Below are 72,089 nucleotides of genomic sequence, written 5' to 3' on the forward strand. Positions count from 1 at the left end.
AGACCAATACGAGGACACTCTGCTGAAAATATGGAAACAAAACACCGAAAAGATGGACAAAGTTTGCAAAATCTGCCGAAGTGAAGAAATAATATAGTGCCAATGAAATGTTTCTGCTCAGTTTATCAAAAGACTTTGATTCTTTACGGCCTAGTAATCAACGAAAAGTCAAACGATTGTTTTTGTTCACATTAGATGAAATAATTACGGAAGAAGAACAGGCAGGTACAAGAGAGTAATGGAATTAATGAAATGTTATTTTTTTAGATTGAAATACATTTTGGTTCACTTTATGATATTTTATTTTTTATTAAGAACATGTATGGCGGAAAATTATTTGTTTCTTCTTTGCCATTGTACTTGACCACTGATAGATTTTCATAGCCTAACTTATATTAAAGAGATAATTCATAAGGAAGAGAGAGACCAAATAAAATAACGAACTGTTTATTAAACAAGTGAGAGAGTGAGACGTGATCAAATGATAACATTACATTGCTATTTATAGCAGTTACTAAAACACAGTATTAAGATGTTATTAACCGGTTAAAAAAAACTAACATCGCATTTCTTAGGTAATAGAGTTAATATTATCCGAGTAGATAAGAGTCGATTTCTCCAACACCCCTTCTCGACGATTATCGGATAATCCGGCTTTGGACATCAAGTGCTTTAGTTTTTCTTTTGTTAAAGGCTTGGTTAACATGTCGGCGGTCATTTCCTCGGTTGGACAATAGTTGATATCGATGATGTTGTTTTCTCTCATATCCTTGAGGAAGTGGTATCGAACGTCAATGTGTTTCGTCCTAGCGCTGATCCGTTCGGAAAGACTCATCTTGATGCATCCTTGATTGTCCTCAAATAGGTACGTTGGCGTGGTAGCCGGGAATCCAACATCTTCGAGAAGCTGTCGTAGCCAAATGACTTCTGGGGCGGCATGAGCTGCTGCGACGTATTCGGCTTCTGTCGATGAGAGCGCGACAATTGATTGTTTCCGACTTGACCAAGCGATCGTTCCCTGTCCGAATTGGAATAGGTATCCGCTCGTTGATTTCCGGTCGTGATGATCACCGGCCCAATCTGCATCAACGTAGCCGACAAGTTCTGGTGTTTCCTTCAAAGCTGGGAAATGAAGTCGGACATCTTTTGTTCCCTTGAGATAACGCATTACTCGTCTGACGGCCGTCCAATCTCTTTCTCTTGGCTTTGAGACTCTTCGGCATAGGTAGCTGATGCTAACTGCAATGTCTGGTCGTGAAACGGTAGCGATGTGTAGAAGTATTCCAATTGCTTCTCGATACCGGTTGTTGTTAGGTAGGATATCTTCGTCTCTAGACAATTTTGGATAAGAGGGATCCATAGGAGTTTTGGATATCTTCGCATCTTGCATGCCGAAGTCTTCGAGCATGAACGCTATTTTGGTTCCTTGATGGATTGTAAAGCTTCCGTCAATTCCTCGCTCAATCTGGATACCGAGGTAATACGAGGCGTTTCCTAGGTCCTTTAGCTCGAAGTGCTTATTTAGATTCTCGTACAGATTGTTGATGGTGGCTTCATTCTCGTTCAACACCAACAGATCATCTACGTATAGTAGGATATACGTCCAGGTACCGTCTTGTTCCAATTTCGAGTAAAGTCCTGGATCGGCATTGCTGCGATTGAATCCTTCATCAAGTAGAATTTGATTGGCTTTGACGTTCCAGGCCCTTGCAGATTGCTTCAATCCGTATAAGCTGCGCTTGAGTCTGCAGACCTTCTCTTCATTTCCAGGTTGGATGAAACCCGGAGGCTGTTCCATATACAGGTCCTGGACTATGTCTCCATGCAGGAGTGCGGTTTTGACGTCATAGTGTTTGACCGGTAAGTTCTTGGCTGCGGCGATACTGAGTAGAAGTCGTACGGTCTCGTACTTCACGACAGGTGCAAACGTCTCGTCAAAATCTTCGCCAAACTTCTGAGAATAGCCTTTGGCGACTAATCGAGCTTCATATTTGCTGAGTGTTCCATTTTGATCATGTTTGGCTTTGAAAACCCAACGACAACCAATGGCCTTCCGATTTGGTGGTAGGTCTGTTAACTCCCAGGTGCCTTTTTCATGCAAAGATGATATTTCTTCTTTAGCAGCATCTGTCCAGTTCTTCTTTTCTCTCGGATTTAAGTCGGCGAGTTCCTCCCATGAGCTTGGTTCGCGAGGATATTGAACCGTTGCCTTGTACGTCAATCTCTTTGGTGGAATGCCCTTATTATCCCTTTCCGATCGTCTTGGAAGAATAGGAACTGATGGTATTTCTTCAGATTCTTGTTCTCCATCTGATGATGATTCTGATTGTTCCTTTTTCGGATGTGACGTGATCAAGGAGTCAGCTGAATTAGTCTCTTTTTCCCCTTCTGGCTCTGATATGATACTTTCTTCAAAGGTGTTGTCTCTTGTTCCTTCGTCGAAAGTGACAGAACGGCTGAAGTGAACTGTGGCAGTCTCAGGATTGAGAATACGATAGCCTTTCGTTGCTAAGCCATATCCGACCAGGACTCCTTTAAAAGCTTTGTCTCCGAATTTTACTCGTTTCTCCTTGGGAATGTACGAATAGGCTTTACTTCCGAATACACGGATGTGTCCAGTACGTGGCTTTGAACCACTCCAAAGCTCATAAGGTGTTACGTCAATGGCTCTTGTTGGCAGACGATTTTGAAGATAGGCGGCGGTCGTGACAGCTTCACCCCAGTAACGGTTCTCGAGTTGTGCGTCTAACAGCATGCATTTGGCCATTTCCGTCAAAGATCGATTCTTGCGTTCCGCAACTCCGTTCTGTTGTGGATTATACGGTACGGTTAACTGGTGTTCGATGCCAAGTTCCTTGAGATAATCTTCAATTTCATGGCTGATATATTCTCCACCATTGTCTGATCGAAGAGCTTTCGGGTATCTTCCGAATTTGGTCCTTACGGATGCAATGAAATACTTGAATGCAGTTAGAACGGAGTTCTTGGTCTTCATCAGATAGAGCTGTGTAAATCTTGAGTAATCATCGATGAATGTTAGTATGTATCGATTACCGCCAGGTGTCACTGTCGGCATTGGCCCGCATACGTCCGTATGGATTAGTTCCATAGGCTCCTTGGTCTTCGATGTAGATGTTGGGAATGGTTTAGCTGTCATCTTTCCCTTTAGACAACATTCGCAAATAAGCTTCCGCTGACATTCGGATAGCTTGATACCATCGGCAAGATTCTTCGATGAAAGAGACTTCACGGAATCTATGTCCCGATGCCCTAGCCGTCTATGCCAGAGGTGAATGCAATCGGCTGTATGCGAGTTGCTGGCAACTTTTGCTATTTGCTTGGTTTGAAATCGATAAAGGAATCCATCCATCTTGGCGAAAGCTGCAACGTTTTGACCTTCCATGATTCTGCATTCGTCGCCTTCGAAGATAACAGTGTGTCCTGTCTGCGTCAAACGGTGTACAGAAAGTAAGCTGCCTCCTAGTTTTGGAACATAAAGGATGTTCTTCACGGCTATACTATGTACTTCTCCGTTTGGAGCGAGGCAGTCAATCATGCCATCTCCAATCCCTTCTGCCATTATGATTGAATCGTCGGCGAGATGAATCTTCTCCGATTTCGGCGTTATGAATTTGAAATTCTTTCGATCGCTGGACATGTGACTGGTGGCCCCTGAGTCCACATACCATGAGTTCGCTTGTGAGCCATTCGAAGCCTTGAAGGCTGTATACTCCCCGCTCGTTCTCTTTTCTACCGCTGCTTTACTTCGCTCACTTCGTGATGCAGCATGTTCTCGATCCAGCTTATCTTTGTAGCCTCGGCAGTCCTTCATATAGTGCCCTGGCTTGTTACAATGATAACAGACTCCTCTGCTTGGACGACGCCGTTGATTATTGAACCTTCGACCTTTGCTTTGACTTGAAGTCTGCAATGCTGTGTCATTCCTAGAGGAAGCTGCTCTAGTCTCTTGACGTCGATTGAATTCGTCCAGTAATTTCGCTTTCACTAAGTCTAGTGTCAGATCTGCTTCCGGTCTCACTTCGAGGGCTGAGACCAAGACATTGTAAGATTCCGGTAGACTGCAGAGTAGCATGGCAGCGACGTGTGTATCAGGCAACTTTTCTCCGATTCCTCGTAATTTCTCGACGATCTCCAACATGGACACTATGTGGTCTTGCATACTTTGGTCATCGTCCTTGAAGCGCATTTGATGCATCTTCCGTAGCAGGAATAATTTGCTTGTGATGTTCGCTTGCTCATGTAACTTCTGAAGTGTCTCCCACATGGAATGAGCAGTCTTCTCGTGAACGATATGAATTAATTGATCGTCTTCCACAGACAGTGCTATTGCAGCTTGGGCTTGCTTGTCTCTCTTATCCCAGTCAGCAGGAGGTTCCGACGTAGGTTTCGCTTTCTCGACGACTTCCCATAGATTGTCTCTGGTCAGTACCATCTTCATTTTGAATTTCCATAGTTGATAGTTAGTATTGTTCAACTTCGTGACAAGAGATTTAAAGTCGCTTGAAGCCATCTTGTATACGTGTTGACCTATGACTAAGTCTTATTATACTACTATAACAACTGGTACCCGACTGTCCTTAACATAAGTGTTTACACGTGGCTGAGCCCATAACCTGATAGATTTTCATAGCCTAACTTATATTAAAGAGATAATCCATAAGGAAGAGAGAGACCAAATAAAATAACGAACTGTTTATTAAACAAGTGAGAGAGTGAGACGTGATCAAATGATAACATTACATTGCTATTTATAGCAGTTACTAAAAAACAGTATTAAGATATTATTAACCGGTTAAAAAAAACTAACATCGCATTTCTTAGGTAACAGAGTTAATATGATCCGAGTAGATAAGAGTCGATTTCTCCAACAACCACTTCCTATAAAATACTCTTTGTACTTTTCACGAATTTGAGCATTATCTTTTTTATGGGTTCTTGTTCCTTGTCGTTGTAATCTTCCCATGCAGGTAATCGGGTTATTTCTCCATTCTCCAGTTTGTAAATTGCCATCTTCGTCAATATAATCCGAAAACTTTTGTGGGCAATAGTGTCGAAAAATGGTATCCTCTTCTTTGGTCAATAAATAATTGTGTAGGCAGACAACAGCCTTTACGATAGCTTCAGCATTTTGAGGTTCCAGAGGAATGGCGTTTCTTAATACACGAAAGCGTGCACTTGCAATTCCAAAAGCATTTTCTATGCATCTCCTTGCGCGAGATAATCTATAATTAAATATATCTTTGTCTTCTGGAAGAAACCTCCCAGAAAATGGTCTCATCAAATGCTTTTGCAATGGGAACGCTTCGTCGCCAATAAAACAGAAAGGTAGCTCATCCCCATTTAGCTCAATTCTTCGGGCATCAGGAAAGAAATCGTCATCTTCAATTATCCTTCTCAAATCAGATGCTGCGAGAACTCCTCCATCGCTTATCCTTCCAAAATTGCTAATGTCAACAAAATTAAATTTGTAGAAAGCATCACATGATGCCATCAAAACAATGCTGTGATGTCCTTTGTAATTGAAATATTGAGACCCTGAATTTGGTGGCGCAATAAGATTTATATGCTTGCCATCTATGGCACCCACACAGTTTGGAAAGTTCCATTTTTAAAAAAGTGAAGTGCAGTGTTCATCATAGTTTGTTTTGATATTGGTGACAAAACTATTGGTTGAAGAGTCTCCCAGATAACCTTGCATGTCTCGGGTATAATTTTCGCCACTGTAGATTTGCCCATTCTAAAGGCAAGGGAAAGCGATCGATAGCTATCGCCAGTTGACAAGTATCTACAATGGTTATATTAATTAATTTCATTGACAGTCCATATAATTATAAACAAAATGCCTTAAAATGATTTAGTCACGTACCGTAAGGTTAAATACAATCTCTCTTCTGCTGATATTGTTTTCCTTAGGTGAGTTTCTTGTTTAGTCAATCTATCTCCAAGTAGGCCAAGAAGATAATCGAATTGGTTCGGAGTCATCCTGCAATATTCTATGTACAGTGGATCACCATGAAGTTCATTGTACAGCCTCAACTTCGGAATTAAATTGTGAAAATCACCGTCCATCTCACGGTCAGCAAATACTTCCCTAACCCATATCCTTCTTTTGTTTTTATTTTTTAATTTATTTCTACGCTTTATTAGAAGCAGGGAATAAATAATAAGGTTATTTAATTCTAAAAACTGTCTCCGATGTGCTTCACAGATCAGCGCCATCTTAAATGATGACGTAATTCAATGTCTCTCCTGATTGGCTGCGTAGGCGCGAACGACGCGAAAATGTTCGTAATTTCAAAGATTTTTTGGGGAGCTGCGTACCACGTGTTTCATGCGTGCGAAGCGACGTTTTTTGTGTGTGGACAAGGCGCGCAACTGGCGTGCGAAGCGCGCGAGCGCGCGAAGCCGAAAAAAAGATGTAGTGTGGACGGACCTTAAATCATTGAAACATGATAAAACTAACAAACTTAAGTGTAAACGGTACTATCTTAAAAACAAGACGTTGTTTAAGAGAAATAGGGCAAAAAACTATGTGGAGCGTAAATCTCTACTTGAGATAGCGAAAAAACCTAAGAGAACTATGCCGCCAGGTGGAGACGCTAATTTGCGCTCAAAAAATAGGAAACCAAATAAACGAGATAAATTTGTCTTTGCGAAAAGACTCCCGAAGCCTTGAAACCAGCTGCACTATTGTCCGTTCTTGAGGTGTTTTCAAGAAACTCTTGAAGAACTGAATAGTTCGATAACAACATTTTCAGCGATGAAACCCGAACGTACCATCTAGTTGGACAAAATGATCGCAAGTTCTCTGAGCTGGAATTTTCTTCGTTCGCTTGAATAGCCTTAAAAGCTGAGATTCTTTTAGCTGATGCTTTGACAAAAGTGATTAGATCTTTGGCAATTCCAATGAAATTTCGGACAGGTGTGATTTTTTCAAGAGTATCCTGTACCACAAGATTGAGATTATGCGCGCAACAATGGACGTATACTGCTCTCTTCTCTACTTCCAGTACCCGAGAGCGAAGACCAGTCAAATGACCGCTTACATTACTTGCTCCGTCATAACATTGACCACGACAATTCGAGATGTCTAATTCGCAACGTATCCATACATCATTTAGTATGGAAAACAAAGTTTCAGCAGATGTCAACGGTGTTTCGTAAAAGCCTACAAAGTGTTCGTGAATATCAAAGTTGTCATCAACAATACGAAAACAGAAAGCCACCTGCTCTTTCACTGAAATATCAGTGGTTTCGTCAATAGAAATGCTGTAATACTTGGTCTGTTTAACAGCACCGATTACTTGCCGAACAGTAGATTTCCCGAGCAAAGATATTAACTCATTGACGACTTCGGGTGAAATCCACTTAGTTTTCCGATCTAGCCAACGTTTGAGTTCTGGGATATCTTCGGCGCGTAAAAGGAGTAACTGATTAAGATTGGAAGATTGGTCCGTGTGTCCTCATATGGAAATTCCTTGCTTAGCCAAATACAGAATGGAAGAAAAAACTACTTTTAAGGCTTGACGCGATTGTCTCATTTCTTTGAGCTTCCAGGCGGATAATACAGCCGAGAGTCTTGAGACACAAGCATTTCTTTTTGAAAAAGAAGCATTCGAAGCAGCTCTATGAAAAGAACAGTGTTCGTGCTTTGAAAACCTTTCAATAGCTTTCTTCCAGTTGCTGAATCCATCATTAACAAATGCATTAATAGTTGCCCTTTCCGTGGATAAAACACTTCCCACGACAGTTTTCTCTGCAACAGCAGATTGACAAATTTTACAAAAAACCATTTCTTTGTCTTTTTCATAATTGAGCCACGGAAACTTATCGTTCCACTGTGATTGAAACTTTCGACAGTTGATCATCTTCTTCAAATTGAGGCTGCAAACGCTTGTGGATTTTATTCCACTGTAAGGCGACGAAGTGCTGGCCACACATGCTTGAGAGTTAAAATCCTCGTCAGCAGCTTCAGGATCTGTGACAGCATCCGGCTCTGCCTCTGAGTTTGATGATTTTGTTTCTTCACTCGGTAAACACGTTTGAGATTTCAAACTTTTGGAATCCTGTTTCGAGGATTGTTTCCATTTTTGTAAATATTTATCCATTGCAAAGTTTTAGCTCTAAACCTTTTATTCGTATTTTTGTATTAATTTCCGAATACTAAAACTATACTCGAGTTTTTCGTATTTTTCCTAAATCCAACAGTTCTAATGGCCAATAACGTCATCAGTTGCAAGCGAACAATGATGTAGAAAAATTACATGCCTGCTTAATATTAATTATCAAGAAACTGTGGTAGCCAAGAATGATAACGAAAGTCAAAAAGAGAGACACTTTAACGGCCAGGTAGTTTCTATCTCCAAAGCGCACTTGCCTGAGTTGCCTCGGCGCAAAGTGGACGAGTAGTACGTCACGTGATAGGAAATTCCAGAGGGTTAAAAAAGAAACCGAGACTCACAAAACGTAGCAGCCTAGGAGGTAGAGCTGTAAACATTGGTCTGAATTTTTCTCTATGTTGCACCTAATGCGCATGCGTGGAACTGTAGGACCAAGCCATTACCGTGTTAGAAAGGGGTGGACGGATAATTTAGTTTCTACGAGCCTCCTTTTAGTAGGCACTGATTGGGGTTTCTAAGCGATGCGAAGTGGTTTATTCCATATCACGTCTGAAAACACTGAGCACTTCCATTTGGAAAATAATCGCGCATATTCCATAATTAGTAGAAAATGTTTATTAGGATATTTGCAGATAATGATGGCTATGTCGATGTGAAATACCGATCTAATCGTAAATAGAATGACTAAAGTTACTCAAGTATTACAACAAGAAAAGAGCACTATTGGGTAGGATTGCACTTTACGTGACCAATCCAACTAACAATGGTTTCTAGTTAATTGGACCATGAGGAGTCCGAAAAAAATAGTTAAAAAAATTATTTGGCCGCCGCAAGTTGGTCAAAAATTTTTTTGAAAATTTTAAAATCCATGCACTTACCGCCATTGAAATCGCTATCCCCTTAACGCATTCTGCACTCAATCTTTCAAAATAAGCCGATGGTGACTGTGAAAAATTGACGTACTCGCGCCGGAGTTATAGCTATGGAATTTTAAGCTTACGGAAACCGTTTATTTCTGAATAAAGGACGGAAATATAAATGCGAGAAAAACTGAAATGTTTTGGGAAAATCGTTGAATTTTTCGGGAATTCGATAATTGATAACAGTAAATTTTGGAAAAAGCCGTCAAATTATTCGGGGATTTTTTTTAAATCACTCAACATTATTTTGTAAAATGTGTCAAATCCTTGGGATATTTGTCAAATGTGAATGGGAGTACAACTATATTTTGAAAAAGGCGCCAATTTATTTCAACAATATTTTGGAAAAGGCGACAAACTATTGGTCAATTAACAATCCTTGGTAAATTTGATTTTTTGTAAAAAAATTTGAAATAAAAGGCGTAGAGCTATTGCAACTATGTTTTAGAAAAGGTGTTAAATTATAGGGAAATTAGCAAATGTCAACGTCAATATTTCTGAAAAGGAGTCTAGTTTTTTTGCAACTATATTTTGGGAAAGGCGACAAATTATCAAGAAAGTACCAAATGTCAACATCAATATTTTGGAAAAGGCGTTAATTTATTTCAATTATATTTTGGAAAATGCGTCAATTTAATTCAATTATATTTTGGAAAAGGCGTCAATTTATTTCAAATATATTTTGAAAAAGGCGTTAATTTATTTCAACTATATTTTGGAAAAAGCGTTAATTTATTTCAACTATATTTTGGAAAAGGCGTTAATTTATTTCAACTATATTTTGGAAAAGGCGTCAATTTATTTCAATTACATTTTGGAAAAGGCGTTAATTTATTTCAACTATATTTTGGAAAAGGCGTCAATTTATTTAAACTATATTTTGGAAAAGGCGTCAATTTATTTCGACTATATTTTGGAAAAGGCGCAAATTTATTTCAACTATATTTTGGAAAAGGCGCCAATTTATTTCAACTATATTTTGGAAAAGGCGTCAATTTATTTCAACTATATTTTGGAAAAGGCGTCAATTTATTTCAACTATATTTTGGAAAAGGCGACAAACTATTGGTCAATTAACAAACTTCAACATCAATATTTTGGAAGTCATTGCAACTATATTTTGGAAAGAGTGCCTATTTTTCGGCAATTTGATAAATGTAAACACCTTTTCAAAAATATCTTCCTTTACATTTACCAAATTTAGGAATAATTTGATGCCTTTTCCAAAATATCGTCCTTTACATTTACCAAATTTAGGAATAATTTGATGCCTTTTCCAAAATATCGTCCTTCACATTTACCAAGCTCAGGAATAATTTGACGCCTTTTCCAAAATTTTGTCCTTCGCATTTATCAAATCCAGGGATAATTTGACGGCTTTTCCAAAATATCGTCTTTCACATTTATCAAATTCCAGAATAATGACACATTTTCCAAAATATCGTCCTTCATATTTGTCAAATTCCCGAATAATATGACACCTTTTCCAAAATATCGTCCTTCACATTTATCAAATTCAGGTATAATTTGACACCTTTTCCAAAATATTGTCCTTCACATTTATCAAATTCCCGAATAATATGACACCTTTTCCAAAGTATCGTCCTTCACATTTGTCAAATTCCCGAAAAATATGACACCTTTTCCAAAATATCGTCCTTCACATTTGTCAAATTCCCGAATAATTTGACACCTTTCCAAAATATAGTCATTCACATTTATCAAATTCCCGAATAATTTGACACCATTTCCAAAATATCGTCCTTCACATTTATCAAATTGCCGAAAAATAGGCACTCTTTCCAAAATATAGTTGCAATGACTTCCAAAATATTGATGTTGAAGTTTGTTAATTGACCAATAGTTTGTCGCCTTTTCCAAAACATAGTTGAAATAAATTGGCGCCTTTTCCAAAATATAGTTGAAATAAATTGACGCCTTTTCAAAAATATAGTTGAAATAAATTGACGCCTTTTCCAAAATATAGTTGAAAAAAATTGACGCCTTTTCCAAAATATAGTTGAAATAAATTGGCGCCTTTTCCAAAATATAGTCGAAATAAATTGACGCCTTTTCCAAAATATGGTTAAAATAAATTGACGCCTTTTCCAAAATATAGTTGAAATAAATTGACGCCTATTCCAAAATATAGTTGAAATAAATTAACGCCTTTTCCAAAATATATTTGAAATAAATTGACGCTTTTTCCAAAATATATTTGAAATAAATTGACGCTTTTTCCAAAATATAATTGAAATAAATTGACGCCTTTTCCAAAATATAGCTGAAATAAATTAACGCCTTTTCCAAAATATAGTTGAAATAAATTAACGCCTTTTCCAAAATATAGCTGAAATAAATTGAAGCCTTTTCCAATATATTGATGTTGACATTTGCTAACTGCCCAATAATTTGTCGCCTTTTCCGAAATATTGTTGAAATAAATTGACGCCTTTTCCAAAATATTGATGTTGACATTTGGTACTTTCTCGATAATTTGTCGCCTTTCCCAAAATATAGTTGCAAAAAAACTAGACTCCTTTTCAGAAATATTGACGTTGACATTTGCTAATTTCCCTATAATTTAACACCTTTTCTAAAACATAGTTGCAATAGCTCTACGCCTTTTATTTCAAATTTTTTTACAAAAAATCAAATTTACCAAGGATTGTTAATTGACCAATAGTTTGTCGCCTTTTCCAAAATATTGTAGAAATAAATTGGCGCCTTTTCCAAAATATGGTTGTACTCCCGTTCACATTTGACAAATATCCCAAGGATTTGACACATTTTACAAAATAATGTTGAGTGATTTAAAAAAAAGTCCCCGAATAATTTGACGGCTTTTTCCAAAATTTACCGTTATCAATTATCGAATTCCCGAAAAATTCAACGATTTTCCCAAAACATTTCAGTTTTTCTCGCATTTATATTTCCGTCCTTTATTCAGAAATAAACGGTTTCCGTAAGCTTAAAAAATTCCATAGCTAACTCCGGCGCGAGTACGTCAATTTTTCACAGTCACTTTCGGCTTATTTTGAAAGATTGAGTGCAGAATGCGTTAAGGGGATAGCTATTTCAATGGCGGTAAGTGCATGGATTTTAAAATTTTCAAAAAATTTTTTGACCAACTTGCGGCGGCCAAATAATTTTTTAACTATTTTTTTCGGACTCCTCATGGTCCAATTAACTAGAAACCATTGTTAGTTGGATGGGTCACGTAAAGTGCAATCCTACTGGAAAGTTCCCCCATGGGTCTCGGGAAATAAGCTTTCACGGCCAATGGGAAAAACATAGGCTTACGAAAACGATTCCATTGAAAACTTCGGATCTTTCTCTTCGAATTAAACACTTTAAACGCCAGGTTAGGCCCAAATATTATTGAGAAAACTCGAATAGAAAATATGTCATCATTTGCCTAAAATGGAACACCCCGAAACACGGAAATTTACTCTATATTTTTACATCCATAACTAATGTTTTTCTCACTAAAGGACAACAAAAAAGACCTTAAAAGATGTGTTGATTCATTACCTGTTTTATAATTTTGGTCCCGTAAGCGTAGATTAAGATGCGGAAAAGATAGGGGAATTATTAGCCCAGTATCCAGGTTTAGTCATAAACGTGCTGTAAATTTTAGCTGATTTAGCATCACTTATTTCCCGCACCCCCTTTATTACAGTCATATTTATCTGGACTATTTTATCCTACTATGCTTAATATGGAATATCACTCCGCTTGGCTTTCACAATATGTACAATAGATCCAAAATGTTATAAAGCTTAAAAATTCTCAAAATATGCTTTCTTTTTTTTTTCAGTGCCAAACTTAAAATCAACGAATTTATTTCAAAATGTCGCTTGAAATTATTAAACCGGACAATATTTTAGAAATACTGCACAGTCTGTACTATTAACCCTTTAACAGGAAAATTCCGACATTTGATCGATTTCGGAAAAAATAATACCTTTTCCCCACAGAGCCTATCACCAAACCTAAATTTCCCACGATATGAGAGATTACCCACACATTGGCAACACTGCTTTAAAAAGTTACAACAAGCACCCTTTCGAGACATGTCCAGAACAAATTAGTGCTTAACCCGCTAATATTACGACCACGGAGAATTGATGTAAACTGTAGTTGAAATATCATCATGTGCGACCAGCGGCACTGAATAGTCTCTAACCATTGTTAGAAACTAGAGAGAGAAATAGGTGAGGAGCATTAATCATGTCCTGAGCTATGAGAATGAACAGTATGACTGTTGACTGAAGTACAGACTGTTAAAGAAGTCTGTTCGCGTTGCGGTTTTTGCACATATTTTACTATATTTCGAAAACTTTGCAAGCTAGCGCTCTGGAATAAAGTGCATTATAATAATTTTTCATTTCTCTTTCATATTTTATCCGTTTCATAGTTGTTCATTGCAAACTTTTACCGGAAACCGGAAGTGTCCAAATTAACAACTTTTTAAATATTGGATTCTCGTGGTTATAAATGCGATTTTCGGATTCCTTGGGGTCGATTCATATTTGAAAAGTTTTCACCGGATGAGTAGGTCACGAGTAATTAGCCTTTATTCAAAATCTGGCAACTTCGATTTAAATGGCGATAATTAATAATCGAGAATCGAATCTTTGTCGAAATAATGCTTGTTAGATGTTATGGCGCTTTATGCATATATATATATATATGTTAGGTCTTGTGGCGCAATGCTTTGAAACAAATCCGTCGTTCATTAAGAGAAAACCCGCGTATTTTGAAGAGGATAAGCCGTTTGAAAACGTTGTCAATTGGGCCATGACATAATAATATCTAGAACTTCTTAATTTTGTTTGGGTCTTCAGCCCGACTCATTGCAGCCCAGTGAAAATTTCATTCATGATGGCATATGCGCTGCACGAGAGACCTTCAAATAGACAAATTGGACTATTCCATATATATAAAACTACTTCAGAGGAGATAGCTTTCATGCTAGGAACATTCGCTACACGATTGAGCGTCGCTAAACGGAACCTAGTGTTGTCTATAGCCTTGTTGAAAATAAGTATATGAGGTTTAAATTGATGTGCATTTTTGTATGAATGTTTTTTAAAGCATTAGGCCCAATTCACGCGCGCGCGAAATATTCATGTTTTTTGTTTGTATTAATTTGTGTTTTATATAATTTTTGTAAACTTTGGATTATCATTGTCCCTCGCAAAACAGTATAGATAGCTTAAGTCGGATATTTTGTATAAGAAAAATAAATATAACTGCTTTAAATAGAATCTTTGACCGAAGGATCGGTTCGCTTAAAAAAAAGTAGAAAGACTAGTTAGTTTGGATAGGACTGTTCAAAGATTCAGGGTATTATATGAAATGCACGTGTACTGATTCAAAGTTAAGATTAAGAAAAATAAAAGAGAAAATGAGGGGATAGAATAATAAGGGTAAAGGCCGATGCTCTAGCCATAAATATAATTGGTTAAAACAAAACTGAACTTTGAATATGGGGGTGTAAAATAGAAATCGAACTTTGAGACCTAGCAAGAAGTTAGGAATCCTCACTTGGACATAAGAGAAAAGTCTGTTGGTTATGGGCTAGCGAAGAAGCGAGAAGTCCTTAGATAGGCATAAGAAAATAAAATGTTGTTAGCAAGCAAAGAAGTTAGAAGTCCGTAGTCGGACATAACTTAAATGGAAATTGCTGAGATCTAGCAAAGAAGCTAGAAGTCCTAGTTGGACATAAGAAATAATAGAAATAGAGCTCAGACCTAGGCAAGGAGCTATAGTCTTCGGACATAATAATTAAAGGATGGAAAATAAGAATAGATTTGGAAAACGGTTTAAATACCACGGAAAGTATAATTCAAGAGAAAAGCTGAAGTAAAGGAACAGTTTGAAATAAAAGATGTTGAGTTGATTGAAATAAATAAAGCGTTGATTTGTCTAAAGCAAAAAACTGAGTGACTTTGCCATTGATTGAAGTGATTCTTATAAGTTCCGCGACGAACGGGGACTTATGGTTTCGATTTTTCCGTCGGTCGGAACACTTCCATAAATTTGAGCTCTCCCAAAAATAAAGGTAACGGATTAAGGGGAAAAACGTAAAAAGCAATGAAAGCAACAAGCCTCCCGCGTTTAACGCAAATGCTAGGCTTAATAATAAAGCCGCCCGCAACCAAGGCAATGGCAAGGCGCATTTCACAACTGACGTTCTAAGCTACCGTATTTAAAAGCATAAAAATTAAATAAACAAAAATGCAAGCCGGTAACAAAGTTAAAAACTGAAAATAACTGCTTACAGCTAAAATGAGCCAGAATGGTAAAAAGTGAAGTTGGTCTCTCTGCGCTGATAGCCTGCTACTCCTTTTGTTTATCTTCTATGGCAAAATTACTAACTTCGGGAATCGAGGTGTAGCAAATTGAAAAAAAAAACCCCATGCTGTTGTTAACTTGATCACATATATTTATTATCTAGAACGTGATTGGGATATTCGAGTAACTTTGGGTTTTAAGATTATTAAGAAGGAAAGAAACCATGTCTGTTTGAAGAATTTTTGGAAAATATTATACTTAGTATCTTTATTGATAATTTGTTAAAAAGTGAAACACATTAATAATAAAGTATGCAAATAACACGACTTCCTCAGAGTTTCAAAGTGAAGAATGTTCGTTAGATTTATTGAACTTTAAAAACAAGACAGTCTCTTTCAATTGTTCCTTAATATTTTATTGGCCCTCCCCTAACCCTTAAACACAATCTTTATCTTTTTCTAAACGACAGACATAAAAGCTGAATAAAATTAGGAGGCAAAGCATTGTAAGCTGCCATGACCATATTCAATAGGTCGGCCCGGTTCGAGGGTATTCGTTTCTCCATGTTATTAACCCACATGGTTTCGATCGGGTTTAAGTCGGGCGGGAGAGCGGGCCAGTCCAGAACGTCAATCCCATTGTTTTCCAGATATTTTGCAACGATTCGGGACGTATGAGCTGGGCAGTTATCCTGCTGAAACCATACACTAAAACAATATTTTAAGTTAGAAAAGAATAATGATTAGTTTATTAATATTAATACCGGTCGCGGTCGTCTTCATTATGTAAAAAAGGCGAACGTGTTACACTACGATTTATATACTTCTAATCAATTTTATAAGCATGCACATTACTACTTTATGTTTATCAATTTCTGTTAAAATTTATGGCCATTCGAAGTAAAAGCAAACATAAAACCATTAAGCCTTCTCCTTGGCGTTCGAACCCCAAAATTGTTCACGGCCCTCTCACACTCTGACCTTGGAAGCAAAAAGAAAAAGCAAACACAAACTGCCAACAAAAGACACACGTTGAAACGGAAAAATTCATACATCGACGAAGGTGTAGCACTTTGGCCAATAGGGGGAGACCGCTCAAGGGAGAGATGGATGCTGTGGCCATGGGCCGTAAGCCCACGGGTAAAATGAATAATACAAAAAAACCAGAGTTGGACAGACACTGAAGGAGAAAGGACCTCTTTTGCTCCACACTCTGAAACTTAAAATTTTAGCGAATGTTTTCAATTTTCAAAGTCAAATAAAATATAGTTCTGATTTGTTAAACCTGACCATTCATTAGAAAATCACGACACCTCTGACTGCACTGTTTCAGTCCGGTACAGTCAGAACAACCAAGCTCTCCCAAGCGAACCAAACAGAAAGAGAAACAAAGGGTTGGACAACGCTCGCCACAAGTCAAGGCACACTAACCCCAACAACTTTTCTATATGGTGCCGAAACCCGGGACCTATTAACAAGTAAGTCCCGAACTTTCGTGAAAATCTGCAACCATGAATGCCACCGGAAATCAGAACACTGCGCCAAATACATCACAAAATGGTGCACCAAACGCGTCTCAGAACGTCGCGCCAAATGCGCAACAGACTGCCACAGGAAGTGGAAACCAAAACAATTCGCAAAATGCAGCGCAAAACGTGCAAAATGACGCAATAAACTCTGCCGCCAGTAACCCGACGCAACCACTAAAACAAAAGCGCTAAAATTAGCAAAAGGTGCGAGAGCCAGTGCGCGAAAAGCGGTGACGCGCAAAATAAACCAAATAAAAACCCTCATTGGCGCCAGCCAACCCCTGATCGACGACATTGAAGACGAGCTGTCGATTCTGATTGATCGTGAAAAAGACCTAAATATTATCGACGCTCAAATCGAAGGTCTTATAGAGGACGAAACGGAAATGGAAGCTGAAATGGACAGTGCCATAAAGTACCGCGAAGACATTGCCATAATAAAACTGGCAACAAAAAGGATTCTTCAACATCTCGGACAAACTTCAGCAACAACTGGATACGCAGGCTCCTTGACATCGACGATTACCAATGCCTCGGCAACAGTGAATCCAGTGAACACCCCAGCCGGCTCCGGTGGAGCACTAGCGGCCACGGGTCAAAACTTCATACCATGCATACGTCGGCCAACACTGTGTCGACCAATCCGTCGCTCCCACCTGGTCAAGCCGGAAACACCCCAAGAAATAGACCGGAAGTGCGACTACCCGAACTTTCCATCCCTACGTTCAGTGGGGACTTTTCCAATTGGAACAGTTTTTGGGGACGGTTTGAAGTAACGATTGATAGAAATTCGAGGCTCGAAAAGGTAGAAAAATTCTTTTATCTCACGTCATTCTTAGAGGGGGAAGCCCTTCAGACCATAAAGGGGTTGGAAGAGATTGATGACTCGTACGACGAAGCAGTAGTGCTATTAAAAAGGAGGTATGATCATTCGGAAGTAACCGTGAATACCCACATCAAGCAGCTTTCAGAATTGCAGCCAATCCTTAGCTCACAAAATTTAAAAGAGTTGAGAAAAATGCTAGATACGTGTGAGATTAGCCTTAGAAGTTTAAAAGCTTTAAGGGTCAACACCGCCGAAAGGGTTTCGTTTCTTAGCCCGACGCTGTTGCGTTGTTTGTCTGATGATTTGAGAACCGAATTCTGTCTTAAGTATAAGCCTTCCAACAACCAAACTTGGGATGCTGAAGAAATAATGGAATTCATGAGGGGGCAAATTGAATGTCGCGAGTTAGCACGAATTCTTAGCACTGCACCGGCAAAGTCGGGGCAGGCCAAAGCTCACGAAACTATGAGCAAAGATACCCCTTATCTCGATAGATATAAAAATAGGGGTAAAACTGAATGTAAGCAAACGTACAAAGCCTCCGCCTACGGCTACAAAGTACCCCTCAGAGAATATATATTGCATTTTGTGCAAGAATGAAACCCACAAAAATATTTACTGCCCAAATTACACCTTAGAACAAAAGAAATCAATTGTAAGGGATAGTGGCAGGTGTGTTATATGCTTACGTTTGGGTCACGATGCTAGATATTGCAGGACGAGCTATAGAATTTGCAAGGGTTGCAAGAAAAAGCACAATTTTGCTTTGTGTGACAATAACCCTGTGCACAAAAAAACAGGATGCGCCCTATGAAAATAAGGAAAGCGAACCCATAGTTTCAGCTGTAGCTCCAATTAAAAACATCGAGAAAGTGGTAATCATGCAAACTGCTTTAGCTATTGTAAGAGATCCAGAAAATCCCCAAACGTCGGGTCAAGCCCAATGCTTTTTTGATGGCGGAAGCCAAACTAGCTTTGTAAGGGAAAAGTTCTCTAGACAATTAAACCTGCCAATAGTGGGTAAACTCAAAAACCAGGAAGTTTACTCATTTGGCAGCAAAACCCCTACTACGAGCACGGTAAACTTAGTAAAAATAACTCTAGAAAACAGAAAATATCCCAATCAAAAGGCCGACATTATTGCGCTAGAGGTTCCATTTGTTTGTTATACATTCACAAGGCTTGATGATGAGGGAATAGAAAATATCATGCACGCCCGCAATTTACAACTAGGCGACGAAACCAAAAGCTCAAATTCCGAGGACACCGAGGTAGACATTTTAATTGGGTCCGACCATTATTGGGAATTGGTGACAGATAACAACGTAAGATTCACCCGTTCTTTAGTTGCCACAGAAACAATACTAGGGTGGTGTATTCAGGGACGAAAAAATAGCTCCCTCGACAAAACTAGCCGCGATCCCATATCGGCTATGGTAATATCCCTTACCCAAAAAAAGGTTAATGACACCCTGAAATCATTCTTTGATTTAGAAAGCATGGGGATTGACAATAGAGAGATTAAAGAAAATCTCAACGAGAAAACTGTCGAAACCTTTTATGAGGATATCACACACAATGGGGAAAGATATGTCATAAAACTTCCATGGCGAACAAATAAGGAGGCGCTCCCTGATAACTATGCAGTAGCGTCAAAAAGGTGGCACTCCCTTCAAAAGAAATTCGAAAAGGACCATAGTTTTTTCCTAGTATACCAGGGAGCCTATTCTCTAAAAATCTAAATCATTTGGACGATGATCCAAATCTAAACGTTTGGATCGGCTCCATTTGGATAGGGCGCTTAAAACCGTATTCTCTAACCCAAATCCAAATCGACATTTGGATCTCCCGCCAAACCTTTATCCAAACCAAATGTACGTCACTTCCTCTTTCATTACGTAATTTTACTTACTGTTTATTGGTCAATTCTTTTGCAGCGTTTAATATAAAAGTAAAATGTTTTTAAGCCTTGGGTTTTTGCATGTTAGATTGTATTAATTTTTTAAAATTAAGAAACCTCTTAATTTGATAGTTTAAGCTCATTAGGCCTAATTAATATTAAGTGGGAAATTAATTTGAATGAAAAATAGGTGGATATCTTTTATTAATTGGGAAATAGTGCACACATTTTTACATTTGAATTTTAGAAGCTAAGTTATTATTTATTTTGTGTATATAAAATTCAGCGTTAATTTCACTAAGGCAATAAATTAATTACCAACGTGGAATTAACTAGTACATATGTTTAATATTAGAATTTAATTGTTTCAAAACTAATAAAGTTTTGAACCGGTTTTAGTAATTTAGTTATTAAAATTTGTGATTGTCGATTGGTCAATATTGTAAATTAACCAATGGTGGAATCAATTTTTTTTAAACTCAATGAAACTGAAATATCAATCAATCATCTACTGAAAGAGGTATCAACCTACTTTTTTTTCAAAAGAAGGTAAATAAGGATTAGATGGCTTGCTGCTTCAAACAAGATTTTTAATCATGAAGAGAATATTTTGTTAATTTTGGTCAAATTTAGATATTCGGTAATCGAGTTGATATGAATAAAGCCCTTTTTGCTCATGTCTATTTTAAACTTTAATCACAGATTTCGCTTACCATTTTACAAGCATAATAAACACTACTGAAGGACGCAAATCTATCTGTGATCGGTAATGGTGACCAATATAGCAATTTGCCCAATTAATCGGTTTGAACTTCATTTGCACATTTCTATTCGTTAATTTGAAATGTTGCGAGAAATTTGAATGGAATATAAGTAGATATCTCTTTCAGAAGATAATTTTTGATGTTGATATTTAAGATTCATGGAGTTAAAAAAAATTATTAAGCTTGGATATCAACATCGGTTAATTTACGATATGGGCTTTGATGGTAGTCTGTTTATAAGATTAAATCGTTACTTTAAGTGTCACTAGACAGTATCTACCTCCAAAATCGAGAGTTAGTAACTTTATAACCATCTCCTAGTCACAGGATATCCGAGGGTCAATTTCTTATATCATTGACATGTGATTATCTGAGGAAGGCTTACTATAGCTGTCAACTTTTGGCAAGGCCTAATACCGTTTTGCTTGACTTTCGCCGTCATATTCCTTTTAAAGGAAATTAAAGCATAGATCATAGAGTATCCACCCTCGATTTTCATTTCGCAACACACGTTGGATTCGTAAACCTCGACGCGTACCACGATTAGAAGCATTAAAATGCAAAAACAACACACTGACCGGCGTGACCGCATACATTTTTAGTAAAAGACATTATTCACTACAGCTGTTTTCGAGGCTGACAGACGGCGATAAAGAAAAAGCCTTCGGAGTCCGGCCCCTTAAAGGGGGTAGTTTCGAGGGAACGAAATTCAAATGCAAGGCGCGTCCCTTGAATTCGTAAATACCGACGTTTAACGCAATTATAATATTGAAATGTTAAACAATTAAGTTAAATTTAAGAAAACAAAGCACTACTTTCAAAGTCTAAACTTTAAAAATACGACGATAAGAGAAGGCGAAGTAACGGGCAACGAGAGGCAAACATTTAAATGGCAAAAATTAACGGTAAGCCAAGGCTTAGCGCAATTTCAGCGCCTTAAAAAAAGGGCCAAGTTTAGAAATAGATTGTGGGACAATAAAAAGGTGGAAAATTATGATATTAGGCTTATATTAAAGCTTGAAACCTACTTTATATTATATTTAAAATCCATCCATGAGCAAATCCTCAAAAAATATGAAAATTACAACGAAAAAGGACCCACTCTCAAATTTTTTCCACTTAAAAAAAATGGCGGCCAGAAACGGGGTGAAAATGGGGAAAAGAGCTATCCAAATGACGATTTCCCGGCCATTTGGCTTGCCAAATATTTGGATAGGGTTTGAACCAAATGAAAAGGGATTTGGAGTTACAGAATACCGATTAGTGTCATTTGGGGATGAATCGACCCCAAATCCAAATCATTTGGATTAGGAACGATCCAAATGCAGTTAGAGAATAGGGTCCCAGAGAAAATCCAATTAGGGAAAGCGCTAATGTTGAGCATTTAGCTGAAAACAATAATTTAAATGAATGTTTAGCGGAAAGTGATGAGACGCTAAACTTAGGAGCTCCAGAATTTAATAGGGAAAACTATTTATTTAACACGAGGAAAAACTTGGCCCTCATGGTTTTAAAACTTCGAGAAAAGCATATGCTTCCTCGTTCAGTAGCCGTAGATATCGCCAATGGTGTTGGGATGATTTTAGAAAACGTTAAAGAGCTGTTTTCAAATTATGAGCCAAACAGCATTCCTATTGAAACATTAACTGATGTAATTAGAAGTGATTACAGGCTCAATACTTTTTGCATGCAAGAACTCAAATTAATCCCTCCCACTGAGTATAATCTAGGTGTAAGAGAACGATTTGGAAAAGTATATAAAGATAGCTTTCAGTATGTTAGTATTTTGACATTGCTTAGCAGAATGCTGTCATTTAATGACGTGTGGGATGAGATAAAATCATACCGGGAAACGTATTTTGGGACAGAGAAGCTTTCTGATTACCATGATGCAGATATTTTTAACAATCATCGTCTTTTTGCGATAGCCAACACAGCTTTGAGAATTCATTTGTACACTGACGAGGTGGAATTGGCAAATCCCCTAGGATCTAAGCGGGGAAAACATAAAATTAGTGTTTTCTATTTTTTTATTGGAAACCTTTCCCCAAGACATCGAAGTAAAATTAGCAATATTTATCTGGCAATTATAGTAGGTATAAGCTAGTGGAGCTTTACGGGTATGAAGCCATTTTGGAACCTCTAATACGTGATTTAATTACTCTTCAAACTGAGGTTATATATGTAAAAGAACAAAATTCGATCGTTAAAGGAGCTTTAGCGTCTGTTTCAGGTGATAATTTGTCATCGCATTTATTGGCAGGATTTAATCAAAGTTTTTCACGTGGAAGAATATGTCGTCATTGCATGGCCACTAAAAACAATATAGCGGAACAATTTTGTGAGTAAGTTTAAGATATAGTCTCTGCAAATAGCATTTTGGAGCTCAGGAATATATAAAATACAAATTTAAAACCTTTTTATGTGTTAAATTGAAACATATTTTATACGAATATTGTTAAAGAATAATTACCAATATTGTTAGAGAATAATTACCAATATTGTTAGAGAATAATTACCAATATTGTTAAAGAATAATTACCAATATTGTTAAAGAATAATTACCAATATTGTCTAAGAATAGTTACGAATATTTTCAAAGAATAATTTTAAACTATAAATAGTTATTATATTTGACAAGTATGAAATCTAAACATTATCATAAAACCACCCGAGTAGGCGTCACGTAGCTACTGTGTCACATACCATCAAAGGACAAAAGAAGTAAATCTTCAAAGCCCCTTCACAATAGAAAACCTCTCTGCGAATATCAAGAAAGCTTTCAAAAAAGATTTTACCGCTATACAAGTATTATCTGCCAAATGGAACAAATACGTTGATATTGATAGCGATGAGGAAGAAAGCCCGCCAGATGGTACAGAATTAAATATTATTGGTACTGTTGAGAAAACCGCTTCTCTAGAAGTTGGTGATTTGCCATTAATAAGGTAATAAATTAAAGTTCATGCACTTAAGGTTTGAAAATAATTACACTCATTATTCCTAATTTCGACGAATTTCTCTACCATAGTGGGAATTCTGAATCAAGTGGTTATGATTTAGAAAGTCGGATTTCTTCTACAGCAGATGATTCGAATTTGAAACCAATAGCCACTCTGCCGCTAAGATATAGGGTTCCACCTTTACGAGCTGTTGTTCAGCAATTGATTGATTCAAAAAACAGTTTGCTTTTCGCAACACAATTCAATTCGAAAATAATAGATTTGTTATATGAATATTTCAGTCGATATACAATGTACGCTATATTCAACTATACTTTACGCTTATTCAAAATATGCACATTTTTATCAAAATTGACATGGTGCATATTTTGAAAGCTCTTTTATTTTCGGCTGAAACTTTCGAATCTATACTATTTGTTCCATTTTTAATCTAGGTATCCTCAACATGACTAATACGTAAGAGTTGTGTCTGCTTTAGTTAGATACAACCGATTTCTAGTAGATAGAACCAAAGTTGGGACTGAATATGTAAGTTCGAATGATATATTAATCAATTGGCAACTTTTATGGTTCCATATGCTTCGCATGTGCCTTGAAATGAACTGCCAAAGCTCACCACTAATCTAAATTAATGAGGATTTAAAATGATACCATTTAATGTGGTATCAGTCTCTTGGATGGGGGTTGTCTTCATTAATTTTCTCTCTCTTTTCTCAAGGACACTTGGCTTGGAAGTTTAATTTCAAAATTTAAAAGAGAGCGAAAACCTTTGACTCATTTGGATTTCGTACAAGAAAAGAAAAAGAAACATCGTCATTCAAAGAACAAAAAAAGGGAGCTCAGCCCTGAATCTAAAAAAGACACAATAACGAAAGTACAGAGGATTAAAGTGACTGTAAGTTCAAAGACCCCGTTTTGAGGATGGCATTTTTCTTAATATTAAAGGGAAAATATTAAAACAATAGAAGTAATTTGTTCTACATGTTTGACGATGAAATTTTCCAGGAGTCTTTCCTTGAAGATGAGTTGAGTATTCAAGCCCATATAAAAATTATCCAAGATGAGTTTAAAAAAACCAAGCCAAACCAAGTTTTGCTTGATGAAAAAATGAAGAGAACCCTTTAGTTTAGTGAAAGACAAGTATGTCTCCGAAATTTTGGAAATTTTCCCCAATCTAATTAACGGTGACGAGGTGAATTACGAATAATTAAAATTTATTATGTGAATCGTATTAAAATTCTAAGAATCTAATTGTTTCATTCTGTAAATGTATATTAGCTTATCAGGGAGTTTCGAAGAGTGACAGCCAGTGATATAGACCCCGAGAAGGAATTTAAATCGTATATCATGCCTCTAGCTACAAAAATCTTAAGCATCACGAAGCGGACGTCTATTTCTCAAAAGATAACCGAACAGTTACTGGCCAAAAAGAATTTTTTAACTGAAGAAAAGTATAATGGTTTGAATAGAACGGTGAAGTATGTTTTCCAAACTTTATAATATTTGGATTTAATTTAGAGCTTCAAATCAACGCTTCGATTATTCTATTGCCATTGGTATTTAAGGAAAGTTTTGAAATGCTGATAAAGTTTGAAGTGGGTTTAGACATCATGGTTTTCTGTTTTCCCGAAAACCGCCATTATAACCCCTATTCTACTCAATTTTAGGACCCGGGTGCTGAACACAAAAATGCCGTTTTAATTCTGGAAACTGAGGATTTTTTAGAAAAACCAACGAAAATGCTTTTTTGAAACGCCATATTTTCGTCTTCGAATATAACAAAAGGATTTGTTTCCTTATTTATATCATACTACGTTTTTGGCATAGAGTACCCGAAAAATCTTACGAAGACATTAGAATTCGTCCAAAAGGCTATTCTACAAGTGGGGCCTAATTTGAAAAATATATCAGTGCCTATTAAAAATGCCATCAATCGATTAAGTGCCTGAACAATACAGTCAAAAATCGCATTTCATTGGTTAGTTTACATGAATATTGTACCATTTTGAGTAGCAAATAAAACCATTTGTCGTACCAAATGAAACAATTTTTTGTACCAAATGAAACAATTTTTTGTACCAAATGAAACAATTTTTTGTACCAAATAAAACTATTTTTAGTTCCCAAAAATGCCATTTTTAGTACCGACAAATGCCATTTTTAGTAACGACAAATACCATTTTTAGTACCGACAAATACCATTTTTAGTACCGACAAATACCATTTTTAGTACCGTAAAATGCCATTCTTAGTACCGAAAAATGCCGTACTTAGTACCGGAAAATGCCGTTCTTAGTACCGAAAAATGCCGTTCTTAGCTCCGAAAAATTCCGTTCTTAGCTCCGAAAAATGCCGTTCTTAGCTGCGAAAAATGCCGTTCGTAGCACCCAATAATACTACTCTTAGCACCCAAAAATACCATTCTTAGCACCCAAAAATACCATTCTTAGCACCCAAAAATACCATTCTTAGCACCCAAAAATACCATTCTTAGCACCCAAAAATACCATTCTTAGCACCCAAAAATACCATTCTTAGCACCCAAAAATACCATTCTTAGCACCCAAAATACCATTCTTAGCACCCAAAAATACCATTCTTAGCACCGGAAACCCTCGCCGGAAACTGCCATGAGCAGGGAAAAATACTTGTAAAGGTACTTTCTCATTCCTTATATTTCATGGAAATACCGGTAGGATTGAACTTTATCTAACTAACTCAACTAACAGCAGTTACTGACTAATTAGACCACGGGGAGTTCGGAAAAAATAGTAAAAAAATTCTAAACCCGCCGCAAGTTGGTTAAAAAATTTTTTGAAAATTTTAAAATTGCATGTACTTACCGCTATAGACTAAACGCATCATGCACTCAGTCTTTCAAAATATGCCGGGTGGGAGGGCAACTATAAGAACTTTAAGGACTCGCAACGGAAGTATAGCTATGGAATTTTTAAGACCTACTGAATTTAGCAAAACCATTCATTTTTGGTACTGTGATCGTAAAGTAATCCGAGAAATTTTCAAAATATTGCGTAAAGAAAAATTAGAAATGCCAAAAATAAGGAAATATATAAAGAATATAACGGAGAAATGGCAAAAATTACATTAGCGATATTTTAGTTTCTAAAAATAGCATTAAACTTTTGGGAAGTATTTAAAAGTTAACTAGACCTAATCGCAAACAGAAATTTTGGAAAAGGTGGTAAATTAGCTAATAAGTAACCTAACCTAACCTTACCTTTAATACCTTTGAAATATATGGTATTCCTTCCCCGCTAAAACTGTCACTGAACCCGCTGGCCGCCCCTTAACGCCTCCAATCGATTCGCGCCTCTTCCCGCCTCGCGGGTTGCCATGGAAACGAGAACTTACTGTGCAGAGACTCGTTGATTTTCAACGTGATTAGACGTGTTTTTTTTTTGAATAGGCTTTCTTGAGAGATAATTATTACTGCTGTCAAATTATATTTTCTGGGGGTTTATTAGGTTTAATTTCTAAATGGCTCATGCTAATTTGGAAAACGAGGCGTATGAAAACCCAAATTTTGGGAATGAGGAACATTTTTTTAAAATGGTTTCCTTGAAGAATTAGGGAGGGTTTTTTCCCGGGATGGATGATGGCCTAAAGGCGCGGTCAGAGAGGGATGCCATTGCACTAGTACTTTCTTTGGAGCTTGTCCCGCGTCTTGAATCCTTCAATGAAGGAAAGACACCTTGCGGATGTGGGAATAAAAACGATGATGAGGAATTAAATGGATATCTTGTTGGGGTTGGCAATGCCCAAAGCCGATTTGGCTATTCGATAAGATGTTCCGCAGCCCAGTCTCGCGCTAACAAGCGCAAGACCTTAAAAGCATCCAAAAAGAAGGTACCAGAATATTTGGCGGTCGAGTGCACGAAGGCTTTCGTCCCCTCGAAAAACACCTGGTTTTACAATCAAAACCTGTCGGTTACCGACAATCTCTTCCTCGTGTTCCTGTGGGTTTCCAAAATGAGCGTATCTGACGCTATAATCCACAGTGAATGTGCCAGCCATACCGTCGTGGATTACTTTTCCATGTGTCGCGAGGTGGCTGAGATTGTCATTTCGAACAGGGCCGACAAGGGGCAGATTGGAGGACCAGGATTGTTCGTAGAGGTGGACGAAACATACTTGCACTCTAGAAAGTACCACCGCGGGGCTCAATTGGCCGGAGAGACCATTTGTATCTTTGGTATCTATTGCAGAGATACGAAAGATGGTCTTTTTTTGAAGGTCAGGAATAAGTCCAGGGCCGTTTTGTGGACCCAAATGGCGAAATACATAGCTCCGGGGTCAGTGATAGTGTCAGATGGCGCCCCGATGTACATGAATTGTACTTTGATGGGATTTCGGGAGCATCTGACTGTTTTGCATAAGTATGAGTTCGTGAATTCGGAAGATTCACGTGCTCATACAAATAACATCGAAAACAGAAACCAACATTTGAAGGCGAGCATTAAGTCCTACAGAACTGACCGTGCGTTGAATAGTTATATGGCCACATATTGGTACAGGTGTCTTTTTTTCAAGGACCAAGATGGCAATTGGCTTCCTCCTGGAACCAACTTCCGTCGGTTCCTGGAAGACGTCAAGGCATGCTATCCTGGTCCAGGGAAAAAAGGCCTTGAACTAATTGAAATTGGCGTGTCGGAGGAAGAGTTGAACGCTCTGAATCCAGAGACACAGCCGGCGTTCCTGATTGGTGGTCAAACCGAAGAAAACACGGTTGAACTCAGCGATGAGTGAGGTCGGTTTTCTTCGTTTAAGGCTGTAGGCAAGGGGATTCAATATCCTGGGGAGTTTTCATTTGGCAGGCCCCCCTACCTATATACTGTCGACCTCAATGTCCTGAGGAGTTTTGATTTTTTCAGGGCAATGAGGTCGACATTATATAGGTAGGGGGGGGCCTGACAAATGAAAACTCCCCAGGATATCGAAGCCGGCAGTAGGCAAGGGGACCTGCCATAAAAAAACTCTCCATGAGAAACGAAGTGTGGCCACCTCCAAGTGGTGTTTCTCGGGTAACGCAACACATTACTGCATAACCATAAATATATTTGGAATTTCTAATTGTATTTAGTTCTTCCCTGGTAATTTGAAACCCTTTCCAAAATATCGCTGTTTGTGTTTAGATATTTCAAAAAGAATAAGACGCCTTTTTCAAAATATTGCTGTAAAATTTGACGCCTTTTTCAAAATATTGCGTTAAAATATGACGCCTTTTTCAAAATATTGCTGTAAAATTTGACGCATTGTCCAAAATATTACTGTAAAATTTGACGCCTTTTCCAAAATAATGCGGTAAAATTTGACGCCTTTTCCAAAATATCGCCGTAAAATATGACGCCTTTACCAAAATATTGCGGTAAAATTTGACGCCTTTTCCAAAATATCGCCGTAAAATATGACGCCTTTACCAAAATATTGCGGTAAAATTTGACGCCTTTTCCAAAATATCGCCGTAAAATATGACGCCTTTTCCAAAATATCGCCGTAAAATATGACGCCTTTTCCAAAATATCGCCGTAAAATATGACGCCTTTTCCAAAATATTGCCGTGAAATATGACGCCTTTTCCAAAATATTGCCGTAAAATATGACGCCTTTTCCAAAATATTGCCGTAAAATATGACGCCTTTTCCAAAATATTACCGTAAAATATGACGCCTTTTCCAAAATATTGCCGTAAAATATGACGCCTTTTCCAAAATATTGCCGTAAAATATGACGCCTTTTACAAAATATTGCTGTAAAATATGACGCCTTTTCCAAAATATTGCCGTAAAATATGACGCCTTTTCCAAAATATTGCCGTAAAATATGACGCCTTTTCCAAAATATTGCCGTAAAATATGACGCCTTTTCCAAAATATTGCCGTAAAATATGACGCCTTTTACAAAATATTGCCGTAAAATATGACGCCTTTTCCAAAATATTACCGTTAAATATGACGCCTTTTCCAAAATATTACCGTAAAATATGACGCCTTTTCCAAAATATTGCCGTAAAATATGACGCCTTTTCCAAAATATTGCCGTAAAATATGACGCCTTTTCCAAAATATTGCCGTAAAATATGACGCCTTTTCCAAAATATTGCCGTAAAATATGACGCCTTTTCCAAAAAATTGCCGTAAAATATAACGCCTTTTCCAAAATATTGCCGTAAAATATAACGCCTTTTCCAAAAAATTGCCGTAAAATATAACGCCTTTTCCAAAATATTGCCGTAAAATATAACGCCTTTTCCAAAATATTGCCGTAAAATATGACGCCTTTTCCAAAATATTGCCGTAAAATATGACGCCTTTTACAAAATATGACGCCTTTTCCAAAATATTGCCGTAAAATATGACGCCTTTTCCAAAATATTGCCGTATAATATGACGCCTTTTCCAAAATATTGCCGTAAAATATGACGCCTTTTACAAAATATTGCCGTAAAATATGACGCCTTTTCCAAAATATTGCCGTAAAATATGACGCCTTTTACAAAATATTGCCGTAAAATATGACGCCTTTTACAAAATATTGCCGTAAAATATGACGCCTTTTCCAAAATATTGCCGTAAAATATGTCGCCTTTTACAAAATATTGCCGTAAAATAAGACGCCTTTTACAAAATATTGCCATAAAATATGACGCCTTTTCCAAAATATTGCCGTAAAATATGACGCCTTTTCCAAAATATTCCCGTAAAATATGACGCCTTTTCCAAAATATTGCCGTAAAATATGACGCCTTTTCCAAAATATTGCCGTAAAATATGACGCCTTTTCCAAAATATTGCTGTAATATATGACGCCTTTTCCAAATATTACCATTAATTTCCAAATAATTCGCGTAATTTTCCATAATTTTGTCTTTACGTTCATTTGCTTCCCAAATTATTTGAAGCCTCTTGCAAAAACTAGATGATTACTTCATTTACAACCCAAATAGAATGCAACCTTTTCTGAAATATTTCTCAACTAAAATCCGCCTTTTCCAAAATTTTGATGCTTACTTCTTTTACAACTCAAATAAAATGAGACCTTTTCCTAATTTTTTTCTCAATTAAAATCCACCTTTTCAAATATTATTAGCATAAATCTCATAATTTTTGTAGATTTACCTTTTCTTAGTAAGATCTAGAATAAGCTATAACACTATTTTCGTCGCGAGTCCATTTGGTTAGATCGAGCTCGGCTGCAGACGACGGAGTTTGGTTTTTCTGGAATTCTCGGGGCCCGGGGTTATGGTAAATACATGCAATTTTAAAATTTTCAAAAATTTTTTTGACCAACTTGCGGCGGGTTTAGAATTTTATTACTATTTTTCCGAACTCCCCGTGGTCTAATTAGTCAGTAACTGCTGTTAGTTGAGTTAGTTAGATAAAGTGCAATCCTACCAACGCTGCTATGTTGGTCAAATGAACTTTTATTTGTCAATTGGCCTAGTGAACCCAAAAGTAAACGCTTGGGTTTGGTTTTCGTTTCTGTAATGCAGAGACATTAACGGTTCAGAGTGGGCCGAAAGTTAAATACACTTTTAAATAATCAGGCATAGATTATATAATTGAATAAAGCATCATGGTGAAAATCTAGGCCGCGTTCAGCAGAGCACAGCGCTGTTAGCAATGTCATAAAAAAGGGGATTTTGTTTTTGAATTTTGACGTCACGGTGCTCAGCGCTCAGCCAGCGCGGTCACCAAAGAAAATAGTCGGATTTTGGATAACGTGACGTAAAACGCGTAGTTCTCAGCTTGGCGGTAAAAACATGGAGGTATTATTACAAATAGCTCTTGCTGATTCTGATGGGACTATACCTACTTAATTGGCGTGAAACCAGTTGATCACGCGAGAATTTTAAGACACATGTTAGTCTTTCTAATTTTAATTATAAAAGTTGTTTTTATCTATCTCTATAAATATGTTATCATACAATTGTTGTTAAGCCTTGGTACCTTGCACGCTTTATTGCACTAGCGTAATTTTTAAAACACCGATGACCGGAAAAAAGCGTTCAGCAAAGCTATGACGACAGAGCTCACCGGTTAACGTTTTCCAAAATCCGCTGTCTTTTTTGGTGAGCTCTGCTGAAGGCAGCGCAGATCAGTGAAAGGTCTGATCGTAATCGGATTCTAGCTTCGTGTTTTCATGCGTTATATGGTGCGCAACTACTTTCAGTGCGTGTAGCCACAAATAAGCTTTGGTGTTATGTAACGTTAACAGTCATGTTGACAAATTAAGAAAATCGTCGAGGTGAAACGAGAGGATAGTGTTTACACGGCAACCCTGTTGTGAATCTGGCTTTGAACATAGAGGGTATACAGTTTAGGAGTAGAAAATTGGGCCTTTACAAACACGTAAAGGTAACATCCGTCCAAAGTTTTATCTCTTCATTTCCCGTTTTTCCCCCATCGAATGATTTTAATGTGTACAAATATATCCTTATTGGATGTAAAATGTCGTCTGATTTACAGTATATTCGCTATGCTTTGTATACCTCTTTAATATTTCATAAAATTAACTTCAGTATTTGTTCATAAAAAAGAAACATTTCCATATCTGGGTAAATAAGTTTGTAAGTAGGCCTCTTCTTGACTCGGAGAGGTTATATTTTGGTTTTCCCAACTTTGTTAGTTTTAATTTAGGATTCAGAATGTAACACATTTTTTTATGTTGTTCCTAGACTCTGATCCCCACGTCTCGCAGCAGTGGGGGGTTCGGCTCTACCGGTGTCTAGTCTTTTTTTTAATGGTGGTGGGTTTTTTTATGTAAATATTTTTGTTTTTTTGTATATTTTTTTACTATTTTTTATTTTATTGTATATGTTATTTGTTTGCTTGATATTAAAAAATCTTTATTCGTATATTTATATTATTTTCTCAGACATATGATTTTTAATTCTAGGCTTGTTTTTTAGCTCCGCGTTAATTAGTCTATCCAATGAAATTATCTGTTTACTTACGCTCCGCCTAATAAGACAAGTATGAACCAATTAGAAATGGCACTTTTCTCTGTAGTATATTACATATATATATATATATCATGTATTAGCTATTTAGATATCGTAACCCGTCCAATATGCTGTGCCTCATTTTCTTTTTTGTTTATGGGTTAATAGTCAACGTTTTGTTAACTCTTTACGAAATTGAGCGGCGAAGTCGGAAGCAATTAGAAACTAAACCCAGACGTTCCTCCACTGATCACCCTTCCGAGCCAAATAACGATACGGGGTCTGGGCGAACAATGAACTCTTTTCAAACATGTTTGTTTATCCCTGCTTGTCGTTGATTATTTTGTAATATATATTTTGTATTTGTTTATTACGCATATCTGTACATCTTATAACAAGTTGGGAAACCAAAATAAACCTCTCCGAGTCAAGACGAATGTACTTTCCAAACACAGGTCCACCATGGACGAAAAAATACTGAAGGACGGATGGCAGAGGGAGAAAGTTGAAAAATTCTTGTGAATTCGCCCTCTAGCGGCAGATAGTAGCAAACCAGATAGTGGGAAATCAACGTTCTAACGAGGGAAGGAGTTTAAGTCTTATTTTGTCTAGATGGCGCTAGCGTTTTCCGGGATTTGACTCCGTATTTTCATAAACCCCTCCATTTTGGGGCTGAAAAGGGGGAAGTAAGCTTTACATTGGTTGTTTAGTCGCTTAGTAATGGGGGCAGTAATGGGCTGACATTGGTTCTTCAGTATTACTTCGTCCATGGGTCCACCAGCCAATGGGAAAAACCGGAAATACGTAGCTCAAATTGGCGGGATATTGCGAAAGGTTTAATCGTTTTACATTTCCCTGTGTATTCTCATAATTCTAATGAGCACCTAATATCTATCACTTTAGTGTGTATTTAACTTTCGGCTCACTCTGAACCGTTAACACCTCTTGCAAGAGGACACGAAACAAGGTCAATTCTGGTTTAAATCTAGGGTATCTTATTTTATAGACCCAATCGCTTCAACGCTTATAGAGAGACGAAGTATTAAAAGCCATATTATGTAGTGAAATTAAAAGTTGCGTTTACACTATATTTAAAAGTAGTAAAGCTGAATTAAAAAGTAAACACCAAATTTGAAATGTTAATGTCAAAAGATGTTCTTGAAATATTGAGATGAAACAGAGCTTTGTAGCTACACAACTACTAAAAGAATCGTAATGCCGAAAAATATTTAAAATATTTCCTTTTAATATTCTGCAAAAAGGAAATGTTATCGTTTTGTAGGAGATCTTATCATCCTACTCGCTTTATATTAACTTTGATATGCGTGTAGTGTTTCGATTCGGATGCAATCTTCATTACTCGTTCTATATAAACTCTCACTTGTGTCATTACATAGAAATAAGTTAATCTTAAATAATTAATTAAATATAAATGATATTAATTATTTTAATCGCCAGTAAATAACTTTTAAAATAGTTAAATCGTTTAAAATAAAGTTGTTCCTATTATCTTTCGAAACTTTGCTAATATTGACGTTTAAAGTGAAGGGTACCCCTCTTGCCCGCTTTATTCAAATGTTGGGGTATATATACGATTCGTTTCCATTATAATAATAGATAAAAACGCATTCGCGTGAACCGATGGTGGAAGCCCTGCCATTGGGAGGCTAGACGTTTCTCGTAACCCTAGCCGATCGCCGCGTATATCTTGAAACCAATAATAGATAAAAACGCATTCGCGTGAACCGATGGTGGAAGCCCTGCCATTGGGAGGCTAGACGTTTCTCGTAACCCTAGCCGATCGCCGCGTATATCTTGAAACCAATTATAGATAAAAACGCATTCGCGTGAACCGATGGTGGAAGCCCTGCCATTGGGAGGCTAGACGTTTCTCGTAACCCTAGCCGATCGCCGCGTATATCTTGAAACCAAACGATGACGAAGGAAAAGAAGCCAGAATGGACCGACTGGCGTCCATGTGGAATGGACAAAGACCTGAAGATGGTGGTGCATAGAAGCTGGTGACAATGTGGAATTGACGAAGAACAGAAGATGGTGGTGCATAGATGCTGTTGTCAACGTGGAATTGACGAAGAACAGAAGATGGTGCTGCATAGAAGCTGGTGTCAAGGTGAAATTGACGATGAACAGATGATGGTTGTGCTTGGAAGCTAGAAAGTACAGACTAGTGTCCATGTGGGATGGACAAAGACTAGCAGATTGTGGTCCTTAGAAGCCAGTTAGTAAAGACTGGTGTTGGTAGATGAATGGCCAAATTTCCGTGAACCGCGAACGCGTTCCGGAAATCGGGTATTTGTTTGCTCCGATTTGTAAACTGCGAACGCGGTCACGTGGGGTCTGACAGACAGACAGACAGACAGACACGGCCAGTGTAATACCTCTCCGTGACGTCATCGTCACTCGGAGAGGTAAAAAGTAAATATCTAATGTATTAAATTCTGGGTGTTTTTTCATTAACTTTACGCCTACGGAAAGAAAAGCTGGTTCGGATTGGGTTCATTAAAGGGTGACGCCCAGGACCCCTAGAAGGCAAGGGGGATGACGTCAAGGTTGAATATAGTTTTAGTTTTGGTTTGAGTTAAGAAGATGACGTCATGTCTTAATAGGACCACAACCTACGAGGGCTAGTCTGGGACATCATCCAGGCCAACATGATTCACGGTCCCTGTGGAGCCTTCAAATTGAATTCGCCCTGTATGAAAGGAAATAACTGCAGCAAAAGGTACCCCCGACGACTTCTGAAGGACAGCCAGAAATTTCACGGTGGATACCCGCAATACAGGAGGAGGTGTGCTGAAGATGGTGGCTTCTCGATAAATTTTAATGTAATCGAGCAAGACAACCGCTGGGTGGTGCCCTATAACCCTGTATTGTCACGTACGTTCAATTCTCACATCAATGACGAGTTTTGCAACTCTATCAAGAGCATCAAATAAATTTGTAAGTACATCAACAAGGGCAGTGATCAGGCTGCATTTGCAATAGAAAATGCTAGGCATGAGGTGAAATTATATGAGAGCGCGAGATACATCAGCAGCTCTGAGGCTGTTTAGAGAATTTTGGGGTTCCCCATACATGGAAGGTATCCAACTGTCTTACATCTGGCTCTTCACCTTGAGAATGGACAGCGAATATACTTCACCGACAACAACCTAGCCGAGAGAATAAGAAATCCTCCTCAGACAACACTTTTGGCATTCTTCGGCCTGTGCAAAATTGACGCTTTTGCAAAAACACTCCTATACTCAGAAATTGTTTCTTACTCTGTCTACAAAGGCAACAAGTTCTCAAGAAGGAAGCGAGGGAAGAATGTCGTCGGCTGGCCAGGGGTGAGGAAGGATCACGCACTGGGAAGGGTGCACACTGTCCACCCGAACAACATCGAATGTTAACACCTCCGACTACTGCTACAGGAAGTGCGTGGCCCGATTTCTTTCTCTGACCTCAAGACCATGAACGGTATCATCCATTCCACATTCCAAAGTGCATGTAACGCACTTAAATTATTGGATGATGTAAAACACTGGGACACTACCTTGGAGGAAGCTGCCTTATGTCAGTCTCCCTTGAAACTGGGGGAACTCTTCACAGTAATGTTGGTGTTCTGTCAACTCCCCGATTCTCAAAGTCTTTAGAACAAGTGCAAAGATTATCTCTCAGAAAATATTATTCGGCAAGTGGAGAGGAATTTGCTAGGCAACACGCAGCACGTAAGGTGCGAAGTACACAACCGATGCTTTATGCAGATTAATAATGCAGTATTGAATTTTGGGAGAAAAAGGTTTAGCACAGTATGGCTTGACTCGACCGACAAGATCTGGAGGGGTCTTTGGGAACAGGCATTATCTGAGGGAGACAAGCTATGACGTGAACGCGTTGGAACAAGAAGTGCCGAAGAACGAGCGTTTATTGACAAATGATCAGCGGACTCTGAATTCGAAAATAATAGCAAGCGTTGAGACAAGAGATGGGCAGGTCTTTTTCCTCGATGCTCCTGGTGGTACCAGTAAGACATTCGTCATTACCTTGCTCTTAGCTTAGATTCGAAGTGGCCGTGGCATCGCTTTGGCTGTCGCTTCCTCTGCATTGCTGCTACACTTTTAGGAGGAGGCAAGACGGCTCACGCTGCATTTAACCTGTTGTTCAATCTCATTTATGCTGAAACTCCTGTGTGCAATATCACAAAACATAGCAACATCACCCAAGTATTGCGAGACTGCAAGCTCATAATAAGTTAGAGAAGTACGATGGCGCACAAAGGAGGTTTTGGGGCTCTTAGTAGAACCCTCAAAGACATCAGGGCCAACGACGGGTTGATGGAAGGTGTTACTGTGTTGTTGGCGGGAGACTTTCAGCAAACTCTGCCAGTAGTGCCAAGAGGAACTCGAGCTGACGAGGTTAAGGCGTTCCTCAAAGCGTCGTATCTTTGGCCTCTGATTTGTAAAGTGTCTCTAGGGGAGAATATGAGGGTCCATTTTGAGGGGTGTTCATTCTGCTGGGCTATTCTCTGAACTTTTACTCGGTATTGCGAACAAATGATGCCGTCTATTATCCAGTGGAAATCCTGAACACCCTGAACCCTCCTGGCCTCCCTTCTCACAAGCTTATTTTAAAGAAGGCACACCAATGATGTTGTTGCGGATTCTTAACCCGCCAAAACTTTGCAACGGCACAAGGCTGCATGTGAAAGCCCTCCACTGAAACGGCATCGAGGGCACAGTGTTCACTGGCTGTGCCCGGGTAGAGTCGGTATTCATACCGCGACTACCTCTCATACCATCCGAGTATTCCTTCGAATTCAAAAGGCTACAGTTCCCAATAAAGGTTTGCTTTGCAATGAAAATTAACAAGTCTTATGGAAGACGTTGAAGCTGGCAGGGATTGACCTAAGAGAAGACTGCTTTTCACATGAGCTGTTCTATGTGGCCTGCTCCAGAGTGAGTTCCCCACCAGTCTGGTAATCATTGCACCGGAGGGAACAACGAAAAATGTTGTTTACATAGAAGTTTTAAAAAATTTAGTGGATTTTGGTCTGACCGTTTTCCAAGCTTTGTCACAAAAATTGCTTTAATAAAAAATGTTTTTATTTTTGGAAATATTTGTGATAAAATTCCGCAATGTTGAAATACTATAAACTAAAGATTTAATAGTGTCTATGTAATTGCAGACACATGTGCAAAGTCGCGGGCTAAAGCTTTTTGTTACAAAATTCATATCATAAGAAAATAATATATAGCTACCTATTACGATAACGGAACTGAACAATATGTTTTAATTACACCCTTTTAATTAGCGTGACTTTCTTCCTGTCTGGGTCAAAATTTGTAAGTAATTTTTGAACCACGTCCACCGAAACGACTTAAATCTGGTGTACATGTACATACATATGCGATGAAAATAGCTAAGTGAACAATAAAAAAATAAAATATTTGAAATTTTCGATATTTTGCCGGTGCAGCGCTAAGAATTCGTGCTAACTCGCGACATTCAATTTGTCCCCTCATGAATTCCATTATTTCTTCAGCATCCCAAGTTTGGTTGTTGGAAGGCTTATGCTTAAGACAGAATTCGGTTCTCAAATCATCAGGCAAACAACGCAGCAGCGTCGGGCTAAGAAACGAAACCCTTTCGGCGGTGTTGACCCTTAAAGCTTTAAAACTTCTAAGGCTAATCTCACACGTATCTAGCATTTTTCTCAACTCTTTTAAATTTTGTGAGCTAAGCATTGGCTGCAATTCTGAAAGCTGCTTGATGTGGGTATTCACGGTTACATCCGAATGATAATACCTCCTTTTTAATAGCACTACTGCTTCGTCGTAGGAGTCATCAATCTCTTCCAACCCCTTTATGGTCTGAAGGGCTTCCCCCTCTAAGAATGACGTGAGATAAAAGAATTTTTCTACCTTTTCGAGCCTCGAATTTCTATCAATCGTTACTTTAAACCGCCCCAAAAACTGTTCCAATTGGAAAAGTCCCCACTGAACGTAGTGATGGAAAGTTCGGGTAGTCGCACTTCCGGTCTATTTCTTGGGGTGTTTCCGGCTTGACCAGGTGGGAAAGACGGTGTACTTGGCCGCGGATTGGTCTGCACAGTGTTGGCCGACGCATGCATGGGTATGAAGTTTTGACCCGTGGCCGCTAGTGCTCCACCGGAGCCGGCTGGGGTGTTCACTGGATTTACTGTTGCCGAGGCATTGGTAATCGTCGATGTCAAGGAGCCTGCGTATCCAGGTGTGCCTGAAGTTTGTCCGAGATGTTGAAGAATCCTTTTTGTTGCCAGTTTTATTATGGCAATGTCTTCGCGGTACTTTATGGCACTGTCCATTTCAGCTTCCATTTCTGTTTCGTCCTCTATAAGACCTTCGATTTGAGCGTCGATAATATTTAGGTCTTTTTCACGATCAATCAGAATCGACAGCTCGTCTTCAATGTCATCGATCAGGGGTTGGCTGGCGCCAATGAGGATTTTTATTTGGTTTAATTTGCGCGTCACCGCTTTTCGCGCACTGGCTCTCGCACCTTTTGCTAATTTTAGCGCTTTTGTTTTAGTTGCTGACGTCAGTGGTTGCGTCGGGTTACTGACGGCAGAGTTTATTGCGGCATTTTGCACGTTTTGCGCTGTATTTTGCGAATTGTTTTGGTTTCCACTTCCTGTGGCAGTCTGTTGCGCATTTGGCGCGACGTTCTGAGACGCGTTTGGTGCACCATTTTGTGATATATTTTGCGCAATGTTCTGATTTCCGGTGCCATTCATAGTTGCAGATTTTCACGAAAGTTCGGGACTTACTTGTTAATAGGTCCCGAGTTTCGGCACCATAAAGAAAAGTTGTTGGGGTTAGTGTGCCTTGACTTGTGGCGAGCGTTGTCTAAACCCTTTGTTTCTCTTTGTGTTCGGCTCTTGGCAAGTAGCTATTTCTATTTTCACCATTTTTTTTATTGCAGCGATCCATGCACTTTTTTAATGACCTCCTGTATTTCAGTCAGTCTTGACATAATTCACGCGTATCTAGACTCTTTCCATTATTTTGTAACACTTTTTGTAATACAATTTGGCAGTCATTCGCGTGAATTGCATTAGTAAAAACATTTTTTACCCTGTCATCTTAACCTTGCTATCAAAAAGATCTACTATTTTGCTGTCGAAAATTCCGCTACACAAATCAAACGAATCTATTACTTCTATCAAGATACGTAATGAAAGCAAGCTCTGGATATCGTGTAGCGAGTCCCTTATGAATGGAATATTAGAGACGTCTTTTCCGTGGATTTTGAGAGTTCCTCTTTTATCTTGGTTTTTTTATTGTAAAAGTCTTAATAGCGTAGCGATTTCCTGGATCCAGTTTTACAAATTTATGACGTCACAGAATCGTCTGCTTTCAATCAAGCTATCATTAAAGAATTTGCCAAAGTGACATACTTATCGGAGATAAGTTATAAACTTATGATAAATCTTATCAATATGCCAAATACTTTCAGGGACAATTAAAAGAAAAATAAAAGTTTGAACCAACTCTTTATTTTAATCTTATTTACGCGGTATTTTAGTTTTTCACGATCAACAGGGGTGGTTTTTATTATATTCAAGTGATTTCAGTGTGTAGCCCAATTAGTATTTGAATATTGAAAATCTGTTTCTACGGTGAATGACGCTCAACTAATCAAACTCCTAGATAAATATATATATGGTTTGAACTTAGTATAAAAGGATAATGTAATTTGAATTTTAAATAGTCTCATTTCTTGTTTCATTTAAATAAAACCATGAGTGAATCATGTACTAGCTCCCTCTAAGTTACTCAGTCACACTGGCCTAAGGTATCCCCTTGTGTCCCATTCGACCGAACGCGTTTCCCATTCAACCGAAAACAGCCCAAAGGTGCGGTTTTGGGAAAATATTTATCAAAATTTATAAAGCAAACGTTTTCACTTTTTTTAAGGAATTGTTTTACCCTACAGTTTTCGTTGTATATGTATATTGATGTTTCAAATGCAAAATTTAATTTTAAGAGTGATTGGTAATGGAGAGAAATGCATTGTTCTGGAAAAAGTCGCAGCTAACTATTAGGAGAATATTTTGGAAAAAGTGGCAGCTAATTAGTAGGAGAATGTTTTGGAAAAGGTGCCAGCTAATTAGTAGGAGAATGTTTTGGAAAATGTGGCACCTAATTAATAGGAGAATATTTACTAGGGTTGTAAGTCGGAAAATTTTCCGGAAAATGACCGAGCTATATTTTTCCGGAAAATTTTCCGTATTTTTCCGCTACCGGTTTCTCAATTAAATGTTAAAACTTTAAAATTTTTCAATTGCCTTTCTTTTCAAAACATTCATTATTTTGTTTTCGGTGAATTCGGAGGGGGAAAAATTGTTTGTTAACCCTGTTTAAAGTCACAAATTATGGAAAAATACACCACTAATATTTGGCGGTACTTTAATAAATCTACTAAAGATGGCAAAATAACTGGAGTATGTATATATTGTAAACAATGTTATGCAAATAACGCAACGTGGATGAAACGCCACTTTTCATCTGGTATGTGCAAAAAGTGTTCCCCATCTGTATTGAAAAGTTTTAAAATTAACTGCACGAAAAATGAATCATCTCATGTATGCAACTACATTTGGTAAGTCAGCCAGGTGTAATTAGTCAAATTCGTAATTCAATTATATAAAAAGGCTGCAGTTTCTATTTTAAAATGTGTCTATTATATTAATTTCGAACTCAGGACAACAAAACTGAAGAAGCTATCGAAATATCTTCAAAAGCTTGATAAATTGACTCAAAGCTCACTTAATTGCTAGTTTTATATTTTTCCGATTAGCGGAAAATTTTCCGCGTTTTATTTTTCCGGAAAATTTACAACACTAATATTTACTAAAAGGTGGCAACTAATTAATAGGGGAATATTTTGGAAAAGGTGGCAACTAATTAATAGGAGAATATTTTGGAAAAGGTGGCAGCTAATTAGTAGGATAATAACCAAACCTGACCTAACCTAACGAATCCTAACCTAACCAAACTTACAATTTCCTTCTCTGGGTTTGAACCCGAGCCTCTGAATTAAAAGCCTGATCTTCTACTATGCTGCTGCGGTGATTCGAACTAATTTTTTCAAATAAATTCCCATTCAGCAGAAACCAGCCATTGGGCTGGAAATTTAAATATATTCACCATAAAAAACCAAAAAGCGGTTTCGGTCCAATGGGACTATACCAGGTACCCAGCATTTTCTTCCGAATAGTCGAGAGGAGGGGAGGCGGGTGAAAGTGATAGTAGACGGCGCCCTCTCTTAGGGCTTTGAAATTAATGTATCAAGAACTTGAAAGTGACGATAGTTCCACATGGTATTAACGGTTTTGGGGGTTTGGTTTCTTTTTCTAATTTAAAAATAATTTGGGTTTCACAACAGGATTTGTTAAAAATGGGTTGGGCCTTTCTTTAAGTTTTTCTAGGAGATCTTTAGACGCATTATTAAAAAGTTTAGTAAGGTTTTCGAGATGACTATTAAATTGTTGTTTAGCTCCTATTTTTTGATAAAGTTTTGTTCTCCCACCATAAATAGTTCCTGCCTCTGAACGTTGCCTACGGAATAAAAATTCTTAATCCGTAGGCAACGCTCTGAATTTAAAAGAGTTTCTTTCATTTGGGCTTAGTCAAAAAATATCCAATATTTTGCCTTTTGAATGCAAAAAAATAAAACTTCCTATTGCACCACCCTTAACCCATTAAAATAATTTCAAAGATAAAATTCTAGAGGGCCGGTAGGCCCTTCTAGATAAGAACCCACACCCTCCCGTAATTTTAAAGTAATAATTCACAGATTTTAGGCTTAGCGTCCCATAGAAAAAGCATGGGATTTTTGGTGGTCCACTCCATCGAATAACTCAGAAACTACTGCGAAGTTAAGGTTCGGAACACTTTTTAATTATCAAGCAACTATGGAATGTTGAACTTCTGAAGTTTGATTTTTAACAATTAATTCTAAGTATTTTATTTTAATTAATTTATAAATCATGGTAAAACCGTTACATATATTACACTGTTTGCATAGCATTTTGTTCAGCCTCCATCGGGTTTGTGGCGCATAGGATAACGCGTTTGCCTATAAAGCAGAAGATTGCAGGTTCGAGTCCTGGCAAGCTCGTTGTTTATTTTCACATAATTGAAATAATCCTATAAATACAATGTTTAGATAATTTTTTGTTACGAAGTACGAGCTTGTGGCGTAATGGATAAAGCGTTTGCATTCGAGGCAAAACATTGCAGGTTCTAGTCTTCGAAAGCTCGTTGTCTATTTTTGATGAAGAATCTTAGTATATATATAAGGGAAAATTCTTAAATAACAAACTTTCAATGAAATGTGCGCGTGGTTTAGAAATAACTTTTTTTTAATCTATACAAAAAGGTCAACTAAACTTAATTGAGTCACCAACCGCCTTTTTATATGAAATAAGTTACCACCCGCCTATCTATGGTGAATTAATTTACCACTCCCCTGCCAAATGATTTAAAATTTTAATCTTTCCCATAAAATAATAATAGGCACTTGGAGTGAGCCAATATGCTCACGAACATCTTACTGGAACATCGAATTAATGACGTTTGACAAGCATATTATTATTTTTATAATAGATTAATACAAATTTAGGCCGAAGGAACAGATATTATATAAAAAAGACTTGCTTTGCCCAAGCCTTAAAAACAAAACGATAAGAGGTTTTTCCAGTTGTCTGAAGCGCGGATATTATTTTTTTCTATTGAATTTTAAAGACAATCCGTATTTTACTACTCTTTAGAATTTAATTCAATCACCTGATTTTACTGCTAATGGATTAGTTTCCTATAAATTAATTGAAATAAAAAATTACTTATCTCAGATTTTTCAACAACAATTCCATTTTCCTGAAATATTTTATCATGCATTTATTATTTTGAGGGATATCGTGTAAATTTAATCAAATAGACTCTCTTTTTTAATTTCCGAGAATTTTCCTTTCAAAAGGTTTTAAACACATCAAGTTTTCATAATGTTGTCAACTAAACAGCAACTCAACCAACACTTCGAAAATCTTCCCCACAAGTACTGATATACACAGATCAATAATTGTGACTGTGCTTAAAGAGGAACCCCTTTATCAAATATAAGAAAGGTGATAACAGCCCCCTTTTAAATTCGAAAAGACCGCATATAATACATTATTAATGAAAGTATTATTTGAAAACTAAAGTACGTTCTCCCTTGAAAAGGAAAAATTTCACGATAAAATATTTCAGGAAAATGAAATTGTTGAAAAATCTGAGACAAGTAATTTTTTATTTCAATTAATTTATTGGAAACTAATCCATTAGCAGTAAAATCAGGTGATTGAATTAAATTCTAAAGAGTAGTAAAATACGGATTGTTTTTAAAATTCAATAGCAAAAAATAATATCCACGCTTCAGTCAACTGGAAAAACTCTTATCGTTTTGTTTTTATATAATACAGGATATGGGCCATTCGAACGATTTTTAAGAGTGTAAACATGCCTATGAAACTCCCTACTATCTGCTTTTTCAAATCCAGGACCAATATCACAGTACAATTTGATGATGTCTTGGTACGTTTTGGTAGTGTGAGAATTTCTCCATCGCATTCCGTCATTATATAGATCTCTTTCCTTCATTATGTTGTAACGTTACGACCCGGTAAAAAGAAAGTGGCCGGTCGCGAAAAGGGGTTCGTTACAAGACTCGGAAAATAGGCCTATCTCATTCCGTACGGAAGATATTGAGAGTCAAGAAAACACATACCTTCTATGCATCTTGAAGTGTTTCTTTTATTCAAAAAAACAAGAATGTTCAACAAAAACTTTCAGATATTTTTCCAGAAGGATGACATGACCGTGATAAAACAATTATTTAAATTCAAAATAAACGGGCCCAAGCCTGGTCCTATACTTTAGCCGGTGACTACCGATCACTATGTTAAGAGAAGAGCGACTAACTTATGTTTTGTTTCCGAAGTTTCTTTACGCCTCGGTATGAACAAAAGGGGGAGGGGTTAGGAGGGATCGCCGGGGACGGTGGCTGAAGTTCAGCCACCGTCCCCGCTGAACATAAAAAACCTGCAAATCCAACCGTCGTCTGCAATGAGTTCTGGTGAACCGTTGCAATGTCATCGGTACAAAGCAGGGTGGGAAATAAGGATTTTTTTTAATCTGGCCATTGGGCCAGTGACCCCTCTGGCCTGGAATAAATAAACTGGTCCATGACCACTGACCAGGGCGCGTCGTCTGCTAAATTGAAGAAGTGGATAATTAAAATATATTAGCTAATGTCTGGACTCTGGAAACCCTTGAATTTTCTAAGTGGTCCTGTGGACCACTGACCCCCCTCCGATTTAATTTTTAAACTGGTCCAGGCAATTTTTAAACTGGTCATTTGCCCTGTGCCACCGCCTTATTTCCCACGCTGGTACAAAGTAAAAAAATATCGCCCCCTTTAATTTCATTTTTTGGACAAAATCTCAAAACGTTATTTTTTATAACCCCATTCTTTACATCCATTTAAATATTTCGCGCTTCTTCTGGTTTGAGGCTTCTTGAAATACCACTTTTATATGCAAGGGTTTTTGAAGTTCCCAAAATATCACGCGTGAAATTTCCAATTTCGCCCTCAGATTCTGCTGGACAATTTGGATTTTCATCTCCGTCAAGGAATTAGGCCACAATGTGCCTTTCTTCTAATAAATTACTGTCATGCAATTCATTTCCAGAGGGGTTCCATTCTCTTCTAATGGACGTGGTTTTAGTGCAATCGGTCTCAATAGGTAATTCCTGAACCCCTCGAACTGAATTGTTTGCAGTTAAGCTTGTTTCAGAACAGTCATCACCATCAGCAAATCATTCAGATTGATCATTACGTTTATGCAAAGAAATGATGTCACAATCGACATTATCATTGTTCAACGACTCTAAAGTTCGTTTACTGACGATGAAAAATCCATAAGGAATTCTTTCTGATCAAAATTTTCAGAAATCATTTTTAACGTAGCTCTTGTTTTCGCCGATAAAAAGTACTAAATTTGTACTCGGCAGGATTTTTGTACATCAATTGAATTTTTTTATTCAAATCCGTGAAAACTGGCTCTTCAATGAAAGGCTCAGTTTTGAGGTACTTTGGCTCTCCTTATTTAATTTTGCCAAGAAAAACGTACAAAATTTGTACTTGGCTCAATTTTTCTACGAATCTTTCTGATTCGATTAGAAAATTAACCGAAAATACTGTTGAAACAGCTAACGGTTTTATCGCTTGTAATTAAAGCGTTTTGGACCTCCTATTAAGAATCGTGTTTGGCTGAATAACGCTAAAAAGGCTTTTCAAAAGCTGTAAGACAACCTATACGAAAGCAACGTGCGAAGGTCCCAGACGACAAACAGATTCTGACCGGAATAATTTTGCCGCTCTTCGGCGAGTGGTAGTCTGGTAGAGCAGAGAAAATTAATAAAGGGGGTGGACACTTCGCGCCATCTAGGTTTTCATCCGATAGAACACTTTCACTTTTTATGTCTGTAAACCCCTTTCAAGTATTCCCCCCTAATAAACACAAGTGACTCAATGGTGAGAACAGAAATTAAAGTCTATTTAATTAATTACATTAATGACCATTAGAGACGGGATTACTATAGTGTTTGGAAACGTTTCATAATTATTCTAGAAAATTAATAATTCGTTTTAATCCTGATTAGTTATTTAAATTTTATTAAATTAAATTTCTTAGAATAGGCCAAAAAATACAGAATTTTTCGAATCACCCGCCGGAAAGATCCGGTTTGATTATTGGTTGAAAAAATATCTCACACTCAGCGGGTGTCCAAGGGTGATTTTAATATTGTAATTTATGAGAAAAACTTGGTTTTATACCCTTCGACAACCTAAAAACAACTAAAGTCAAAATTTTAAAAATCTTAAACTTCTATGGCTTTAATATTTATTATAGGAAAGTCTCAAAAACTATACTAATTTTAATCAAAACCAATCATTACGTTTATCCTATCAATTGTGCTACGACAAACGCTCTACAGACGCCGACAATATAACGAAAAAAAATAATAATAATAAAAAAACGATTCTGTGCGAAGTTCAGCTTTGGCCACTTTTAATTTTTTTAATTAACGACCAAATTAATTCCAATAATGTATTAAAAACCACTAATCATGATTAAAAAGCCAATTTGAACCTCTTGAATGCCTTTCTAAAACATTCGCCTCCTTTGGCTAATTTAGATCAAATTAAATTTTAAACGATATTTAAAAGTATTTTAAACCATTGGCAAAATTAAAAAGTGCCTATTTCGAACTATAATAGCCATAATTTTAATTAATAATGCCTTCATCGCACCTAATCTCCTTAAATGACACGGCATAGGAATTGGTTGTTAAAATACGAAGAAAAACTAATGCCGTTTCCCATGGACTAATTTTGTTGGGTAGAGAGTGAAAGTTTCCTTATTAGTGAATTAAAATACAGCTACGTCTCCTTAAATAGTGATCCTTGGAAAACGGCATCAGCTTCCTTTTAGGTCCGCTTGAGGGCACCCTAGAGCGTGGTAACGTTTTATAGGGGAGGAGTTGAAGCTTTCCCGCTCCACAAGGCTAAATTACATTGTTGCCCCTAAATTATACTAGTGGTACGAGGGAGTTTCCGACTCAGTCGCGCCACCTACGATACCGTTAAATGTCTCAAACGGAATTGCCTCGGTACTGCGCATTGAAGATGCGCGGTAGAAAAGAGCAACAAGATTTTCCCCTCTTTCCACTCCTCCCCTATATTCTCTTTGGTTTTTTGTCGTTTACTACAAATTTGGAGGGATTCGCGCGATGCCGTCACAAACGGTTTAGCTTTGGACAAGACAACAACGGTAAGAAAATGAACGCGTTAAAAATTGACAATCTCGTCGCAGTGTTACTTAGCCCGGAAGGGTTAATAACGGAACGGGCTTTGTTTAAAGCCGAAGAAATCGGCATTAGAAGCATAAAATTATTAAAAAATGAGGTGCGTTAAGGTTAAACTTTACTTTAGCTAGCGCATTCAAAAGTTTTTTCAATAAATATCATTTATTCAAGGTTAATTTGTTAAAATTAAGGTGCGGAAATTAATAAAAATATATATTTTCCATGTTTTTCTATATTTTACCCTTCATATTAAAGGTTTGGTTTGGTTTGGTTTGGTTAGGTCAGGTTTGGTTTGGTTAGGTTTGGTTTGGTTTGGTTAGGTCAGGTTTGGTTTGGTTTGGTTTGATTAGGTTGGGTTATGTTATATATTTAGATAGTTTATGGTATTTGGTGGCTACAAAGAAGGAACTGGTCAGGTTTTTATGGTCGTGAAAATATTTATTAAAATAGTTTCCGCGACTAAATGTAATTAATTATCGTATAATTAACCTCCAAAAAATGATATTTATTCGAAAATCTGTTAATAACGAATATCGTATTATGAAAGAAGCCCAACTAGAGATCTGAAATTACCGTAATTTTTAAAAATGGTAATTTACCGGGTAAATTACCGAATAAAATTTCGGAATAACAAAAATTACCGTAAATTATGATATTTTATACTTTCACAGGCTTAATACCGCGTTAATTAACGTAATTCAAAGGTAAATTACCGTTTTAAAATTACGGTAAGATATATATCGGTAATTTACGCGGTTTTTGGTAAATTACCGACACATCTCTAAGCCTAACCCACTTATAATTCTATTATCTTAACGTAGGCGTTCGCAAGCTTCGAAAAAAAGGCTGAAGAAGAGCAAGAACTTCTAAAACTAGTAATGCAATTGCAAAATTTGAGAAGAAAAAATGCAATTGAAAAAATAAGGCCACGTGTTTTGGAAAAAACCATAATCGCGCTAAAGTCTATTGAAAATTGGACCGATCAAGAATACTTTTTTGGAGCCCAGTTTCAAGAAACTTTAAATTACCTGGAAGAGGCGACGAAGAAATTCGTAAGTACTAGTTGTCTGACCAAAGTAATTTCATGGGCCTTGTGCCCCGTAAAGCTCATTGGAAAAGATTTAAGAAATTGATTGGGTATGGGATGTGTTATAATTTAAGGACGCTTTTTATTCATAATTTACCGGGCATAAGGTGTTTTCAATGAAATTAGTAAAGGCGTCTAATTACGGGGTGTAAGATATAACTACGGTCAATGTGTAATACCTAACGTGAAAGGGACACATGTCAAGAAATAATGTTAAAATATTTTTGTCCACAGTGAGCCCACATGATGACCGAGGCGGATGAACCACCCGGCCTCCAGGAAGGGGCTCAAATAGGCGGCAGTATTATCGAAAATGAAGCATTTAAAATATTGTTCTTGAATAAAAAAATTGTTTTTGAAAAAAAATTATCTCTTAAATGGAAAATTTTGTTTCTTGATTTTAAAATGGTTCGGCATAGCTGGGGAACGACGAAACTTCTTATTATAGAGACATGTATGTATAGGAAAGGTTGCGTACACGTATACTGAACGTCACCTCGTTGATACTGGGTTTTAAACTTCATCTAGGTAGGTCTAAAAATATACCGCGTTTTAAGTTTTGGTTGAGAAGGTAAATAACATCTTTACCTTCAAGACAGGCAATTAGTGACTAATTTTCATAAAGTGACTTTTATTGGCAAATTTTAAAGGAGACTCGATATCAGCCCTGCGATATTTCAAAACGTTTTTAACTAACGTGTAAATAAATGCTATCATGTTCAAAGTGTGATTTTGCTGTTAGGCCTATATGTATTATATAAAAAAGGACTTGGTTTGCCCAAGCCTGAAAAACAAAACGATAAGAGTTTTTTCTAGTTGACTGAAGCTTGGATATTTTATTTTTCTATATAATTTTAAAGACAATCCGTATTTTACTAGTCTTTAGAATTTAATTCAATCTCCTGATTTTACTGGTAATGGATTTATTTCCTATAAATTAATTGAAATAAAAAATTACTATCTCAGATTTTTCATGATAAAATTTTACGAAAATGGAATTGTTGTTGAAAAATCTGAGATAAGTAATTTTTTATTTCAATTAATTTATAGGAAATAAATCCATTAGCAGTAAAATCAGGAGATTGATTTAAATTCTAAAGAGTAGTAAAATACGGATTGTCTTTAAAATTATATAGAAAAATAAAATATCCAAGCTTCAGTCAACTGGAAAAAACTCTTATCGTTTTGTTTTTCAGGCTTGGGCAAACCAAGTCCTTTTTTTATATAATATCTGTTCCTTCAGTCTGCATTTGTATTAATCTATTAAAAAACCATTTTTTGCCTGAAATGCGAAATTTTTCACTTCTAGAACGAGGTTAAAAATGGTTCTACACTTCTACTAATTCTTATAAGATACGGCTCACAATTCGTTTTAGAACCCGAGCTTTATAGTCAACTTCAAAACCAACATCCTGCCACGATTTTTAAACTATCAAAGCCGTATCTTTTACAGTCCACATTACGATTGCAATTATCCATGACATTGCGTTCACTGCCCTTGTACGTTTACAGCGAGTGGCACCGTGGCCAGTTATTTTAATTAAAATACCTAGGCCACAGGTCCAGTTTTAAAAAATCCTTATTTCCAACACTGATCCATCTATCCTTTAAGCTTTTACAATCACCCATTGCATAGACTCACTCAATAGTCTGCCTAAGCATGGATTTATAATAGAAGCTTACGCTTCCTTGATATTTCACTCACCTTAAATCGCGCACATCATTTATTCCTCGTCTGAAATAGTACCAGCCTGGCACGCGCGTTTGTGACGTAGAATTTGAGGCAAATTCAGAGGGGGGGGGTTGAAGTTTTTCAAGTGATTGAGTTCAAATTTTTAATAGCGCGCCCGAAATTATTTTTAGAAAAGCGCGCGCGCCGAAAGAAAAAAGTTTGCCTCAATTTCTACGTCATCAGCCCCCCCCCCAGTCAACACCCGCGCGAATTTTTATGACATAAATGTGTTTAAAATCAAAATGCCTTACTGAAGGCCACAGTGAAATATCCATGAAGCGTAATCTTCTATTATAAATCCATGGCCTAAGTAAGGCAACTTAAGCCTTGGTCGAAACTAACATCTAAAAAGGTATCTTAAGTGTAGAATTTCAACCGAGACATATAATTAAACGAAAATTAGACCCGCCAGAGAAATGTTTAATAAATATAGTGTTATATTTATTGAAAAATATCAAGTTAAAGTTTCAAGGCGGTGAAATGGCAAGTTAGCGTCGTCTACTGTAAAGTAATGAACAATTAGCGTTGTCTGCTGTAGCATAATCTTTTGAGGTACTTACATTTTTAATTAAATTAACATACTTAGACTTAATTAATTTTGATGAAACTTGAAAAAGGCACACCTTGAATAGTTACTTGTTAATTTGAAAGTATTCCGAAACGTAACTTCTCTTTTGTTTTTAAATTGATGCGATGTGCAGGAGCACCAAAAACCCCATGTTATTCCTATGGGAAAATTGGCGAAAATCTGTGAATTTTCATTTCACATTACGGGAGGGTGTGGGATCTTATCTAGAAGGGCCTACCGGCCCTCTAGAATAAACTAAATCCACACTAGATAAACAAGAAAAGCCGTTAAATTGAACTTAATCAAATATAATTAATGTGAAATTATCCCAAAACACGAATGTTTTACTTAAATTCATGGATACCTTATAATTAAACAAACAAATTAAAATTACACTTATCTTTCACCCAACCACCATTTTCATGTTTAATTCTAATGATTAATTAAATTGTCATTTAAATGTTTTTTTCCCATATTGAAAAGAGAGCCGTTAAAATGGCGCGAAATTTAAAAGTGATTGTTCCGCTAAAGTCAAACAGTTTCTCCTCTAAAGTTTGCAGTTAAGGAGAATTTCTTGTTCAAACTCGTATAATAAACTGAATTAACACTAGTAAAAGAAGATAAGCCGTTAGTTTTAACTTAATAACCATATTTAACGTGAAATTAATAGAAAACAACAGATTTTTTGGGTAACAATAGATAACCTTTAATTGAAATAACAAAATAAGATTAAACTACGCGAGTTGTTCTATCAGCTTAAATGTTTTCCTATTTAACATTAAAATGAATTACATTATCACTATAATACATTAACAGGCTCCAAATACAAAATTTTAGGGCAAGGAATGTGTCAAAATTTAACTTTTCCATTTAAATTTTGATAAATCATTAACATAGTTCGCAAAATCACCAGCACCAATTTAATCTGGCAACATTCAATGTAATAATGTTGCCAAAAAACAAGGGCGTCTAGCCCATAACTAAGCCACATCGTTAGGCATTTCTCGCTATCCGTAATTCAATAAATTTTTTCTACTGAAATATCACCTTGCATACCAGTCAAGTGGGGGGAGCAATAGAAAATTTTAAAGCACAGTCTTACGATTAGTCTTGTAATTTGGGCCTCAAATTACAACCTCTAATCTATTTGGTACACATCATTGTCAACGTAAACGTTTAATGTGACTACAATTGTGGTACAGGCACTCTTCATCTGTCCAATTCTTGCAATAACTTTACAAACAACGAACTCATGGTGCAGAAAGTCTAAGTAAATGTCTTCAGAGATTTTCTCATCAAGAAAAAGGGTCCAATATTTTCGGTTTATATTAAATATGTAACACTCTGTTCAGTGGTTCTGCTACTAAGCCTTCTTAAAAGAAGTCAAAGTTTCAGAAATTATTTGGAATAAATGATTCTCAGACGCAAGTGTATGTTACCAAAAAGTGTTTCAAACTTACGCTTATTGGTCGTGGTTCTGGATTTTAAGAGGATCCCATTCTCAGGCTTTTTATTTTATAACGCTTTATTGTTAATTTCATTAATATCAATTCTGGTTATATACGTAACACTCTTTTTTATTAAGTTGTAACCGATTGAGCCAAAAAGTTGGCTTACAAGGTTGAAATAATGAACTCAAGACAGATCTTTAGTGCTTAAGCTCTTTTTTTTTGTTGCTCAGGTACTTGTTCGTCATTGAATTAGGTATCCAACAAGATATGCCCCAAGGCATATTAACGCTTTTTGCACTGTGATATTGTCTTTAACAAAACCCGAAATAAGGGATATTCACACCGACAACGTCAGTTCCATTCACGCTACCAATAAGCAAAGGCGTGGGAAAGTATAGGAAAAATTTCGATAGCTAAACAACTATCGTAGTGGCGCAAACGTAGAGTATCCGCATCCCACACCGGCGTCGTCAGTCACTCGTAAGTTCAAGTCCCGCTAGCTCCAAAAGACCGCATTTTCTCGTCGAAAATATGATCGAATTTAGTATAGATGTCGCCTAGTGCGGTGGAGAATCAAATTCCGGCGAGCTCTGCCGCGTAATAGACCTTTTCGCAAATTTATGCGCGCATGCGCTTGTCGCACTTCGTGGATAAAATAGCAGACGACGCTATCGGCCTATGGAGAAATGGCTGGGGTTGTAGATAACCGTGTTAATTTAAATATAAACTATGATAAACTTAAAATATTGGAGCTAAAAGAAGTTTGCAAAAATAGGGGAATTCAATTTAAATCAAACTGGAGAAAACATATGTACATAGAAGCTTTAAAAAATCAAAACATCGAAAACATTTCCCTTAATAGCCAAGGCTTAGTGTCGGGTTTGGAAAAAACTGTTTTAGTAGCGGAAGAATCTTCAAAATTGAAAGCTATCACCAATGTTGAGAAAAAACGAATACCTGTGGTAAAAGCCATTTCAAAAGTATGCATTAGAGAGTTAACCTTTGAAGCAAGTTCATCCGCCCATTCCGAATTTGTGCTGGACAAGAAAATTTTAAATTCCCTTCCATTCTATCGAACCCCAAGGATGTTGCCAAATTCGGACGAAATTGCACCACCTGCTTGGCTATCAGATTTGTCAATATTGCCAGAGCTAAATATTAATGACGTATATGATTATTTTATTCGAGCAACTGTGACCGTAGACAATATTCAGCGAAATGATACTAAGAGTATCAAAAGAGCTATTGCTCATCATAAAGCTGGTGATATTCATTCAAAAATATTGGTGGCACAGGTTTGTATAATTTATGGTTCTTTAGATTGATAATTGACATTGTTAAACATTATTTTAAGATATTGAATATTATTTTAAAGGTTACAAACTCTTTATTCTATATCAAGTCTCAGTGTTATGCTTCGGAAAGAAGTCTGGACTACAGGGTTGCAGTATGCCTCAAAACTACTGGTAAAGTTTGTGCAGGAGCTTGTGAGTGCACAATTGGAAAGTCAGGGTCTTGTAGCCATATTGGTACATTGCTCCTGTGTATCGTGTCATATTGCCAAGAAAGAATCAAATCTGGGGATGCTGCGTGCACTTCGAAACCTTGTGTTTGGAATAAACCGAGAGGAAAAACCATAACTCCGTCCATTTTGAAGCCAAACCTGTTCAAAAAGCCAAAACTTCTTCAAGAAATTGATAATTCAAACCCTGAAGACCATAAACAGTTTGATTTTGATCCTCGATTAAATCACCACAGAGTTGTAAATTCTGTTTCTGTAGTTAAAGCTGTTGCTGAACTGGCAGAAATATTTCCGGAAACAGGTATAAAACATTTTTGGGACATTAAAATTGAACATCAAGTTCCAGAAGTAGAAATAGAAGTAGAAATAAACACAACTGATGGTCAAGATATCCAAAAAGATTTGAAGCATATTGTTGAAGCTAAACCAAGTACCCCTATTAATGGACCTAATGTTTCACCCAAGCTTGTTACCTCAACCATCATTAAACCTAATAATGAAACCGATCCAAATGAAAACCACAAAATAGTTAATACTCATAAATATTTAAATGAGGCTCAGAAATTGATCTTGAAGCTACGCGGAGAAAGCCTTCCAGTGTCCGATGAAGATTCTTTGGTTTATGTTATGAATCAAAAGGTTAACCTAGATTTAATTAACTACATAGAAAGAGAAACAATCAGTCAATCGCAGAGTCGATTTTGGTTTGATTTGAGGCAAGGTAGAATAACCAGTTCTATATTTGGATTGGTGTATAAAGCTCGATGCAAAACTATACCCAAATCCATTATAGAAAAAATCTTAAACCCGAACCAGTTGAGCAAATATTCTAATTTACCAAAAGCAATGCAAAGAGGTATTGATCTAGAACCCGTTGCCTTAGAAAGGTACAAAGATCTTACTGGCTTTACTGTGGAGAAATCAGGTTTATCTATACATTCAGAGTATAGTTTTCTTGGCGCTAGTGGTCATGGAATTATCACAGACCCAAATGTTCCGTCAAAGGGTGTCTTGGAAATTAAGTGTCCTTCCTCAGTTAAAAACCAAGACATCAGCTTAATGCCTGCTACTGAAATTGCTTCAAAGTTTAAAGAGTTTTGCATAAGCAAAGTAGGGGATGAGTACAAACTAAAATTAAACTCTCCCTATTATTTACAAATTATGGGTGAAATGGCAATTAAAAAGCTAACCTGGGCTGATTTTGTTATTTTTACTGGTACCAAAGAGACCAGCTGGGTTTATATAGAACGGATTCAGTTTGATCCAGAGTTGTGGAAAGGTATAGAGGATAGGCTTATCAGTTTTTATAGGCAATACATTGTTCCATATGTGATTGAAAATGGTTCCTAAAATAGTGATACTAATTTCTTAGTCAATAAATAAAACGTGACAAGTGATATTTACTAAAAAGCAATATTTTAATGAAAAACCAAACTAGGTTTAAACATTTGGATATAGTTTTCACTGAACGGAATTGTACATGTAACGCATAATGTTCCTATTTTTGTACATAAAATAATATTCATTGCGGAACTACTGGTTTATTTTTGTTTGTTAAGTTAGCACACACACTGAAAATTTGACTAATTAATTTAACTTGTGTTATTGGAAACACACCATCAAGAATATGGAAATTTTTAATGCGTCCAATTGATCTTTCCACGTGAATACGCAACTCTGCTATTCTTCTTGTTTCAATTACTTCTTCTTCACTTAACTGAACTTTATCTTTTAGGAAAGGAGGGATATTCAAGGTGCATTCTTTACGCTGCAACAAATCTTCTATGGTAAAACCTTTATCAGCCATAATATTGTCTCCCGATTCTAGCAACGTAGGAATGCCAGATTTCTCTACTAAACATTTATCCGAAACTCGGCCACCCCAACCAGCAGACACAAAAGATATAACACCTCCAGGAGTAATACCAATTAAAAATTTGGCGGTGTTGTGATGTTTATAAAAAGAATATGTAGAATTTTGAGTAAGCATGTCTTTGGTCTTTTCTACAAAAAACCTCAGTTGCGTCAAGAATAATACGAGTGTTTGGGTATTTTCTGAATTTTTTTGGCATATAATTTTCGACCTATTCCTTGTTGGGATAAGGGCATAACTCTTTTAGCTCCTTATCTAGCAAACATAATCATGTAGTGAATATTTCTGAGAACGAAGCTATACTGATTTTAAAGCGATCTGCAATGTCTTGAGTTAATAGACCCAGTTTGAGCCTCATAAGAACCGCCAAAAACTCATTTACTAGCAATAACTTGCGACACCCAGTTTTTTTCTCTCTTTCTCGGAGTTAGTCTTGGAACTTCGATAATACGTCATACAAACAGCTTTTTCCTTTAAATAACTGGAATAATTTACAGTATAAACCTTATATATTTTGCAAATTAAACTAAACTCAAAGTACGAACTTAAATAACCACATAAAGACGGCAAAAGTTGGCATTCCTGTGTAAAATCTGGTTATGTTGTCATCGTACTCAATTTTCTCCACTGTCCAAGTTTTTCTACGAAGGTCTTCCTTCATTGCCTCTAGTTCTTGTTTTAAATTGGCATTTTCTTGCTGAAGGGGGTCAATCAATGTTTGGGTTCCAATATCTTAAATTTATAAAACACATTTTACATGAAACAGATTTGAGATCTTAATGATATCTCCGGAAAAAACTTTACTTTGCAATGTTTTTTGGTCTTTTTCAATTATCGCTGGTTTTGATGCTCCATCACCATCATAATCATGAAAGACTAGCGATTTTTTTAGAGCAGAATCCATCCAGTTTCTTTCCCTTAAATCTTCCTCAATATTTTGCTGAAAATGCACAACTTACTTAATTACGTTATTTAGATACAAAACTATATCAATAGTACCTTCCTTTGACGTCGTTGATCAATTGACGAGGTGAATTATCAATTTCTGAATTACTGTTTGTTGAAATGAGTGGATTCGGCTTCATAAACAAAGTCGGTATCCAATCGACATCTGATGATTCCCAACCAGGATACCCACTAACAAAATGTACGCTACATATCCTATCCCCGTCTTTGGATTTCCAATTTTTTCTACTTATAATTCGCTCCCACAGCTTTCTCCTTTTCACAGGAATTCGGTGAAATTTAATTTCGGAGGTTTTACCATCCCTCTTTACTTTATAGGACTGATTCTTGCATCCCACAACACAGCATCCAGGCATAGTGCAAAGGCTTAAGAATCATAGGAAACTAAATTATTGTACAATGCTACAAAATTGAACTAATTAACAAACCTCTGGCTAAAATGAATTTTATAACACTTTTTTCCAAATTTCTTATAAAAAATCAAGAAAATATATCGAAAATGATCAGATTTAATGCAAAACTTCCTACCTCTAAAATAACGGAGAGAAATACGCGGAGGCTAAGAGTGTAGTCTGCTATTTTATCCACGTTGTTACAATCACGCATGCGCTTCGCTTTTACCCCCACTTTAACCCTCCGACATGCGAAAAGGGCTATTTAAATTTACGAAAATGTACGCGAACGCGAAACAGCCAGCCTGCCTGCCTGCCTGCCAGCAAGCCTGCTTCCAGGGGTCGCCGTATAAAGCTTATTGCTATAGGCAAAAAGCTTAAAAATGATAATTTAAATAATAATATGTTAGTGATTACAAAAGCAAATATCAACCCTGAAATAACTGCCACGCCTGGTTGGTGACAGTGATTCAAAGAACATGGAACATATAAGCCCCCTAGAATAACACATCCACGCTCGAATTTTTCACTTTGCAAGCCCATTTTTTTAAACGATAACTTTATCATTCGTTGGTGGCGCCATCTATAATGCTTGAGAAGAAATAATTATGTCGTCTGCTTTGCTGAAACTGAACTTTTCTCTTTTGCTTATGAATTTGCGCGCATAGACGCGGTAATGAAAATATTTTAAATATCACGTTTCTAAATAATATTTAATATGTAACGTGTAAGATGTTTCGAAGCAATTGTTGGCCTATACATTGCTGTTGTTATTATTGCCCTTGAAATAATATCAATTTGGTAAGCTACTTTCTTACAGCTTCCCTTTAAATTTTTTCATTAAAATTTTTAGAAATATTTCTCATCCTTATGTCAATATAAATGCGAATAACTTTGGAAACCAGAAAGTTCAGGTAATGGTTCTATCCAATTTCTTGATCAACCATATGCATTATGCTCGTTTAAGTCTGGGAAAATGTTTTCGCGTATCAGGCACCTTTTTACGAGGTATTCAATTTTGAGGGCAATGGTTTTAGAAGCAGTGCCATGATGTTCTAGGTTTTGGCTTCGCAGGCATTTTTCAGAGAGATCAAGAATTTTTACTATGCTTTCCAAAGGATATATTAAACCACCATGATCTCTAAGAAGAATTAATGCTCTAGCCGTAATGCAGTAGTCATGAAAACTCCGGTTTCGATTATTAGGATATTCATCAAGTGCAAGTTTACATTGACCGCATTTGATGATTTTCCGAAGTTTCCGTACTACAAATCCACCCACATAGTTAATGATATTGTCCCTCAATAGGTTTGAGCTATCAAAAAAAATCAAGGTCTGCTTCATCATCAACAACTGTGATTTCCTCTGTTGTATCTCTGTTAGCTAGGAGAAAATTTGTGGATATCTCGCAAAAATCTGGTAATGCAGTTTTGTCACGGATCAAGACGTTTGCACAACCAGAAGCCTCCAGCTTTACCAGAAAGGCGTTCTTAAAAGCCGCTTTAAATTGTAGAACTGTGGGGTTGTTGTTCCATCCCCCTTTTTGTATAATAACTCCGAAAAATAGCTCTAAATGGTCTTGCGACAGTTTGAACGTTGGAAGGTATCTGGTGAAAGTAAGAGTGTTTTACACTTGTAATTTTTGTTTTTATTAAAACAATATATTAATAAAAATCACTTCAGTATTCCTTCTGGTTTAACGTATGTTTCAACCAAGTGCGTTACGCTGGTAATAGCAACTGCTAATCCAAGTGGTCCGGTTTTGCGGGTGGACTCGCAAATCAAATTACCTTCATGGTCAGTTAAGTTTAACAGAAGATCCTTTGCTTTCAGTACTGTTACACTTAATTTCTTTGTTGTAGTTATTTATAGGCGCCTTAAATCCTTTGGCATAGGGATTTCGAGAATTGAGGATGTCAAATGCCCTATTAGTGGAAATAATTTTTAATCCAACCAAACTGTGGGATGTTATTTTAAAATTTCTCATTACATATCCACGGTGTTGATGAAGTTAACCGCTCCATCACAGTTTTGGAACTCTCGAACTTTCATTTGTTTTAATAGCTTCATTGCAGAGGCAACGGATGCGCTAAGAGTTTGCACAGCAATCTTAACGTTCATTTTTTTTTGCGTGTGAAATCTGATGTAGAAACGGGTTAGTTTATTTGCAAGGCTAAGCCCTTCTTATTGTACTAGCTCAAGTAACACCACCAATGACCAGAAATTATCCTAAAATATTAACTTTCACCCATTTATCGGTTTTTTAATTTTCGTCCCATTAAACATTGCATACTTCTTTTGTTTTCCCATTAATAAGGACGTTAAAATGCTCCCATAGATTTCGGGTAAGTTTAACCATGTGGCAGACATAAAGAATAAATGCCACAGATTCTTTAGAATTAGCTGTGTTTTAAAAGAATGCCATTTAATGTCACAAATGTCTTCAATCACCTTTTGTTAGTTACCTGGGTTTGGGAAAACAGCCTTTATTTCTTTGGCATTCATAATGACCCCTAACCTCTGAGGCATAGAAATATTGGACGAAAGACCGTCGCAAACACGCGCTACACACTAGACACCGGCGGTATACAAATTGTGGAATGCCTCCCTAATAAGGTTGTCCAGAAGCCAGGAAGGTGTTCCGTGTACAAAAAAATACCCTATAGTTATTTTCCAATTGCCATTGATTGCAACAACCATGAAGACTAAAGCGGAGGTTACAATTTCACTGTTGTCGTCTTTAGCCTCCATGCCATAATCAACGTATCCGTCGAAACATTTTCCACTCCACCTTATCTCCGTGCGAAAGGACATTTCATCAATCATTAATGAACAAAGTATTGGGTATTGCGACTTTTGCCACTTTATTCTAGGAGAGCGGTCGCTCTCTTAGATAAGACTTGATACTGCCTCTAATGCTAAAGGAGGGTTCTCTGATTGGCCATAACTTTTTTCGTATTGTGTTTGCTGCTTTGAAATTTTGCCAGTGAACTACAATTTGGGCCCTAAATATGTGGTTAAAATTTCAAAGAGATCCAACTAATAGTTAGTTCTATAAAGAAAAAAGTTGTTAAGGGTGGTTTTAGAATCCATAAAATTATTAAGACATTTGGTGAAAGATACTATATTGTTCCATAGAGATAACATGGGATTTTTTTGAAAAATTACCTTAATTGCGATCGTGTATAATGAAAACTATTCATTCGTTACGTTTGGGAACCATCTTAAATGAAAGATAACAGTCCATAGATGTGCCTTTTCTTAGTTTCATTAAGATAAATTAAGTTTAAGTATTGATTTTTATCATTATTAACACATACTTTGACTTACGTTGTTTTGGGTATTGGAATTACGGCGTTTTACCACTGTTAGAGACTCGCATTTTAGCCCTAATGTTTTATGTTGGACTTACGGCGTTTTTGTTGTGATTCACGCCGTTAGAGGGATATTAAGCAAGAAAAACATGGCGTTTGAGCTCTTGTAGGTGCTTTGCCCGGGTTCTTGTGTGTACTTGTGGGTTCTTGTGGGTACTTGTGGGTGCTTTTAGGTACTTGTGGGTGCTTTTAGGTACTTGTGGGTACTTGTGGGTTCTTGTGGGTACCTGTGGGTTCTTGTGGGTACATGTGGGTACTTGTAGGTACTTGTGGGTTCTTGTGGGTACTTGTTGGTACTTGTGGGTACTTGTAGGTACTTGTGGGTGCTTGTAGGTACTTGTGGGTGCTTGTAGGTACTTGTGGGTGCTTGTAGGTACTTGTGGGTACTTGTGGGTTCTTGTAGGTACTTGTAGGTACTTGTGGGTACTTGTAGATACTTGTAGGTTCTTGTGGGTACTTGTAGGTACTTGTGGGTACTTGTAGGTACATGTAAGTACTTGTGGGTACTTGTAGGTACTTGTGGGTATATGAGGGTACTTGTAGGTACTTGTGGGTACTTGTGGGCGCTTAAAGGTACTTGTGGGCGCTTGTAGGTACTTGTGGGTGCTTGTAGGTACTTGTGAGCGCTTGTGGGTACTTGTAGGTACTTGTGGGTGCTTGTAGGTACTTGTAGGAGCTTTTAGCTACTTGTAGGAGCTTGTAGGTACTTGTAGAAGCTTTTAGGTTCTTGTAGGAGCTTGTAGGTACTTGTGGGTGCTTGTGGGTACTTGTGGGTGCTTGAAGGTACTTGTGGGTACTTGCCCCGGGTACTTGTGGGTGCTTGAAGGTACTTGTGGACACTTGCCCCGGGTACTTGTGGGTACTTGCCACGGATGCCTCTGGGTACTTGCCACGGATGCCTCTGGGTGCTTGCCCCGGGTGGTTGCAGGTACTTGCCCCGGGTGCTCCTGGGTGGTTACCCCGGGTGCTTGTAGGTACTTGTGGGTGCTTGTGGGTACTTGCCACGGATGCCTCTGGGTGCTTGCAGGTACTTGCCCCGGGTGCTCCTGGGTGCTTACCCCGGGTGCTTGCAGGTACCTGTCCCGGGTGCTTACCCCGGGTGCTTTTAGGTACTTGCCCCGGGTGCTTGTAGGTACTTGCCCCGGGTGCTTGTAGGTACTTTGCCTCCTCCATAGGATTAACATTACACTAAATTTTGGAAGCTCGTAACTCTGGTTATATTAGAGATACGGGGATATCCTTTGATTATGTAATAGTCCTATTTGTCAATTCCCTTTTTCGTTTACATTTGCTCCATAGGATACTCCATATACGGGAAAAACCTGGAAAACTCAGGGACGTATAGGGAAAAAGCTTGGAAATTTCAGGGAAATTTGTTTTCCAAAAGTTTTATGAAGCTTGTTATGGAACATATGTTATAAACTCATTGTTTTAGTTATATAAAGTTTTATAAAAGAAGGGATATCTAGTTTACTAGGGAGAAGGTATAAGATGCCTAAGTATTCGTGCGCCATAGTCCCAGTCCCACTTTCATAATACAAGGGGGACGTAAAAGGAGGCCGGGCTATTTCGCCTCTCCTCAGTCGGAAAATACGTAGTTTTCGTCATTCGCGTCGCGTTTACGTGAGTTTTCTGGTCCGTGACCAAATTAGAATTTTTTAAACTGGACATTAGGCCAGCGACTTTCCTGACTTGGAATAAATAACTGGTCCGTGACCATTGACCAGAGCACGTCGTCTGCTAAACTAAAGAAATGGATAATTAAAATATTAGAATTATAATGTGTGGAGTCTGATTACCCTTGAACTTACTTAGTAGTCAGTAGTCTCGTGGACCACTGACCCCCCCCCCTCCGATTTAATTTTTGAACTGGACCAGGCAATTTTTAAACAGGCCATTTGCCCTGTGTCACCGCCTTATTTCCCACGCTGGCGCGAGTTGCTTTGCGTTGTTGAGTGCGTGATGGAGTTGGCTATGCCTGGAGTCCCAACCTTGAAGGAGAGAGGAATGGAGTAGTAACCCCCATACCTATAGCGTTGCCTGTGTACCCCCACCTACGGCAACATAGTCCTCTCAGCGCTCTCAGCGGTTAGGTAGGGTCGTACTGGACGAAATTGTAAAGGGCGCTCCCTCTATCTTCAAAATAGAAGCTAGTTCTCATACAAATAAAATGGCGCTCCGTGGCAGCACTTAGCAATCGCCTACCGAAGGGTAGGGGCGTGCGCGAGGTCGCCCATCATCATTTCCAATCCATCTCAACTCCCTTATCCCTGTCACAACCCCCGTGACTTCCAACCACTAGCATAGCCCACTCGATCACGCTCTCTTTTCCCCGGCTACATATTTTGAAGATGGAACTTTTTAGGCGTATTAACAATCTTGGATCATCTCTGTGAACTTTTAGGGTAGCCCTGACTATATTTTGTTTAAGGTTTTAAGCTTAATATTAAACAGACGTTAGTTTATGCTGCAAAAAAGTTTGAAATTGACAATCTCGGATCGTCTTTATGAAGTTTTAAGGATATCCGAATTTCATATTGGGCTTATGACAATTTTGAGCTAAATGTTAAACGGACATAAATCAGCATTTTTAAAAATTTTGTAAAATTGTCAATTTGGTCCAATTTCTGGAATTTTTAGGGGGGCGCCTCGCGTTTCAATAAATGATTGGTAAAAATTGTATCATGTTAATTACAATAAGAATACAAACTTTTATTGATTTACGTTTTTTTTGAAGTATCATTATAAATAAATGTCTGATTGAGCTAAAGTTATGGTCCCCTTTAAATATGTTTCTGCTTAGTGCAGATTTTGAAAATGTAAAACAGTTTCTTAACATTCTTAATTAAAATTAAGACTGAAGGAGCAGATATTAATCAAAAATGTCTTGATTAGAATCAAGACCTAAAAAGGATCGATAAGACTGAGGGTATCTCTTGTCTGAAGGATCAGATATTAATTTTTCTTTTTAATTGAAACTTAAATGCATGCTTAAGAAAAAACAACGTTCCATTACGGTTTTCCGTTGAAATAAATTATTTTACTGGTAATCAACTTCAAAAATTTACTTATCTCGGCTTTTCGACCACAATTCCATTCCGCGAAAACATTTTATTATTACATTAATTACTTTTGGGAGATAACGTGTCAAAAAACCTATAAAACAATAAAAAGCTGTAATAGCGGTCTGTTTAGCCATGACAACAACCTTTTAAAAGTTACAAGGACTATATAACCCTTTCGAGACTAACAGGACCTTAGAAAACTATAGCTTAACCTGCTACTAGTACGACCAGGGAGAATTGATGTAAACTAGAGTTGAAATTTCATCATGTGCGACCTGCGGCCCAGAAACTCTCCCATAGTCCCAGTGTGTGTAGAACATAATTTTTTCGCTGTTATCTGCCAAAATAGATCTTTCTAGGTAGTGCCGCCTCCTCACTTGAATTTTTCATGATATATTAAGGTTTGAACGAACAAAATTCTAGATTACTATTTTCACTACCATGTCCCTCTGCTACCTTGAAGCAAACTTTCCTCTCTTTTTGATGCTCATTACCGGTGCCATTCTCTTGACTTTCTGTTCGTTATAACTACTATGATGAGTTTATTTATTTCAAACCAAAATATAAAAAATGGATTCTTTTTACTTTTGTGCTAATTAGAATTTACCAATGTATATAACGTTGTGCCGTGCCATATCAAATAGTCTCTAACCATTGTTAGAAACTAGAGAGAGAAATTGGGCAGTAACACTGATCATGCCCTGAACTATGAGAAAGAACAATACGACGGTTCACTAAAGTACACTCGATATTACATCATTTTGCAAAACCGCGACTAAAAATGTTACTGTCCCTATTGAATTTGGCGCCATTGGTTTTAGAATAATTAGAATGTTCCACTGCGAAGAGTGCCGGTCACGAATGGGGATGTAACGTCTTTAGAAACCTTTTAAAACGCAAAACCATACACGTACTCTCCCAAAAGTAATTAATGTAATGATAAAATGTTTTCGGGGAATGGAATTGTGGTCGAAAAGCCGAGATAAGTAAATTTTTGAAATTGATTACCAGTAAAATAATTTATTTCAACGGAAAACGGTAATGGAACGTTGTTTTTTCTTAAGTATGCATTTAAGTTTCAATTAAAAAGAAAAATTAATATCTGATCCTTCAGACAAGAGATACCCTCAGTCTTATCGATCCTTTTTAGGTCTTGATTCTAATCAAGACATTTTTGATTAATGTAGTTTAAGTTTCATTAGAACTAGTTTATGTATGGGAAATGAGCACATTTACCGATAATTGATTTTACTAATCGTGACGATTACTGAGTCTATGAATTAATATTTTATAAATACTCCCTGAATATTTTTAAATATTAATGTTTATACTGTTATTTCAGATTAATTGGGTTAAATGAATTCGTATCGTTATTTCAGTTAAGCTTTGATATGGACATCGGTTAATTTACGATATCGGCTAACGCATATAGTCTCTTTATAACATTAAATCGGAACTTCAAGTGTCACAAGACAGTATATAACTTCAAAATTGAGAGTTAGCAAAAATCTCAAAAGGATATCCGAGGTATAAGTTATCATTATATGTGAAAATGTAAGATAATGCGACAAAGCGGCAAAGGACTCACACAGTTTTGCTTGACCATCGTCGTGAATGGTCAAGTTAAATTTCATCTTAAAGCAGTAAATAAACAACACTTGACGAAACCTTCTAAGGAGCTATCAATAAAAGAATATAATATGAACAAAAATGGTCTCACTTAGATCACAAAAATTATACTTAGCTTGAAAAATTAATATTTAAGTCTAAGTAGAAAAATTAAGCTCTGATATTTACGATAAAGGTTCACTATGCTACCTTTTCACTAAAAATAACATCCATAATTCAATCGGCTTTAAACCTTTGCTTACTAAACCAAACTATTAACGATGTTTTAAAAGAACAAACAACACTAATATAAATCACAATTCTGTGTGCCGGGCCTCCACGCGTCCCGAATCCACGATTCAATCGGCTCTTCTCAACTGAATCTCAGTATCATCTTAAGATGAAAATACGAGGCTCTCTATACATAATTCTCCCTGACCTTTTAGGCCCATATTCAATTTCCCTGACTTTTCCCTGACCTTTAAGGCCCATTTTCAATTCGCGATGTTTAGTAAATAAACCTTTAATCACAATGTTTAGTAAATAAACCAATAATTACAATGCTTAGTAAATAAACCAATAATTACAATGTTTCGGAAATAAACCAATAATTACAATGTTTCGTAAATAAACCATTAATCATAATGTTTCGTAAATAAACCGTTAATCATAATGTTTAGTAAATAAACCGTTAATCACAAAGTTTAGTAAATAAACCATTAATCACAATGTTTAGTCAGTGGCGTAACGACGTTTGTTGGGCCCGCCCGCAGCCCGTCAATAAGGGCCGCTTCTTGAGTTTCGAGCTTTCAAAAAGTATGAAAGCATCACGAACGTTACTACTTTTCCCTTTCATAATTTATAGCAATGCGCCTTATCACCGCTCTTGATCAAGATTTCTCGCGCATACTAAACAGCAATTCATGCTCTCAACTCTTTTAGGGAATTTTTAGTACAAGAAATAGGATTCTCTTCGCAAAATTATAGCATTATATAGGACTAGATTAATAAATTATAGGATTATACAGGACCAAATTAATCGAATTATAGGATTATACAGGACCAGATTAATCAAATTTAAGGATTATACAGGACCAGATTAATCAAATTAAAGGATTATACAGGACCAGATTAATCAAATTATAGGATTATACTGGACCAGATTAATCAAATTAAAGGATTATACAGGACCAGATTAATCAAATTAAAGGATTATACAGGACCAGATTAATCAAATTAAAGGATTATACAGGACCAGATTAATCAAATTATAGGATTATACAGGACCAGATTAATCAAATTAAAGGATTATACAGGACCAGATTAATCAAATTAAAGGATTATACAGGACCAGATTAATCAAGTTAAAGGATTATACAGGACCAGACTAATCAAATTATACGATTATGCAGGACCAGTTTAATCAAATTATAAGATTAGACAGGACCAGATTAATCAAATTATAAGATTAGACAGGACCAGATTAATCAAATTATAGGATTATACAGGACAAGATTAATAAAATTATATGATTATACAGGACCAGATTAATCAAATTATAGGATTATACAGAACTCATAAATAATTAGATTTAGAGTGTGCATAATTTTATTTTATTGAGAAGGTAAGGCTCTTTAAAGAAGCGTTATATCGCCCCTAGATAAAAACATATACTGAATAAATAAACAAATACTGAAGAGCTCACACAGACATAGATTTAGATTTGCTTGAAACAGTGACTATTAATTAAATGAAATTGTAAGCAAAAAGAGACTTAAAAGTGACTGATAATGACTAAATCAAGCTATTTAAAAGGGTCAGGTAGGAAGAGATGATTTCAGAGATGACAGATTTTCAAAACTCTTTTTAATAATTGAACATATTTTAAAGGTCTGTGCTATAATTCAGTTCAATCTGTGGGCTTAGATATTTAAATGAAAGGTCAGAGGCAAAATTCAATTGTGTTATTTTGAGTTCAGCTCAGAATGCAAAGTAATTGTGATAATTTCATAAAAATACCTTAAAAAAGCGTATAAATTCAATTATGTGAGAATTGAAGATCAAAAACTACTTAGCGAGCGAAGCGAGGTCCGCGATTTTTTAATCTCATCATTCTGACCAAATGAGATATCACTAATTCTGCGTTTAAAACGTCATACAGCGGGGATCATAAATAAATTCTTTTGAAATCACTAAATTATAGGACTTTATTGGACGATTTGTGAAATTGTAGGGCACTTTATAAAATATGGGAGAATCAGTCTTTAAGGTAAATTTCGAAAGGGCCCCCAAAAGCCATGGGCCCGCCCGCGGTTGCGGGCTCTGCTCCCCTGTAGTTACGCCACTGGTATAATTCAAATTAATTCTTGGTATTATATATTTTAAAGTCCGTTCCTTGACTTGCCTAAGTTTTATTAAAGTGAGTCGACAATCATTTAATAAAGGTAAAAAAGTTAAGTTTATTTTAACAAGTGAATTTGTTCCTTCCGATTCGCGTTTCGGATTGCAAGTGAAGTATTTCGAGGGCTTTGGTCCCTCGAAAAAACCTTCTATTGTCCCCTATTGGGCTAACATTTCATTTTAAGTTTGTTGAACTTGTAGGCCTAACTGGCAGGTATAAAGGAATGGAAACGCGCTGGGTTAATCCAAAAGCTGGTCATCAGCTCGCTCCACTCCCCTGCCCCTACCTAATCCATTGATAACACGTGGATGATCGAGAGATAGGAACGAGTCAAGGGAAATTCTTTACCCAACCCTTGACCTCGTACCACCCCTAGCATCTCCACGTGCATCTTTCTTTAGAAATACTTATAAGTAAAGAAGTAGGTTTTTACAATCAGAAGTGTTACATAGGTCTAATAGACATAAAACTGATAAGGTTTATGAATCGATAAAAAACATAGATAAGCTAAAATACGAGTTGTAAATTGTAACAAACTGAGAGTAGATTCTCATTATGGACTTCACGGCTTGGGCCTGCAGCACGTCCTCAATGTCACCAGCCACAAAGAGACGCCTCCCATTGCCGCCGTTGTTGACTGCACCATCCCTTTCGCGCATGCCCTGCAAACGGCGCCCAATGCTCCAAATGTCACGGCTCTAATGACTGGGCTCGAATGTGCAATGTTATACACTCCTTGACTGAGACGACTCCTCCCGATCAAGCATATTCACTGCAACCCACGTTACATCCTCCTTCGCCATCGTACGACCCAGAAGACTACTTCGACGGAACGGACTTCTTAAACAATGACACCTTTCACATCCAGATGTTATACGTTCACTCCAATGTCGTCGAACACCCCTCACAAGATTGGATCTCCAGTCTTCGCATCCAAGACGCACCGATAAATTTTAAAATCGACACAGGATCACAAGTCAACGTCATCCTCTACAAGGTATACGCAAATCTCGCGTCTCAGCCCGCCATTACGCCCACGCGTAAACGCGTCATGTCATACTCGGGTCATCAAGTACCGATGTTAGGTTGTATAGACGTCATTACAACATCCGCCAATGCTTCTCGTCCATGTACGTTTTATGTTACGCCACATGACACAGTTCCCATCCTGGGTGCTGAAACATCGGAATCTATGGGTCTTATTCAACGTCTGGACACCTCAGGGACCGCGACACTCTGCACGTTGACCCAGGACCAGATGATGCCCCGACACTCCAAACACATTCTGAGCACCTCCCAGCTTCCTGAAGTCCCGGAAGACATCATCAAGGAATTCCGTGACGTCTTCGCTCCTATAGGATGCCTACCTGGTCAGCATGACCTAACTTTGAAGGAAAATGCCAAACCAGTCATTGTTCCCTCCAGAGCAATACCTCACGCCATGACAGTAATGTCAGACGATAAGACTATAACTTACCATCAAAGCGTAGCTGAGGATGAAGAGATGCAAGCCTTAATAGACTACTCAACGGAAGGTTGGCCCAGGCGCAAAGAGAAAATCCACCCTAGCCTGCAGCCCTACTGGATAATAAAGGAAGAATTGCACACTGATGAGGGTTTAATCTATCGAGGACAAAAACTAATAATTCCTAAGAATATGCGTTCTACGATAATAGACCAACTTCACTCAGCCCACCAAGGTATCAATGCGTGTCTCCGGAAGGCTCGTCTACATGTATACTGGCCTGGAATGACAACCGATATCACGAACGATATACAATCTTGCGACACTTGCCGTAGCCGCGACAAACAGCAAACGCACAGAATATCACAACCTCATGAAGTACCGGCTCTCCCGTGGCATACCATCGGCATAGATCTATTCCATTTTAACAACCTTCCGATGCTAATCTGTGTCGATTACCATTCCAAGTTTGTCGAAGTAGATGAACTAAGGAAATGTGACGCCAAGGCACTTATTAAGGCCATAACACCACATTTCGCACGCCATGGGGTTCCCTAGAAGATAATGACTGACAATGGGCCTCCTTTCAATTCAATCGAATTCTCCACTTTCCTGAAACAATGGAACGTTCTCCACCACGAAACTTCAAGCCCACATTTCCCACAGTCAAATGGAATGGTAGAACGTCACATCCAAACGATAAAAAATCTAATGGCGAAAGCAGCAGCAACTGGTCATGACATACACAAAGTACTCCTGGAATACCGAGCGACGCCATTACAAGGTCTACCAGCTCCGACCGAAATGTTGATGGGGCGATTAATCAGAACCCCCAACACTACTTCAGATATGACGCTCAGACCACGATTTCCAATAAAAAACACCATCGAAGCGCTTCAAGCCCGACGATCGATCATGATGTCACCTACACCAACATTACCACCAAAGGAATTCAAGATTGGGGAGATGGTCAGACACTACGTAGCCCCGCGCACATGGAAACTCGCCAGAATCATTGCTCAAGCCAGTCAACCACAATCTTACATCATAGCGACAGAAAATGGTGCGACATATCGACGAAACATTATCCATCTACGATCGGCGCACCCAGTAATGCCATCAGGGACATCAGCACAATATCCCCCACATCACAAAGACCACCACAAGGAACCGACTTATGGGGTACAGGTACAGGTACAGGTCCATGGAAGATTGCAGCAGCCAGTTCCAATCAGACAACCGGAGACCCTTGCACCTCCTTCCAGACATGCAGGAAGGGAAGTTCCAGAACCTGTCCGGCCGGTTCAATCAAGCCAGGCGGCACCCAGTAACAGAAAACCAGAGTATCCAGAACAACACCGCATTCACTCAGAAGACACCCAAATGACGAGAAGCGGACGCCTCAGCAAACCCCCACAACGCTTCGATCATTTTCTCAATCAAATGTTTAATTAAATTGTAAAAAAAAAGAGAAAACATGTTACATAGGTCTAATAGACATAAAACTGATAAGGTTTATGAATCGATAAAAAACATAGATAAGCTAAAATACGAGTTGTAAATTGTAACAAACTGAGAGTAGATTCTCATTATGAATAAAGTTCTCACTAAGTAAACTCACGACTTAACAAGAAGTATATAACATTTTTTAACAGACCCCAAATGTATTTTTATGAAGTTCTGTCGAACGCCCTCTGTCCCTGAGTCGTGCGATAAGAGATAAGATAAGGGATGTTTACCTGTTAGGGAATGTGGCAGATTCTGCTTCGGGTAGTTGAGTATTTACGGGAATAACTTAAGTAAGAATAACCAAGTGACGAATAATAATGTGAGATTATGAAGTTAAATATTAAAGCTCGGAATTATTATTAAAGTGCACCACTTATACCCAGAACACACTGCAACAATATCACCATAATGGAAAATTGGAAATATTGCGGTTTTATACCAGATAGCTAAGATCGGTGATGTAATGTTACTATGTTAGATAATATTTGCTGAAAATTTCAGTTCTATGCCCAAATGAGGCGTTTTTCATTTTCGGTTGTCTTATGAAAATAAATTAGAGGTAAAAATATTGAGCGTGGCAAAAGAACTCCAATCTAGTTCGTTACACTGTCTCTATATAAGTAATTACAAAACGACTCGTAAGCCCTTATCGACTTTTACGGTGCAAGTTTAGCTATCAATTGCCGGTGAAAGGAACATTTAACCGGAAAACATAATATCAAAGCTCTTTAATTACTCATAGCGTTGAAGTCAGAAGCTTTTTAATAATGAAAAGTGTGTAATGATTCAATCGATTCGGTTTACTCCAGTAATTAAAAACGAACTGTTTGCCACGCTCTATATACGTAATTCCAGAAGTGAGATGAGACTAGAAGTAAAGAGCTCTAGCATTGGTAGTAGATCCTGGCACTAGTGAACAAATCTGAGGATTTTATGCCACTTCAATCGCGCCAACACTAGAGAGAAAAAAATTGGTCGAGTTCCAAAAACATTTCCTACCCCCCTTCTCCTCAACCTAAAGCCGCTTGAATCTAGTTCGGCCGTCTACCACTGCGAGCGTCTCACGTTTTGGAGGGGAAATTCTGAAACCGACACCAGAGGGCCAACCGTTGGTGTGTTATCAAAAATATTCACTTTCGCCGAGTGAAGAATTTGGTTAGCTCAGTACTTCTAGTCTCATCTCACTTCTGGTAATACACAAAACGGCTCGGTGTAAGTATAGCTAAAAAGTTGACTGTGAAAGCAACATTACGCTAAACATTGCCAATATCAAATCTCCTTGTGGAACTTACAAGCTTTTTAATAATGAAAAGTGGGTAATGATTCAATCGATTACGTTTAGTCCAGTAATTAAAAAAGAACTGTCTGCCAACGCTGTCTGTTGAGATATTAGATACTTTCGGAATTTCTTTGTTGAAAACAGAATTATGCAGTCATGAACCAGAGCTTACCCATTATAAATTATTCGATATGAAATGTAAGTACTGCTTGTTTTTACTATAGGTAACTGCCTGAGAGATGTGGCTTAAAATGTCTCCTCCGATTTCAACCAAAGTGGCGGCAAACTTCACAGAGTGAAAGGCTAGTGCTCTCCTTATTGGCTAAGTGAAGGTCTGACGCTTAGTAGGGGAGTATTTTCACCCCTTTGACAATCCCTATTGGGGAAAAAGACAATTTTTCTTATTATTCATCTACCGATTTTTCACTTTAACTTGGTTTTATTTCCGAAATTATTTTTGTGAACTCCATCACGCTAGTTACTTCTTTTAGGGTCAGGCCTAGAGATGTGAAATTACTGTACTTTTTAAAAATGGT

General features: G+C 37.3%; 2 protein-coding genes and 2 long non-coding RNA genes across 4 annotated transcripts; 3 read left to right on the forward strand and 1 right to left on the reverse strand.

Moving 5' to 3' along the window:
- Positions 1-1,441: 1,441 nt before the first annotated feature.
- On the forward strand, positions 1,442-1,830 carry LOC149672391 (uncharacterized). The gene is made up of 3 exons (XR_016367133.1): positions 1,442-1,477; positions 1,538-1,607; positions 1,704-1,830. It is a non-coding gene; the product is annotated as an uncharacterized LOC149672391 (long non-coding RNA).
- Positions 1,831-24,698: 22,868 nt separating this feature from the next.
- Positions 24,699-25,085, forward strand: LOC149672392 (uncharacterized). Its single transcript, XR_016367134.1, has 3 exons — positions 24,699-24,804; positions 24,864-24,940; positions 25,013-25,085. It is a non-coding gene; the product is annotated as an uncharacterized LOC149672392 (long non-coding RNA).
- Positions 25,086-52,785: 27,700 nt separating this feature from the next.
- On the forward strand, positions 52,786-54,971 carry LOC149672393 (uncharacterized). Its single transcript, XM_089840182.1, has 3 exons — positions 52,786-52,910; positions 52,962-53,394; positions 53,475-54,971. Exons 1-3 carry the CDS (start codon positions 52,786-52,788, stop codon positions 54,969-54,971), a joined length of 2,055 nt encoding a protein of 684 aa, XP_089696308.1.
- Positions 54,972-55,720: 749 nt separating this feature from the next.
- LOC149672394 (uncharacterized) lies at positions 55,721-56,416 on the reverse strand. The gene is made up of 3 exons (XM_089840280.1): positions 56,299-56,416; positions 56,040-56,226; positions 55,721-55,975 (listed from the first exon to the last, which is right to left on the reverse strand). The coding sequence occupies exons 1-3, from the start codon at positions 56,396-56,398 to the stop codon at positions 55,876-55,878; spliced, it is 387 nt and encodes a 128-aa protein (XP_089696406.1). The 5' UTR covers positions 56,399-56,416; the 3' UTR covers positions 55,721-55,875.
- Positions 56,417-72,089: the final 15,673 nt, after the last annotated feature.

The sequence above is a fragment of the Phalangium opilio genome, unplaced genomic scaffold (genome assembly GCF_054372755.1).
Source record: "Phalangium opilio isolate 3A_F unplaced genomic scaffold, DU_Popi_V2 ptg000053l_1, whole genome shotgun sequence".
Taxonomy (NCBI): Eukaryota; Metazoa; Arthropoda; class Arachnida; order Opiliones; family Phalangiidae; genus Phalangium; species Phalangium opilio.

Bases quoted from the DNA above. Each gene is read 5' to 3' on its own strand.
- LOC149672393 (XM_089840182.1), top strand. From the start codon at position 52,786: ATGGCTGGGGTTGTAGATAACCGTGTTAATTTAAATATAAACTATGAT. The intron at 52,911-52,961 runs GTACATAGAAGC...TTCCCTTAATAG, and splicing joins TCAAACTGGAGAAAACATAT to CCAAGGCTTAGTGTCGGGTT. The intron at 53,395-53,474 runs GTTTGTATAATT...ATTATTTTAAAG, and splicing joins CAAAAATATTGGTGGCACAG to GTTACAAACTCTTTATTCTA.
- LOC149672394 (XM_089840280.1), bottom strand. From the start codon at position 56,398: ATGGATTCTGCTCTAAAAAAATCGCTAGTCTTTCATGATTATGATGGT. The intron at 56,227-56,298 runs GTAAAGTTTTTT...TATAAATTTAAG, and splicing joins AGACCAAAAAACATTGCAAA to ATATTGGAACCCAAACATTG. The intron at 55,976-56,039 runs GTTCGTACTTTG...AAATTATTCCAG, and splicing joins GTCTTTATGTGGTTATTTAA to TTATTTAAAGGAAAAAGCTG.